The 71,162-nt window shown below is 35.8% G+C and overlaps 7 protein-coding genes and 1 non-coding gene across 8 annotated transcripts; 1 reads left to right on the top strand and 7 right to left on the bottom strand.

Moving 5' to 3' along the window:
• Positions 1-264: 264 nt before the first annotated feature.
• LOC110862810 lies at positions 265-4,221 on the bottom strand. The gene is made up of 2 exons (XM_035845862.1): positions 3,660-4,221; positions 265-3,593 (listed from the first exon to the last, which is right to left on the bottom strand). The coding sequence occupies exon 2, from the start codon at positions 1,975-1,977 to the stop codon at positions 1,153-1,155; it is 825 nt and encodes a 274-aa protein (XP_035701755.1). The 5' UTR covers positions 1,978-3,593; positions 3,660-4,221; the 3' UTR covers positions 265-1,152.
• LOC118432966 (proteoglycan 4-like) lies at positions 2,130-4,181 on the bottom strand. Its single transcript, XM_035845858.1, has 6 exons — positions 4,169-4,181; positions 3,660-3,994; positions 3,528-3,593; positions 3,198-3,441; positions 2,732-3,165; positions 2,130-2,642 (listed from the first exon to the last, which is right to left on the bottom strand). The coding sequence occupies exons 1-6, from the start codon at positions 4,179-4,181 to the stop codon at positions 2,130-2,132; spliced, it is 1,605 nt and encodes a 534-aa protein (XP_035701751.1).
• Positions 4,042-6,781, bottom strand: LOC110862809 (trithorax group protein osa-like). The gene is made up of 5 exons (XM_035845860.1): positions 6,646-6,781; positions 6,289-6,356; positions 5,901-6,167; positions 5,149-5,646; positions 4,042-4,887 (listed from the first exon to the last, which is right to left on the bottom strand). Exons 1-5 carry the CDS (start codon positions 6,717-6,719, stop codon positions 4,241-4,243), a joined length of 1,554 nt encoding a protein of 517 aa, XP_035701753.1. The 5' UTR covers positions 6,720-6,781; the 3' UTR covers positions 4,042-4,240.
• Positions 6,706-9,962, bottom strand: LOC118433681 (uncharacterized protein DDB_G0286591-like). Its single transcript, XM_035845861.1, has 4 exons — positions 9,298-9,962; positions 8,834-9,224; positions 8,615-8,764; positions 6,706-6,843 (listed from the first exon to the last, which is right to left on the bottom strand). The coding sequence occupies exons 1-3, from the start codon at positions 9,805-9,807 to the stop codon at positions 8,634-8,636; spliced, it is 1,032 nt and encodes a 343-aa protein (XP_035701754.1). The 5' UTR covers positions 9,808-9,962; the 3' UTR covers positions 6,706-6,843; positions 8,615-8,633.
• On the bottom strand, positions 9,939-16,992 carry LOC110862808 (SWI/SNF-related matrix-associated actin-dependent regulator of chromatin subfamily A member 5-like). Its single transcript, XM_035845859.1, is given in 10 exon segments — positions 9,939-10,268; positions 10,615-10,820; positions 10,823-10,852; positions 11,359-11,701; positions 12,294-12,695; positions 13,166-13,649; positions 15,442-15,575; positions 15,636-15,806; positions 16,215-16,420; positions 16,751-16,992. Coding segments are annotated over 9 exon segments (2,076 nt in total). The 5' UTR covers positions 16,221-16,420; positions 16,751-16,992; the 3' UTR covers positions 9,939-9,968.
• Positions 16,993-27,805: 10,813 nt separating this feature from the next.
• On the top strand, positions 27,806-28,954 carry LOC118433680. Its single transcript, XM_035845857.1, has 3 exons — positions 27,806-28,034; positions 28,110-28,597; positions 28,673-28,954. Exons 1-3 carry the CDS (start codon positions 27,806-27,808, stop codon positions 28,952-28,954), a joined length of 999 nt encoding a protein of 332 aa, XP_035701750.1.
• Positions 28,955-41,468: 12,514 nt separating this feature from the next.
• Positions 41,469-51,014, bottom strand: LOC110862806 (cytochrome P450 9e2). Its single transcript, XM_035845863.1, has 6 exons — positions 50,570-51,014; positions 49,918-50,064; positions 48,530-49,218; positions 43,673-44,052; positions 42,250-42,501; positions 41,469-41,719 (listed from the first exon to the last, which is right to left on the bottom strand). The coding sequence occupies exons 2-6, from the start codon at positions 50,023-50,025 to the stop codon at positions 41,547-41,549; spliced, it is 1,602 nt and encodes a 533-aa protein (XP_035701756.1). The 5' UTR covers positions 50,026-50,064; positions 50,570-51,014; the 3' UTR covers positions 41,469-41,546.
• Positions 51,015-51,974: 960 nt separating this feature from the next.
• Positions 51,975-52,046, bottom strand: Trnam-cau. Its single transcript has one exon. It is a non-coding gene; the product is annotated as a tRNA-Met (tRNA).
• Positions 52,047-71,162: the final 19,116 nt, after the last annotated feature.

Below are 71,162 nucleotides of genomic sequence, written 5' to 3'. Positions count from 1 at the left end.
AACTTTGATACAGAGGTTGCTAATGGCTCCTAATAGAAAAAAATAACTTCAGGTTGGAAAAATTTTAATCTTGAGGGACCCTATGGGGTGACCCATACTGATTTTTAGAAATTACTTTAAAAAGATGAAATCCGGCACAATGGTACTTAATGGCTTCTAATTAAAGAATATGAAGTTAAAAGTGAGTAAAGTGCAACCAGAGTGACCCTATGGGGTGACCCATACTGATTTTTCAAAATCATTATATCGTTTATTAATCATTATATTTAATAATTTGCATATTTCATTTTTACTTATTTGCCATTTTCCTTAAAGATCTACTACCCACCAGGTTATTCTTATTTTAGTTAGTCAATTACTTATACACAAATAAATAAATAAATACTATCCCATTTAAGTACATAATTAATTAATTAATTAATAAGCAGCTCTATTTGTCAAAAAGCTGGGTTTAACAATTGTGGGCGTTTTCTTCCTCCTCTAAATTCTTGACTTTTGTCGCTCTCCCCTTCAAAACTTTCCCGAGCAGCATCTCCTTAAAGTTCTTCTTGGAAGTGGAATCTGCCGCTGTGGTCGGGCTGGTGGCAGGGATTCCCACCGAAAGTCCTGCAGTAGGAGGAGGAGGAGTCGTCATTTTCACTTGTGGTGCAACTGGAGGCCACGTTTTTTGCGGCTGAGGTGACAATTTAATCGAGAGCGGGGAGCTTTGTTCAGTTGCTTTGTGATCATCGTCGGGATCGCTTTGGCTCAGCTTCCTCTTCACGGGAGACTTTTTCTTTTCCGCCATCAGCGCCATGGACGTTTGAAGCATCGCAGCCTCCAATTTGTTCTCACTTTGAGCACTCCAATCCAGCCGTTTTCGTCCACGACTGGCACCTCCTCCTCCGGAAGTGGATCTGCTACCACCACGCGTCGAACTGCGACCCCTTCGTCTCGTCCTTGGCGTCTCATCGTCACCTTCTTCGTCTTCACCATCGTTGCCACGTTTCTTCCCGGCAGATCGTCGCCCAGGTCTGGTCTGGTCTGGGTGGTGGTGGTGGAGGGTCTTCCTCATCATCGTCGCTATCGTCGTCTTCGTCAGAATCTGAGTCTTCATCTTCTTCCTCCTGCTCTGATTCAACTTCTGGTTCGGACTCGTCTTCTTCTTCTTCGTCATCTTCCTCCTCGACTTCTTCTTCCACAACTTGTGGAACTATGACTTCCGATTCCTTCTTTTTGACTCTTTTTCTTCTTTTTATCCTCGACGGGGACAACTTTCGGGGTTTCAATTTCCGGTTGAATCACGACCGTTGTCTTTTTATGTGACGGTTTTGGTGTCACCACGGCAAGTGGCGATTTCGCAGTTGGTACGGAAAGTGCAGATTTGCCATTCTTTCTTGGCGGCGTCAATTCAATCACCCGTCTCACGCTCTTCTTCTTCTCCTTCTTGATCTTGTACGCGTTCGCCGCCACTCTCGCCCTCCTCCCAAGCACGACAGGGCTCTTGAGATTCTTGTCCGGCGTGGACATGGCTGCAGCTAAGGACGTTTTTCGAATCGGGGACGTTGTCCGATCTCCGCTGTCGGGTGAGCCGTCTCGCGACCTTCCGGCGGCCTCTTCATCATCGTAGTACTGCTTATAGACCAGCGGAGTCCAACGGAGAGCGTCGCGATCAATCTTTATCCGTGACTTGCTCGCAGAAACGCGCGCCCCGTGCGACTCGACCAACTTCCAATCCACGCAGATGCAGAGTTTTTCACACGCACCTTTAATGGCACGATCGTCCTGAATGGAAAGGTCAGAATTCTCCACCCCATCTGTCCCGCTGCTCGTGTCGGCCACCAGATCTCCGCCACTCACACCACCCCCGCCTCCGCCGCCGCCCTTGTTCTTGGTCTTGTTTGGCTGGAGAACTTTCTCATTCTTTCGCCCAGTCGCCGACGCCACGCCAGCAGTCTTCTGATGAGTCAACGCCTTCTTCTTCAAATACTTCCGCATCGCGTACTTGTCGCCAAACTTCCCCTTCCTCCCGCTTGGCGACGGCGTTTCGTCTCCACCACTGCTGAAGTTGAGGCACTTTCGACCACCAGTCTGTGACGGCGTCGTCGCCACAGGTCTGATGGGAGTTTCAATCGCGGTTCGTACAATATTTATCCCACCCCCGTCACTCTTCTTCTTTGTCCACTTTTTCGTCTTGCACCCACGACTTGAACTTGTTTCAACGTTCCCACCGTCGCAGAGGCGGAGGCTAAAGATTTTGGCGTCTTGTGAACCGACGGTGTAGTGGCGACCGTTACGCCGCGGCGAGGTCGTCCAGACAGCGTCACGGCTGAGTCGACATCCTCCCCAGAATCTTTCTGTTTCGGCGTCTTTGTCGAATTGGAAGGTTTCATGGGAGATAAGAGCAGCTTCTTTCGAACGCTAGCGGAAGTAGAAGGAGCAGATTTACGACTGACAACTTCAGGCACAAGTTTCACTTCGGGTGGCGGCGGTGATGGCGAAGGTTCTTTGGTGGGCGCATTTTTCTTCTTACTCTTGCGACCCGTGGGGGTTGACACGCTCGGAGAACTCGTCACACTCGCGCTCAACTTGATTCTTCTCTGCGGTGGGGACAAACTCTTGCGCCGATTTTGCTCCGCATCCGCCAGAACGCTCGCCTCCTTCTGAAGGCCACGATATTCCCGTAGTCTTGGTCCATGAGGAGAGATTTCCCTGAGGACGACGACCCTCCCGAGGACGGCCCTGTTTTCACCTCCAAATGATCACTCTCCGATTTTCGTCCCTTTTTCGCCTTCTTTGCCTTCTTGGCGACAGGACTGGCTCCTTTTTTCGGCGATGGTGAAGACGATTCCGGAAGTGGGACAGATTTGGTAGTGCTCTTCTTCTTGTGTGAAGCTGATGGGCTCACAGATTTAGCCACGGACTTTTTCTCGACACGTTTCTCCACGAAGAGATTGGATCTCGTGGGAGAAATGCAGGACGACGAGGCGCGCGAGTCACGACGTGGCGTCGTCGTTGGAGTGGCGACGACGAGAGATTTTTTACCCGAGGGGGACACAGATTTGCCTGTCGTCACGTCTTTATTATTTGTATCCTTGTTTTTGGGACGACCACGTCCGGGCTTTTCAGGAACAGGGTCAATAGTACCATCATCATTCGCCACGGAGGGCGACGGTTTGGTCCGGGCTTTTCAGGAACAACAACAAGGTCAATAGTACCATCATCATTCGAGACTTTCGCCACGGAGGGCGACGGTTTTCCCTTCTTTGGCGAGGCGGAGTCTTGACTAGGCGGCTTCTTGCGCTTACTCTTGGGTTTCTCCTCTTCTTTCTGGAGTGAGGTCACTTTGGCTTCTTCTTCCGGAGGCGGTTCGTCCGGCGTGGTGGTGACGACGTCAGGTAATTTGTCAGCCGGCGAGGACTCCTCTTCGACAGGAGGACTCAATTTTAGTTCTTGATCCGGCTTTGAGACACAAACGGGCACGTTTCACTGAGTTTGTCACTTAAAACTGCGTTGCATAGGCGGCACTTTTTCGGTTCTAGAGTAACAGGTGACGGAGATGAAGATGAGTCAATTTCCGGTTTTGTGACATCTTTCGTCCCCTCGTCAGAATCCTTAAAAAATTGAAATGAGTGTAAGTAAAATAAATAAATAAAATCATCAATTATCAAATGTCATACCATTTCAGATTTTGTGACAATCTCCTCCTCCTCGACGGACCCCTTCTGCACGTCATACTCCTTTTCCTCTTTCGACACGGGCTTATCTTCCTCCTCCATGCTCACTATGGGAACTTTATTCGTCAATAACACCTTGGCATCGTCATCATCCCCGTTCTTTTCCTCCTTCTCCTCGTCAAGTCCAGGAGAAGACTCACTCTCGTCACTTTTCTCCTTGTCCACTTCGTCACTACTGTTTTTCTTCTCATTTGTGTCCTCTTTACCACCACCATCGTCACTTTTAGGAGAAGGAGGAGCACTACTCTTCTCAGAGTCCTGCTTCACCGCCGTCGTTCCTTCAGCAGCACGTCAACAACAACGTCAGCTCAAAAATGTAAACTGCGAATAATCTCGTAAATTTCATAAGAATTTTCATGTAACAACTTGACAATAATTAATTATATAGTCGCTAAAAATAATTTCCATACAAAAACTAATGGAATAATTAGTTACAAAAATGTAACAAAAACGTAGAAAAATCATATAGTCTAATTCATTCATAGAAATAAATGGTAGTCATCCGTTTGATAAGGGATGACTTATCAGCGTCTCATGTTTGGATTGAGTTGGGGCATCAAGCCAGAGTAAGGCCCAGTTTGTCGCGGGTCTTGTCCATGCTGCCGCCCGCCGTTAGTCATGGAGGGAGGTCGTTGCGCATAGGCGTGAGGACGCTGTCCTCCACCGGAAGTGGTTGGGGGCTGTTGTGCGCCAGGATAGCGGTGGTAATAAGCTGCCACCTGGGCTTGTTGTTGCATCTGTTGTTGATACTGCTGGTACCGCAGGTTGTGCGGTGCTGGTGGGGCGACGGGTGGCGCGGTGGGAGTTGCCGTCATAGCGGTGGAACTTGACATCGCTCCTCCGCCCATCCCGTGAGCGAGTTGTTGCAATTTCGCCAAGGAACGGGATGGCGCAGGAAGGTTCTGAATATGCCTGTTTGAAGAAGCTTCTCTTCCGTGATGTTGTTGCGGTAATTGAGGAGGAGGAAATTGCGGTCTCGACGAGTGATGCCATGATGACGACGACATTCTTGGCGGCATCCGACTCGGGTGATATTGATGACGAATGGCTGGATGCTGCTGCTGTTGGTACATGGCGGCGTAGGCGTCGGCTGGACCAAAATTGGTGTACATGTTGCGAGGATCGAGACCTTGGTGACTCTGGTGAGAGTGGGACCCCGATGAAGCCATGCCTGAAATTAGAAAATAGTTTATAACTGCAAAATAAATTAAATCGTGACAAACTAAAAAATAGTGTCCAAGCACTTGCAATTTCATTTGAAATGACACCGCATGTGAAAATTAAGGTTAAATTTGAAAAACCTCAGGTAAACCGCTCTTAACTATGTTGAGGAGTTTTGGAGATATCGTGCTCACAGATAGAGGGACGGGCGGACATAACGGTCACGATAAGCAGCTCACGATACTTCATAATTCTACAACTAATTTCATACCTTGGCCATGATTGTTTTGCATTTGTTGTTGTTGTTGCGGTGGAGGGCGAATGGGGAACATTGCCGCCGGATTTGGCGTCTCTCCAACCCTTCGCTGAATAACCGGTTGCTGCGGAGGCATTCCGTGACCTTGTAGTGGTGGGGGCGGAACGAGTGTCGACGTGGCGCATCGTCCATTGTCACCCTTCCTCATCCTCCCGCCATGACCATTCCTTGCTGCTGCTGCTGCTGCTGGTACGCCATCATTTGTTGGTGCATCGCGGGTGACATGGGCTGCTGCATTCCGGGAGACATTTGCTGCCGACCGACGTAGTTGACTTGGCCCTGATGTGGCGATCGGCTTGGAGGTGACAACTGCTGAGTGTGATGCTGGTGGTGGTACTGAGGAGGAGGTTGCGGTGTTGGTGGAGACTGGTGATGATGTGGTTGGATTGGGGGCAAAGGGTGTTGTGGATGACCGGGCGTGGGTGGAGCAGATTTCAAGTAGAGGGGGGTGACCTAAATCAATAAATAAGTTAAACTACCTCTGAGCCGAATGTTCAACAAATGTCATGAAAGATTACGAAAATTGACCAGCCGAAAATTGCAGAACTCTCTAAAATTGTGCACAATTTATCTGAAAAATTTTTATGTGCAGAGCATAATAGTATAGATACATGCCTAGAATAATACTTTGCAGAGCTTTTGTGCCGAGTTCTGGAAGATTCTGCATATCTCTTGGGCGGAAAATTTTTACAGGGATTGTCCCTCACCTTGCTGCTGCTGCGGAGGTGTTGGAGGATTCATCCCCACCGACCCGGGCGTCATTGGCGAATGTGGCGGCACATATTTGCAGCTGCTGTCGTAATGATGTTGCTGTTGTGACTGGACTTGTTGCTGCTGGTGGTGGGGGGCGGAGTTGTCGACCGAGCCAGGACCCCCATGTGGACCGTTCTGATCGCTCGTTTTGTCATCGCCATAAACCGTTTTGCACGATGACGGGCCGGGCTTCTTGCGATGAAGGCGACGGTTTTCTAGATCTGCGCAAAATTTATTATTATTGGTCAATAATAGTAACTGAATGATTTGCCAAAATATTCAATTAAAGATATAATATGGCTGGAATAGGTTAGGTAGACTATGAAAACTACTTTTCTTTACCGACTAAAAACGCCCGATCGATGTCTCCTATCGTTATGTTGTCAATCTCAAAGTACCTGTGGACCTTCCTACAATTAAAATTAAAGATTACAATGGGGACACGAACCATGTCCAACCCAGATTATTTTTTATCACGTTAGTTTGAAAGAGCAACTCTTTGAAACAACGGAAACACTCAACAGCTGCCGTATGGTACAGATTACGCTGGAAATTTCGGCGACCTTGAGCAGCCCAAAACTTGCTGAATTTTCTGCAGCTGCGGAAGTGCCGCACTAAATGTTGTTTCTAAAGAGTTGTTCTTTAAAACTAACTTTTCAAAACCGTAACATTATTTCCAAGACGGATCAAAACACTCACCTAAAGTGCAGAATGTAAGTGTAAACTTTCAAAGCTTTTAGAGTCCGCCCACACAGATTACACGTTACCTCCATGAAGTTGGTGGGGTCATCCACGGGGGTGTAGTATTTGTGGAAAAGGCGAACCGGGAGTCGTGATAAAATGTGTTTTGTTTTATTTTTCAAGAATCTGGGTATAATTTCCCGACGACGTTGCGATCTATATTTAAATATAAAACAATATTATAAGTAAACTCTAGTTAAATTCTAAAATAAAATTAATTATGGAGGTCTCCCAGTGCATCCTCTACGATTTTGAGCAAATTAGTGTCAATTGATCACAACTTTAATTATTATGAAATTTGCAACAGACACGATCTCCTAATGAGATATTTGCATCCGAAGAGAAGAAAATGCGTGGGAATAAATTTGTAAAGTGTAAGATGTGTCCACTTTTGACCGCATTTTTTCTCATTCGGATGCAATTATCTCTGCCAAACGTCATTTAACGAAAACCTAAGCGAAAAACACGAAAAACAACTCCTCCATCAGCAGCATCACCCTCACCGACACCCGTCGTCATCAAGTCTGGGAGGCGAGGTCGTCCCCCCAAGCGAAAACTCAGCGATGGAGACACTCCTCTCGAGCAATCGGCGCCAAAGAAAGGAAAAACTACCAAACCGTCGCCCTCCGTGGCGAATGATGACGGTACTATTGACCCTGTTCCTGAAAAGCCCGGACGTGGTCGACCCAAAAACAAGGATACAAATAATAAAGACGTGACGACAAGCAAATCTGTGTCCCCCTCGGGTAAAAAATCTCTTGTCGTCGCCACTACAACGCCGACGACGCCTCGTCGTCCTGCATTTCGCCCCCGAGATCCAATCTCTTCGTGGAGAAACGTGTCGAGAAAAAGTCCGTGGCGAAATCTGTGAGCCCATCAGCTTCACACAAGAAGAAGAGCACTACCAAAACTGTCCTACTTCCGGACTCGTCTTCACCATCGCCGAAAAAGGGAGCGAGTGAAGGGGAAAAGGGGCGAAAATCGGAGTGTGATCATTTGGAGGTGAAAACAGGGCCGTCGTCTGGAGGGTCGTCGTCCTCAGGGAAATCTCTCCTCATGGACCAAGACTACGGGAATATCGTGGCTGAAGGAGGCGAGCGTGCTGGCGGATGCGGAGCAAAATCGGCGAAAGAGTTTGTCTCCACCGCAGAGAAGAATCAAGTTGAGCGCGAGTGTGACAAGTTCTCCGAGCGTGTCAACCCCCACGGGTCGCAAGAGCAAGAAGAAAAATGTGCCCACCAAAGAACCTTCCCCATCACCACCTGAAGTGAAACCTGTGCCTGAAGTTGTCAGTCGTAAATCTGCTCCTTCTACTTTCAGTAGCGCTCGAAAGAAGCTGCTCTTATCTCCCATGAAACCTTCCAATTCGACAAAGACGCCGAGATGTCGACGCTGTCTCGACGACCTCGCCGCGGTGTAACGGTCGCTACTACACCATCGGTTCACATGACGCCAAAATCTTTAGCCTCCGCCTCTGCGACGGTGGGAACGTTGAAACAAGTTCAAGTCGTGGGTGCAAGACGAAAAGTGGACAAAGAAGAAGAGTGACGGGGGTGGGATAAATATTGTACGAACCGCGATTGAAACTCCCATCAGACCTCCGGTTGCCAAATTTTCCAATTTCACTTCATATCCTTTCATTATGAGCCATTAGCAACCTGTATGTCAAATTTCAGCTTTCTACAATTTTGAAATTTTGGTGCATAATACCCGACCCACTCCGATAACCCCCACAGGTCAACCACTTGACCGATTTCGTCCATCCACGAACTCGTTTCCTAACTTTGTCCAATATGCACATAGTAAAAATTTCAAGTCAATCGGTCAACTGGTTCGAGAGTTATCGAACGGACGGACATGACAATTACATAAGCCCTGGTTCGGGCTACAAAAAAATTACATTTTGAATACATATTAAAATTCTTACACAGGCACAACCCCAGCACTCATTTCTTCAGCGACAGCCTCAACACTTCGGTCTTCACCCATCTTATGCATCTCTTGATGGTTTGAGGACTTGGACTAGGCTGTGACGCGTGGAGGCGTTGCTGCTGTTGCTCTTGAGCGTGTTCTGAATCTAAAAATAAAGGAAAAATTATAATTTGTAGTTAATATTTGCACACACAGACAATTGTACAAAACTTACAGTGAGAACTATTTTGTTGTTGCTGATACAGGTTGTTATTATTTTGCTGTTGACCATGCTCATGCATCACGACAACGCCGTTGTGACCACCCCCATTTCCACTCCCTACAGGTGACTGAATTTGCTGTTGCTGCTGTTGTGGATTCGTCGGCATGACCAAAACTGGACCAAGACCAACTTGATTCGGTGGGGAATTATTGCTACTCGTCATCACACCAGACGGACTGGGTTGAAATGGTGAGGACGCCATCGTCCCTGAACCACCACCACCCGAAGTTGTCGCCATCATACAACTCGAGTTTGAATTGGATCCCGGTTGTGGAAACGTTTGAACGGATGGAGGTCCTCCCGAACAGCTTGAAGAGCTTCTCTGATGAGAATTATTCATAACCTGAACAAAGAAAGAAAATTTAATACCCAAAATATAAAAACAAACTTTTATTTCGTATTACTATTTCACTCACGTCACTACTTCCTGCCTGTCCATGGTCAAAAATGCCTCCTCCCACGCTACTCGGTGGGGGTGGGACGCTCATAGGGGCGCTCTGAGACGAAATGTCGCTCGTATTATCCTCGCCATAGACCGTGTTGCAGGATGACGGACCGGACGAGATGACGTGTAACGAGTCCGAATCCGTCTCCTCGTGAAGACGACAATTTTCAAGATCTGCGCGTAAATCGTCATCGGTAAAATTGGCCGCGGCATTGAATCCATTTCCGGTCCCGACATCGTAATGACCGTCCCCATTGTTCATCTCTTCCACGGAGGAGAGCATGTCGTAATCGTCAAATCGCGAGTGGGACATGTCACCCTCGTCGTCATCATCGTCCTCCTTGTCATCCCCGTTCGCCTCGTTATTATTGTTCGTGATGACCGGATTTTGAACCGGTTCTCCAGAATCGTCGTCTTCTTCCATCTTCTCGTCGTCACCACCACCACCGCCGTTCGTCCCGCCTCCTCCAACACTGCTCATTTCCCTAGCGTCTGCGGCAGGGGTTCCCTCGTTTGGTTTCCCACTGATCGCGGCCAGAGCCTTCAATTTGCTGGCTCGTTGACTTCCGGTGATGTTTTGATCTACGTCAAAGTATCCGGAAGTTGTTTTGGCCTCCCTCTGCTTCCGGCGGTGCTCCTCCCTCAACCGCCGGAAATTTCCCCCCCCCCAAAGTCGAAATGGTCCTTTTCCTGTGCCTGCGAGTCGATGGTGAAGGTGGCCAATCTGCTTTCTGGGAGGGCGTTAATGGCTTCGTCCACCTTGCCCGATTTCGCCTCCGACTTGGACATGATTTCTTGGATGGTCTCGTCCGCTATTGTTTCCACTCCGTCGGAGGATAAGATTGATTTAGCGCTGTGTCGGACCCAAGATAAGAGGTCGGCGGAGGAGAGGACGTTTTGGGATTTGTCCACGATTTGTCCACGTCCTTGTTGGATGACGACCTGAAAAAATAAGTATGTAGATTTTTAATTAAATATGTAATATTTTTTAGGAAAACTGTCAAACTCAATATTTTCATAATTTCATTAATGGCAATGACCAAATTTGGATTTTTTAAATTTTAGCATTTGCATAGCATTCGTAAGTAAATTGTAGCAAACGAAAGCAATAAGGTGACACCAAATGAGATAAGTTGTCTCGCATCTGGTCTAAAGTTGTCATGGATAGAATCAGACGGACGGACAGACGGACAGTACATTTCCATAAAGGGGTTTCACTTTGTTTCACACCTTAATAAATGTCAAACCTCGAAATCAATTAAATTTCAAAATTTTATAATTTTCTTACATTGTCCAATTTTAACTTTAGAGCAGCCCGTTGCACTATTTTCTCTTCCACGGTGTCCTCCGTTATAAGCCTGAAGACGCGGACTTGTTTCGTCTGTCCGATTCTGTGAGCTCTGTCCATCGCCTGCAGGTCCACCATTGGATTCCAGTCGGAATCGTAAATCACGACACAATCGGCCGAAGTCAAATTGATTCCCAGACCGCCCGCGTGGTCAGCATGAAGAGGAACGTCTCGCTCCCTACGACAAAACAAAACACAAATTAATTTGACATAATTTTCATGCCTGTTCAAAAAATTTTTACTCCTTCAAAATTCATTCGATATAAAAATTAATAAAAAATACTTATTCATTATTCATTCACTCAAAATTTGAAAACAAGTAATTATTCAGTATTCATTGTTCAAAAATTATTCACTCATAATTCAAGAATTTGCTGAATAAATGAATGTGAACGATTATGATGACAATCAGAGGCCGGCTATGTATTTACGAAAAATGTATTGACTGTAACGTTGTAACAATTTCATTGTAAAGTATTGCATAATAGTGTCGATTTGCGAAAACCTAGCAAAATTTGACAATATACGATTTTTTTGAAATTTTGGCTATCTACATATGCGAGTTAGGGAACACACCCACAAAATTTTATACCTTTGGTCATCATAAAATTTTTAAAAAAATTGAAAATAAATACATATCTGCCATCTGTTCATAAATAATTTAAAGAATTTCCTTTTCCTCACCTGGACTATTAAATTCATCAATCATCTTCTGTCTTTCGGTGTACTCTGTACTTCCGTCGAGTCGGTGGTACTTCATTTTTTTGAGGAAGCAGTAGTCCTCGAAAATGTCGAGCATCCGTGCCATGGAAGAAAAGAGGAGGACACGGCTCCCCTCCTGCTTAAGTTTCTCCAGGAGTTTGTCCATCACCAGCATTTTTCCGCAGTTCGTGAACAAGTGGGGTTCGCACGTGTAGGGAGGACCGGGCTCCTGACCGCGGAAGAGGTACGGGTGGTTACAACATTTCTGGAGTTGTAAGACGATGTGGGCGAGGCTTTGGTGGCTCATGTTTCCCTCGGAATTTAACTAGGGGAGAACAATGAAAAATTAGTTAATTAAAGATAATGATGGCCACTTAAGAATTTAATTTTGGCATATCTTTCCGTATGATCTATTTAAATTATCGAAATTTACTTTTAAATAATTCACTTAAACTTATGATAAGTCACGTTAATTCAAGACACGCTTTGTAATTTCGCTCTCTAACATAAGTAACTAAACTCACATCAACTTCTTAAATATTTTGCATTGCAAATATTTACATAATTAAGAAAACTTGTGAAGCTATAGAAATTAATGTCGCGAGGGGAATCGTAAAATATGATTTCTCAAATCTGTACAAACAGTTGTGTTGAATAAATTGGTTCCGATGAATTATATATTTACAATTTCCAGCGATTAAAGGAGGTTGGGAATAAATCTTGCGAAATAAAATCGTAAATTTGCGAATAAATCACATGCTTCTTAGCAAAAGTAATGGGAAATCTCGCAAGTTTTGCAGGCCCAATTTGCCAGATACACATTGACCTGAGTACACACACTAAAAAATTCTTTAAATATTGTCATCACACAGACAAACAAACCATTGCGATTTACATAAAACTATTTCTTAACTCACCTCGCTGAACTGATTTAGGAGGATGTCCCTGTAGCACTGATGCTGCATTTGGGACAGCCCCACGTAAATCTTTTTCTCGATCTTGGGCGGAAGTCCTTTTTCCACCTCGGACTTTAGTCTCCTTAAGAGGAAGGGGCGGAGGATGGTGTGCAGCCGCTTGACGAGCTCTTCGCTCTCGGCACCAATCTCGGCGAACCACGAGGAAAAATCTTCTGACGAGGAGAAGTACTTGGGAAGAACGAAGTTGAGGAGGGACCACAGCTCGTGGAGGTTGTTTTGCAGGGGAGTTCCGGTCAGGAGGAGGCGATGGCTGGACCGCAACGTCCGGACGACCTTGGCCAACAAGGACTGCTCGTTCTTGATCCGGTGGGCCTCGTCGATTATGAGGTAGCCCCAGTGAATCTAAACAAAATTCGAAATAAGGGTTATCAGGATGCAGTTAAATTTTTAAATATCAATTTTAGACCATGTTTAACCTAGGACTTATTGACTCGTCACCAAAAATCATTTTTAATCATTCCTGGGCTTTGGAAATTTATTTTAAAATTCTTAAAAGTTTTAAAGAGTTAAGAGTTTTTTTAAGCCAGGTTCGCATAAACTTGAGATCTCCTCCTTCACAATCTACCAAAATCTGAATGGTATATTTAAAGAAATTGGCACTTCCCTGCCAATAAATTTGTCTACAAATTTGTCGCCCAGAATTTTAAAATAAATTCCCAGAACGGGGAAATGAATAGAAATGTGCTGATTTTGGTGACGAGCCACGGAGTCCTACCTTAACAAAACAGTGTTAAAGTTTTAAGTTATTATTACGAATTGTAAAATTTGATGAGAATAGTTGGATGCAAATTTCGATTTCCAAAATTTCCTACCTTTTGTAATACAGCCTTTTCCATCAGCACCATTTCATACGTTGTTACTAGCACGTCCCAATTTTTCAGCTTTTTCAACCCCTCGTTAATCAGTTTCTGCCTTGATACCTCATCTCCAATCATGGCCAACGCTCTAATAGTTGGGCACCACCGTTGGATTTCGTTGATCCAATTGCTCAGCGTACTTTTGGGGACGATGATAAGGGCGTGGTACTTCAGCCCCTTGACATGTTTCAGGTAACCGAGGACGGAAATACTTTGGAGCGTTTTTCCCAACCCCATCTCATCCGCAAGGATCCCATTAATCCCGTGATCGTACAGGCTTACGAGCCAGTTTAGTCCTCGGACTTGGTGGTCGCGCATCTTTCCGCCCGTGATGAAGCCGGGGGAGGTGTCGAATATGACGGGGCCTTTGGAGGAGGAAGTGCGTGAGTCCATTAGGTCCTCGTCGTCCGTCGTCGACGGCGCAAGGGACCGGCGTCGGCTGAAGTAAAAAAAAACTGTGGTTTAGAGAGTAATCCAAAACTCAATAACTAAGAGTTGCCCGCATATTGAAATTGTCAAGGTTCCCTCTATTGGTTCACCCAGTTAAAAATGAATTTTGCAAATGCAAAAGGCATAAAAATCGGCAAATTTGATAAGCTTTCTAAAACTGAAAACAGAATCTGATTATCTCCTTTCGTTAAAAAATGACAGCACAAAATTTAGAGGAAGTGGAAAAATTAGTTTGCCACTCGTGCGAAAAAGAGATTTTTTCAGATCGGAAAAAGGCTCGTGACCGCTTTATCCTTCTAAGAATGAACCGGACAAAATTAGCCATACACTATATAGATATAAGGATCGTGAAAATGTAATATATAAAATTTGGCCTTGTCGACCTGTCCGCTAGCAGACCAAAACCCTGACGAAAAACCTGGAAAAACTTTTACAGAAAAAGATTAATTTGGGTTGCACCCAGACAACTAAAAATTTCAAAAACCTAACTTCTCAGGATCAACGCCAATAAGATGGGCTTCAAAACTCACAACACTAAAACTGCACCAAAAAACACGGACGATAAAAATGGCAGAACGAAAACAAATTGTCGAAAACTTGATAAGAAAATGTTGAAACCGACTCTTAGAAGTTTCTCGTCGTAGACGATGAAAACTATTGCCCCGCTGACCTCGAAGCGTCAATCGCATAAAGTTCTACTCATATAGAAGCAAAAATGACGTTCGTTCGAAATATAAATTCAAAGCCAATCAAAATTTCCAATGAAATAGATAAAATGGCTGGCGATCGACAAAAATGGGAGCGTCTCAAATCCATTCGCTTCCACCAAGAACATGAACTTTGAACTTTATTTGAAAGAGTGTGTCATCAAGAGATTGACCCCCTCTATCAAAAACAAACACGTTTTATTTTGGCCGAACATGGGTACGTGCCATAGCACCAAAATAGTGTCAGAGTACTTTCGAGGAAAAAAAGTTGATTTCGTCGTGAAGAAAGACTTCGCCACAAAAGTACCTCAGTGTCGACCCCTTGAATGATTTTGGGCACAAATTATGAAATAATACTCTCATGAAAAAAGGACACCAAAAAATTTTGAAAAATTTCGGCGGGTTATGGAGAAATTCATCATTGACATTGGTGAAACGAGTGGCAAAGCGCTCATGAGAGGTGCGCCATAAAGTATTTTCTCCGCCGGTAGGGAAGATGTATTCGGACCACTTAACGATTAAAAAACCTCGGTATGATCATCGTTAGTATTGCACAAAAATTTCGTTAGATTTGATTCATGCATTAATTTTAATTAGTACCCAAATTTTAAAACCAATTTCCATAGACTTTGGGAAGTTGTTTTAAAAATTTTTCAAGGCAAATTTGTCCCCGGTAAGTTGATTAATAGAATGGTGGTAAGTTTTTAAAGTAAAAATCAGCACATTTTTAATCATTTCTCAATCAACTCTAGGAATTTATATAAAAATTCTGGAAGAATAATTTGTAGCGCAGGTCGTTCCCAATTTTGTAAAAATATACTTCAAAATCTGACACTTTCTGAAGGACAAGATTCAAAGTTTAGGAAGTCTTCAGAAGAATTGGAACTTATTGAAAGTTTCAATTTGAAACTGTGTCCAAAAACTCATCGCAATTTTTATTGTCCAGAATTCTAAAATACGTATATTTCCAAAGCGGATAAATGATTAAAAATGTGGTGGGTTTTATCACTGATAAGTTATCGAGTCCTATTGTACATACGTTAATTCGTTAGCTATTTTAAGCTAGTCAATTACCTTCCTGCCGTAGAATTTAAGTTGGCAGTGGCTACTTTTCCCCCCGAAGTGAGGCCCCCTATGCCGCCCGCAGTCAGTTTTTTTGTGTAGAATTCGGAACGTTTCAGAATATATTCTAGGCGGCGTTTACGAGCCTAAATTAACAAAAACCAAATTAGGAAATTTCATATTTACAATTTTTTTAATTAGTTTACCTCTTCTTCCGGCAATTCTTCCTTATCTTTAAGGTTTCCTTTCTCCCTATCGCCACCTTCCGCCTTATCTTTATCGGCTTCCTCCTCCTCAGACGATACGGGAAGCGACAACTCCGACAAGTTTCCGTCATCTTCATCTTCGAAGGGGGTGTCGAAATCTTCTTCATTTTTCTAAAATTTAAGAAATTCCGTTTTTAAGAAATTGGTTTTTAAAGAAATCAAATTGTACAGAAATTTAACATTTACGTAATTAACAAGTAAATAATTAATGTAGGACTCGATGACGCATCGTCAAAACCAGCACATTCTCTGGAGATTTATCTTAAAATTCTGTCGGACAAATTCGTACAACAGATCGCTCCCTATTTTTTGAAAATATATACTCCAGAATTTGACACTTTTTGAAGGAGAGGAAATCTCAAGTTTAAGAAGAACCTTCAGAAAAATTGGAACTCATTGAAACTGGCTTAAAAAACTCATTACCATTCCATTACTGACTAACAATTAGTCGTCCAGAATTTCAAAATAAATTTCCAGAGCGGTTAAATGATTACAAATTTGATGATTTTTTTAGTGTACCTCCATTTCCTCAAAGTCCCCAGAACCAGAAAGGCCCTTTGGTCGCGGCGCGGGCCTTTTTCTTCGCGGCGGCGACCCTTCTGCGACCGAGGAGCGGGGTCGGGTCGGACGTGGGGTTGTCGAGCAGGGACAGTTTGCAAGAATGGGACGAGTACAAGGCGGAAGTGGAACGAAACGATAATTTGCTGCTGCTGCTGGAACTGGAACTTAAAAAAAGAGGAAACTTAATTAAATTTAAGTACGCTGCAATTTCAATTCATTTCTAATTTGCAAATGTTCTTGGATGGAATTTAAAATCAAATTGGGTTTCTAATCTATGTAGTGGTGAATAATTTCAAAATTGGAATTTGTGGGGTGGATAATTTTTAGGAACACATTTTTATACTTGAGAAGTGGAACATTTTTGTAGTCATTTATCTGCTAATTTGGTACCCTTATTAACCGGCCCCCGGGTTTTAAAAATTTGTGTAACCGTCAATAGCACAGAAATAGTAATTAAGTAAGATTACAGAAACTAGTTAGTAGTAATTAATTACCTCGTTAAATTTAAAAGTTCAGGATCAATTTTGGGTATAAAATTAGAACGAGTTTTCCTTTGAACAGCGATTTCTCTCAGGATCCGACCGTTTCTTCGGGACCGTGTCTGTCTTGTTCTTCTTAAGGTGGCTGTTATCGTGGCTAAATTTCAATTAAAATCAGAACCAGGTTGTTAATAATTTAATTAGGAAACCAAACTATAATAAATAACATTTTAGACAAGTTTGATTTGTCCCATCCCAACTTACGAGATCATCTTGAGTTACTCAACTTCCATGTTGACAGTTTCACCAAATATTTTTGAGAATGTCCCCAGAATGCACAATTTAATTGCAGAAATTTGGCAACATTATTTCTTAAAAATTGAGATGAAACATGACATGTTTCATTGTGTGAGTGAAACTGAAAAATCCGGTTGACATTCGCGAGTTGCAAAATCTCATTTTACTCCTGAAATTCATGGATTCGCATTTTCAACGTTTGCATGCAACGCTGATGAAATGAAAATGTAGCAATTTTCAAAATAGCAATTTTTATAGAATCCATATTTTATTTCTTTTTGGATTGTAGACTAAAAATATCGTATCGTACGTATCAAACCATTTCCCTAATCTCAAGTATTTTACGTGCTTGAAATCGCTAATAAAAATTGAAATGCGAAAGTGTAACGTCAATTTAAAATTTTAATGCAATTGACCAATTCATTGTAGAAATAGACTAAATTCGGCAAAAGGAAATGCTTGAAATCTAGATTAAAAATCGGATTAAATTTGTTTGAAATATTTATTTATGAGGCTAGGATAAATTACATATCCATTAACAGTCCCCGTAATATCGAGTAATATGTAAATAATGTAAATTTAATTTAACAATTGTTTATACAATATTGCATTTTTACGAAACATGATTTTTTTTCTAAATGACGATAGGTTTGGATAACAATTCGATTTCTTAAATAGGTAAATAGATTTTCAGAATAAAAAATCCAATTGTCTGAATAAATTGCTAAAAAAAATATACAAGTTAAATTATATATGTCAAGTTACTAATTTTAATATAAGTCTAATTTTGGTTTTGAATGGATTTTTTATGACGACTGAATCACTTCAGTGCGAACTTTTTAGAAGTTAAATTCGTTGACAGTGTAATTTTTATAATGAATATGATCGATCAAGCGATTTGACAACATTTCTGGCTTTAGTAAATGGACATTGTTTATTTCGTAAAATTCCATCGCAAATTTAGGTCGCAAAATTATTTCACATGCCATTTGCTAAACGAATTGCTATGCCCAATAAAATGTCAAGTATGGAGACTTGTGTATTTTAAAAATCTGCCGTATTGATACGACGTCCGATCCCGATCCGGGATCGGAGTTTTTGGAGTTGGTTGGATCATCCAACTTGGATGTGAAAGTAGGCGATGGCCACTTTCGCTTCGAATAACGCAAATCGCATCCCTGCAAAAATTTGAAATTAGGAAAAAAATCAGATTAATAATTCGGCGCAATGCAATAAAAAAATTGGTTTTTCGTGTTAGACGGTGAAACTTTTGTGAAATTAGTAGTCCTTAGTTTAAATCTGCTTAAATAATTTAAATATTTTGAGAGTAGAATTAATATTGAACAAAATAACGTTCGGAATTAATGAGGTAATTCATGAAGGCCTTGTTAAGATTTTGAAATCCGCAATTCTATTAACTTTTACAAAATTTCACAAATATTTTTGACGAAAATTGGCTTTCAAATTTTCGTAAACTTACTATGGTCAAATGGGTCTTTGTATTTTGTAAAATTTTATAAAATTGTGTTACACAATTTACGTATTTTACAGATGGCTGCGTGAATTGCCTCAATATTGTTCAAAATTGCCATTGTAAAATTTTGTCTGCCATTGTACAAATTTTCATAATTTTCGTTTCTTCGTAAAAGCGCTTCAATATTTTGAAAATACGATTGTGTAAATTTTCATAAATTACAAAATATAAATATATTTACCAATGCAATTTCTGGGTCCCATTCTGAACGCGAGGTACGAGTAAGGATGTCTTTCTGCCTTATTTGCCTGGCTGAATCGTTCCGGGTAGAATTTTTCGGGATGAACTACGATTTGATCGTTCACAATGGTCACGTCAGAATCAGGAATTTTGTACTCCTTTACACACTTCCACTCCAACCGGTTTGCCCGTGGGTAGAGAGTTTCAACTAGAGACGCAAAGTTTCAAAATATATTTTTCAAATTTTGAAATTCTACACCTACCAGCATGGTTGTAAATAGTTCTTAAAAAATGTTTCAAGTTACTTGAGTTATTGAATCATTTTATTATTTGACACCTCTTATTTTTAGTTCGGCGTTTAAATTATTCAACGTTCGGCTCGTTCGGCTAATGTACTCCATGTTAACGGAGTTTAATAAGAACTGTGTTAACCATTTTGGCATTTTACTTATATGGCGTCGAAATTGTTCACTTTTCAGATAATTCGAATGAAAATTTTCGCAGAATTATGAAATTTGGAAAACGTTTTCGAAATAATTTTTCAAGTTTTGAACTAAATATTACGAAATTTAAAACTATTTTTTCACCACGAAACACAATACGGAAGATTGGAAAGAAGAATTCTTCGGAACCTAAATATGCAATTGGTTTATTAAGTAGTTATCTAAGACTTTTTCTAGTGTGAAACTTGCTCAATTTTTCAGTAACTATATTATAGCTTTTTAACTGCATTTGCCAATTTTTTAATGCGGCGTCTAATTCTCGCATAGAAATATGAGGCAATTCACGCAATTAAATTGTGGCTTATAAAATTCGTGCGTTTTAGTTTTATAAATAATTTTTCAAACTTTTACAAAATAAAGGGAATCGCCCTTGATTTGAGTAAGTTTACAAAAATTTGTAAGCTATTTTTCCTCAAATATACTTTTTTAATACTGTTTTAAAATTTTGTCAAAGTTTGTAAGTTTAAAGAATTTACGGTTTTTACAATGTTACCTGCTTAAATTACCTTACTTTTTCGAACCACAGTATTTTCATATCGGTTCTCCCAATCGCTTAGGGATATTGCAGCTACAAAAAGACGAGATCTGTATGAGAGTAGAGCAGTTATACAGGCTTAGAAATCCCGTATGAAAGTAATACCAGGCGGTATTCATGTATGACTCTACCAACGTGGTTGTTGATGAATAATACAACCCGGTATTAAAATTTGACAATATTGGTATGAAATTTTTACGGCCGGTATAATTTTAATACCAAGCGGTAGTAACTTTAATACCGATAAATCAATACCTGCGTACCAGGTTTCTAACAGTTTACATAATTATTTGGAATTTTTGGATTTTGGTTATATGCTAAGAAATGAATAGGTTTTGTCAGAAAATTTTTGAGAAGTATTGAGTTTAGAAATGTTTGACGTCAATTGCAATATTTTATTATAAATTGTAACCTTTGTAAACGATTAAGATGGTTGGAATCTATCAACTAAAAAAAAGCAGGGAGGATCATAAATTCACTAAACTGTTTTACTAAAAACTTGTAAAATTTCTGCGATTTAAAAATTTCGATTGTTAGGAAATTTAATAAATTAGGAAAAAATGTAGATTAATAATTTGGTGAAATAATATGTGGCTTCACTAAATTTTTTATCTTTCCCTCGTAACCTTTATAAATTCATGGGAATGTTCGTAAACTTCATAAATTCATGAGAATGTTTAAAAACATGCGAAGTTTGATATATCTAACCTATAGGTTAGAATTGTCAAGATATAAATTTACCAAGGTTTTGAGAAATGGTAAATTTAAACGCCAAATTAATTATCACGAATATTTTACTTGAACTTAACGATGGGTTGCCAACTGTGTAAGGATTACGAATTATGGTTCTTTCGTAATCTTTGCAAACTGGTTGAAATGACAACTTTAATGTCAAAAGTTAATTGTTAAGACTACGTGATCTAGTAATATTTAAATAATCCTGCTATTTTAATTGTTAGATTTGACAGTGAAATTGTTATCTCCCAATTAAAATAATTGGCTTATAAATAGTTTAACACCTTCGCTAAGCAGGAATATGACAAAATTCATTTCTTCACTACGAGTGAAGAAATTAATTTCAAGGTTTTGAGGAAACTTCTATAATTGTTTTAAAGTTTTGAAATAGTTTGACGTCAAATTTAATATTTTGTAATAAATTGAAATTTGTGAAGGATTGAGATAATTAGTTTGATAATAATTGGTAAAATGTGCTAGTGAGTATAATAAGGAGTAAGGAATGGGATGAGACTCACTGTAAACTGTAGAATCCGGATTTAAGGGCCAATGGTCAACGTTTCGAACCTTCGTTCTTCTTCAGGACCGGAGGGAGAATTTTTGGTGACTGCTCACGGGAAGAACCAATGTGACTGTGAAGGAATGGGGATAGGAAGGATGGAAAGGAAGACTGCCAGACCACGTGGGCGTAGCAGTCTTCCTTTCCATCCTTCCTATCCCCATTCCTTCACACTCACATTGGTTCTTCCCGTGAGCAGTCACCAAAAATTCTCCCTCCGGTCCTGAAGAAGAACGAAGGTTCGAAACGTTGACCATTGGCCCTTAAATCCGGATTCTACAGTTTACAGTGAGTCTCATCCCATTCCTTGCTCCATAATTAGTTTGATATAATTAATTGGTTATTCTAGAGAGCATAAATTTACATAGTCATTCCTAGATAAGGAGGAATACGTACGAACTTTTCAATGCCAGATCTTGATTCTTGATGCCCTTTGGATATGTTGCCTGCCTATACGAGTTTAGAAAAAGTGAAGTAGGGTCCAGGAGCCCTAGTTTGCTCGAAGGCGCGCCCGCTCCTAAACTAGCCGCACGAAAAAATTCACCAAAAATCCAATTTTGCTCGAATCTTCATAATTGTTTACATATTCTTTATCTCAGAGCCTTGCTTTATTATATCCAATAGCTATCCCAATTTTTTTGAAATTTTGCATTTTTTCGAGCCATATTTTTTGAGCTCAGGAATATTTCCTGCAATATTTTTTCGAATATTAACGAACCCAACCTTCAACCCGATAAACCTGCCTAGAACCTGAAATTTAAACTTACGTTGTAGAGTATTCTCCATAATTAATTTTGGACTTTTAAGCTTGCCAAAAATGACGCAAGCTGCTTGTAACAACACAAAATTAGACTTGCCACGAATGAATCTTTGTAACCGTCAAAAATTAATGTATCGAAACAAGACGAACGTAAAACCTGTAAACTCTGTAAAACTCTATATAAGATGTATTTACTTGCTTTTATATACTCAATTTTGAAAGGAAATTGGGTTCAGATGTAGGAGGAGTTTCGTTTCTAAATTAGAAATTCTAATTAGTGTGTTACAAACTTCCGAGTGATTTAATTCTAAAACTTTAAATTGTTTTCGCAATATATATTCGGTTAAAAAAACACCAATGATTCCACTTCAAACGAGTCATTCACCTAGAAATGTATCTTTGTAAAATGCGTAACATTCCTGAAAATCAAATCTCGACTTTCAAGCTTGCAAAACTGACGCAACATATTTGTAAAAATACAAAATTAGACTTGCCATAAATGAAACGAATCTTTGTAAGGGTCACAAATTATTATGCAATCATATTATGTCAAATAATGCACTGTGTAAGTCAAACCTGGTAAGATTACAAATATTTTCATCAGTTTTACAATGATTATAAAGTTTACAAAAATCCCTATGTGCAACATTTTTACAACAATTTATATCAGTTAAAATTAAGTATAGATAGATTTTCTTACAGCGTTACAAATGCCCGCGTGCAATAATTTACATTAATTTGTTTCTACATCATTACAATTTATTCTAATGTGAATAAAGGTTCGGTATAATGTATAATTAATTTGCGACCTCAAATTTTACCAAAAATGAACGATACTTGATTGTTAATTGATTCTTCTAAACGTTAAAATATTAGTGTCTCAGAAAATTTCACCAGCTCTCAAAAAATTCCGTATTTTTGCAAAGACTACGTGGGAAAATATGTTGAGTGTTTTCAAAAAATATTTTTTCCTCCTCATAAAATTTCACCTTTTTTTATTACGACAGTGCCCATATTTTAGCAAGTTTATAATTGTTTTGCTAAATATGTAGCTTCACTAACTTTTTGATTTTTCCTTCGTAACCTTTATAAATTAGTAGGAATGTTTGAAAAGATTCCAAGTTTTAGAGTTTAGCATTGTTAAGATATCACTTTTTCTAGGTTTTGAAGAATGGATGTATTTTGGACGACTTTGAACGCCAGAATAATTATTACGAATAATTTAATTTAAGGTTTAATGAATAGATCCGCTCGTTGTAGACGACAATTAGTATAATGCTGTGAATAATTCACTCCGATGTTTGTAACCCAGTAAATAATTTTACCAATTTTTACGAAGGAAATTAAAGATGCGCTCGCTAACTGAGCAAGAATTAGCCCGACTTTTCTTCGTAATCTATGCAAGTTGGTTGAAATGACAACTTTAACATGGAAAAAATATGTTATTAACACTACTTATTGCTAAATTCTGGTTATTTTAATTGTTAGATTTGAGAGTGAAATTTTCATCTGTCAATTAAAATAATTAGCTTATAGTTTAACACCTTCATTTCATACTAGAGTGGTTGGATTAGGATATCTTAGTAAGAATTCTTATTTCCCAAATTTTGGTATTTTGCTTTTATGACGTCGAAATTGTTCACTTTTCAGATAATTTGAAATGTGATTTTCGCAGAATTAGGAAGTTTACTAAACATTTTCAAAATAATTTGTCAAGTTTTGAAATAAATATTTCGAAATTTAAAAATATTTTTTAACCACAAATGTCGCCAGTGCTTTCTCTAGAGAAAAATGTGAATTTAAGAGGGGTGGGTGGTCAAGACTAATGTTTCAAAATACTGAAAGACAATTCACACTGTAATTACAGATGCGGTCACCAGTAAACTAATTGGGCTTTTTGAACCGGAACTTTTTTTTAATGTGGCGTCTAATTTTCGCATAAAAATATTCACGCAGTCATCGATAACTTGGAAAATATGTACGTTTTGTAAAATAATTTTACAAATATTTACAAATTAAATACAATTAAATACATGCTTGCTAATTGTATATATATACAATTAAATCGCGGTCAGAATCCTTAAATAAATCGTGAAACAATGTATTTTGTCTTCGATAAATAATCCAATTTCTTCACAAAACATGCATGCGTTTTCATTTGGTTTCTATTCAATTTTGAATTCAAAATTAAGTTTCTTTAAATAAGCTTAGGTTCAGTTGGAAGAGGATTTCTTTTCTTATTATTGCATTACAAACATCAGAGTGGATTACTTGTATTCTTTTGTTGCAAAATACGAATCACGAACATTACAGAACCCAAGCAAAATCATACCAACCAAAATTAAATTTTACATGAAGAGTATTCTTAAAATTTAAATCTTGACTTTAAAGTCACGAAAAATTATGCCATATATTTTTGCAACTATACAAAATTAGATTTACCACGAATGATACGAGTCTTTGTAAGGGTCAAAAATTAATATGGAGAAATATTACGTCAGATAATATTCTCTGTTGTAATGCAAACCTCTCAAGCTTGCAAAGATTAAAAGCTTTAAAAAGAAATTTGTGCGAAACATTACCAAAATATACAGCAGATAAAATCAAGTTATTTAGATCGATTTTCTTACAGTGTTACAAATGTCCGCGTGCATTATTTTATATTTGTTTTTTTTCTACATCACCACAACTTTGTATAAATATGTCACCTGATTCATAAACAAATGGTATTAAAGATTCAGTATAAATTAATTTGTGACCTCTTTTAGTTTACCAAAAGATAAACGATTCTTCTGAATATTAAAATTTTAGTATCTCAGAAAATTTTTCCAGCTTTCAAAAAATTCCGTATTTTTACAAAAATTCCGAGCGAAAAGATTTTTCCCCGCGTGACAAAATTCCACCCGTTTCGTTAGGAAAGAGGATAAATTTTTGAAAAATATTTAGCTTCCCCAACTTTTTGATTTCCTTTCGTAATATTTTAAAATTGGTGGGAATTTTTATAAAATTTCCAAGGTTAGGAGGTTAGCATTGCTAATATATCATTTTTTAAAGGTTTTCCGGACTGGTTTGATTTTAGGGTTTTGTAAATTTTAACGCTAAATTAATTATCGAAAATATTTTACTTATTGATTTAATTAATCGATGGGCAGGTTGTACACTAAGGGCATAAGGATTAGCATGGGCCATAAGGATCAATTTGTAGAACGGTTGACCATCTTGCGATTAGTTACGATTTTTGTTGAGCTATTGAAAAATGCTGGATTTTTATTTTCACTAAAATGTTGCTGAAAAATTGCAACACGTCGGTTTGGCCTTTATGTTATTTTGGCACCTTCGGTCACAAGAACTTTCGGAACATGGTTTCTGATGGACAATTGCATGGGCATTTCAAAAAAAATAGTACAACTGTCTAACATAGCTCCTACTAATTTTTTTTGGCGCGCGATAGGCGTTGGTCATTACAATTGGCTCTACTAGGTACAGTTTCGAAAAATTAATTTTAAAATAAAATGAAAATTGTATGAGTTGAACGCCAAATGACAAGTGAAAATATTTAATATTAAAATCTAAACCTCGATCTTACCCCTCCTTGATCTCGCTCGATGAGTGGAGTTACCTAATTTGCATAGCTGTTTATCAAATTTTGGTGTTTGTCATTTGTGGCGTCGAATAACCACATTTTCATGGAATTAGAAAATTTAGATATTTGAAAAACGTTTTCAAAAGAATTGTTCAGGTTTTGAGATAAATACTAGTAGGGTGACCATCCGTCCCGGTTTAGCCGGGACATGTCCCGCTTTTCAAACCCTGTCCCGAAAATGTCCCGGTTTTGATAAAGTGTCCCGGTATTTTTAATTATGGGGAAAAATTAAATTATTTCACTTTTTCACCAAAATGTTGATGTAAAAGTACATTTTAGTACATAAATACTAGTAACATGCATGTAATATTTACTTAATTTCCTTTCCTGGCTCATTCTCAAAATTCGATGATATCTGAATCGCCAAGCACTGGATATTATGGCAAATTTTTTCGCCAAGCACTAGATATTATGGCAAATTTTTTCGCCAAGCACTAGATATTATGGCAAATTTTTTTGCCAAGCACTAGATATTTCGGAAAAATTTTTGGCCGAAAAATGTACCGGTTTTAGTCAGGACAAATATGGTCACCCTAAATACAACGAAATTTTGTAATATTGTTTTAAACTTGATTCCTGCCCGAAACCAGTGTTTTAAATTTTACCATCACAGTGGTAAAAAGTGGTAAAAAGTGGTAAAAAATCAGGATTGGTTGATTTATGTTGTGGGAAATTCAAATCAAATGATATTTTTAATCAGAAGTAAATAGTTAATAATTTAGCATAATATTTCTCATATTCCTTAACATTTCTCACTAATTTAATATATGTAAAGCATAGCTATAAATATTTCTTAGAAAAATTAGCTTACACATTTTTGTAAACTTACTTCAAGTGCGTCTTTTTTATTTTGTAAAAGTTTGTAAATTTATTTGATAAAAATTACGCATTTTACAAAGTTACCAATGTCTGCACGAAGTGCTTGAATTTAAGGTGCATTGTGCTAAAATATTTATTTTTTGAGGATTTGAAACTTCAAAAAGTTAGCTCTTAGTTCAAAAAGTTAGTTCTTAGTAAAAGTTAGTTTTTAAGTTCTTGATAGGCTTTAACGTCAAAAATTAATTGATGAATAGTTGAATATGTTAAACTAAATCATTAGATGTTCATCCGTGTCATACATAAGTACTCTCCTGTGTACTTACATTCGTACACAGTTGAACTTTTATAGAAATTGAGAATTTGCAGAAACTATGACACTGTCAGTCTCAAAGTCCCCGATCATCATAATCTGAGAAAATTTAGGACTGACAGTGCCGTAGTTTCTCAAAATTCTCAATTTCTGTAAAACTTCAATTGTGTGCGAATGGGGGGTAGATCGTCATAATTTTAAAGCGTAGTTTACTAAGCTTAAATTGCGTAGCGCTACGTCTGCAGTACGGATCTTAATCAGAAATATGACAAATTTAAATTGCAGAGAATCAAAAATTTCCTTAAAAATAATTTACATTTCCACGTTTCATTGGCATCCAACCCAGTATATGCTGAATTACACCCATCGCTACACCTGCGAAATTTAATACATTTAATATATAGGCTACCTTCGTAAGGTTTTGTAAATTTCGTAAGCATAAGCTGCCTTCGATATGTCCCCAAGTTTTGTCCAAAGTTAGTAAGTTTCGAAAATTTACGTGGTTACGTACTTACGAAGGTTGACGTGAATTGCCTCAAAGTTTTCATTGCATAACAATCATCAAATAAATATTTCGAATTTTCGGATTTTGCTTATATATTTACGAAGAAATTAATTTCAAGCTTTTAAGAGAGGCTTTAATATTTTTTTATTAATCATTTTAGAAATAGTTTGACGTCAAATGTAACATTTTGTGATAAATTGCTACCAATATATACGAATAAGATTGCTCGGCATTATGTATTATATTTCTTCTTCCTCCAACTACATATATCACTGTAATAACTGTTGTAGTGATTGATATCACGTAGTGTGTGCAGTCCCATATTTTCAAAGTGCATGCGCACAATGAAAAAGTAAGAAGAAGGAGCCCTACTTGCCACGTCGCGGGTCCGGTAATCTTCACTGTTGATTTCATGGTAGTGTTGTGCTGTCGCCATCTTAGCCCGTGAAAAATTGTAATTTTTTAAAGAAGATTTCCAGTTTTTTTTTCAACATAAGAGGTCTCATTCGGTCACCAGGTAAGTCTAGAGTAATTCCCATGAATTGAGGGTATTTTTATTTAGAAAATATAATTAATTGTGAAGAATTAAACAAAATAACTCCGAGCCACCTTGAAAAGGTGACGGAGACGTGGTGTCCCGCGCTGGCCCACATTAATTTTAATTTCCGATGTTTTTTGGTTTTAACAGCCATGTCGGATTATAACGAGTTAAAAGGTCAAGTAGAATCAATGTCCATATTTATTGCGACTCAGCAAAAAGAGCTGGATTCTTTGAAAGAAGCAGTAGGGAAGAATGATATTCCTCAAGGACAGACTCCAAAGGACAAGGGTTGGTCACTTGGTCTCTCAGACGAGGAGGACAATTCTCAGGAGAAGGAATCTGAGAATTTTGCAAATATGTTTCAAGATAAACCACATGGTAATAATATTGCACGAAAAATAAAATATAATTTTATCTCTAAGTTTAAAATCTAAGAATGAATTCATTAATTAGATGGTCAGGACGATAACGAGCTGGTAGAGATTATGAAAGATATTGAGGGCAGCATTGAATATGGTCCCGATCTGCTTCCACAAATCTCTGAGGGGTTTTCAAAAACAGTTAGTCGTCCTTTGACAAAGGAAACTGCCTCAAAACTCAAAGATCAGATAAAAATTCCGTCCAACTGCAAGGGTTTTGCTGTTCTGAAAATGAATTCTGAAATCTGGGCCCATTTACCTACGGGGGCAAGGCTGGCAGATATCCAAACTCAACAAGTTCAACAATCAATTAGCTTTGGTCTAATTACAATGGCCGAAATTGCAAATGAGGTTGCCACTCACTCAAATGAGATCCCTCAAGAGGTGAAGAAAAGGATTTTGAAATTAGCTATTGATGGAGGAAATATTTTGGGCGATCAGCTGCAGGCGAGCAATATGAAACGCCGTCAGGAAGTGAAAAAATTAATTAATCCAGAGTACAGTGCAATTTGCAACAAACAGGTGATTATTATTATTTATTTACTCAATATGTTACATCGTAATAATATTCTGCAATGAGAAATAATTGATAAACAGTTGCCAGTATCGGAATATCTTTTTGGTGACAATTTGAGCGAAACTTTAAAGACGTCAAAAGCAGCTTCAACTGTTATTCGATCGTCAATGACAAGGACTACTCGGTTCCGTCCATACAATTTCTCAAGAAATACCGGAAATTTAAACTTCCAACGCCCGTTCCCACGATTCCAGACCCATCGAGGGACGCAAGGGCAGTTTCGAGGTCAAACTCGGGGACAATTCAACCAGCGAGGATTCAACCGAGGAAATTATCCACAACGACAATTTCGACAACCATAAATCAAAATATTACAAATGAGAAGGCAGGTAGATTAAGATTTTATGTAGCAAATTGGAAAACTATAACTTCTGATGATTTTGTACTTAAGGCTATTTCGGGCTATAAATTAATATTTAATCACACACCTAGTCAGGCCAAAGAACCTAATATCCCTAAAATGAATGAAGTTGAATCAGGTTATATTGATTCATGTATTAATGAGATGGTTAGCAGTGGAGTTATTCAAATCTCTAAAGAAGAGGAAGTTCAATTTTTATCTAGCATTTTCACAGTTCCTAAACCAGACGGTTCTCGTAGGTTTGTTCTTAATTTAAAACTTTTAAATAATTTTATTCTGGTTGATCATTTCAAAATGGAAGATATAAGAACTGCACTCGCATTAGTGACACCAAACTGTTATTTTACCGTTGTTGACCAGAAAGATGCTTATTACATGATTCCAATGCATAAGAGTTCTAGGAAATTTTTGAAATTTCGGTGGAAAAGTATTCTATATGAATACTTATGTCTTCCATTTGGATTGTCATTAGCACCATGGCTATACACAAAGGTTTTAAAACCTGTTCTGGCTTATTTGCGATCCAGACTTATAGTTAACGTATCATATCTCGATGATTTGCTAACAGTAGGAGAAACATATGCAGAATGTCAAAGGGCTACTCAGATAACAATTTCATTACTTAAATTCTTGGGTTTGTCAATTAATGATGAAAAATCAAGATTGATTCCTTGCCAGAGAGTAAAATTCTTAGGTTTCTTAATAGATTCAGAATCAATGGAAATATCTTTACCGGACAAAAAGAAAACACGAGTATTAGAAAAATGTCAGGGTGTCATAAATATGAGTTCTGTTCCTCTTCAAAATTTAGCTGAGTTGATTGGTACATTAATATCATCGTGTCCGGGAGTAGAATATGGCCAAATATACACTAGAAAGTTAGAAATGGAGAAAATTGATGGCCTTTTTATCTCAAATCAGAATTATAATCACAAGGTCACCATTTCTGATGAAGGAGTCGCAGATTTAAATTGGTGGATAAAGAATATTTCTCATTCTAGAAAGAAAATCAGGCAGGAAGCATATTTTTTAACCTTAACAACAGATGCATCTCTAACTGGCTGGGGTGCAACGACAGCAAGAAGATCAACTAGGGGTCATTGGAATTTCAATGAGGCTAAAAGGCATATTAACGAACTAGAGTTACTTGCAATGTATAATGCATTGCTGGCGTTGGTAGATTTTACAGATAAATCAGTTCTTATTAGGTCAGACAGTACCACTGCAATATCGTACATAAATAAATATGGGGGCTGCAGGTCCTATCAATGTCAGGAGCTTGCAAAAATTATATGGCAGTGGTGTGAAAAGAGAAGAATTATAATATTTGCTTCTTACATTAGCACAAAGGATAATATTGTTGCTGATTCACTTTCACGTTTGGATATCGATAGTTATGATTTTAAATTAGGGGACAAATATTTTTATAATATTTGTAACAAATTAGGTAGCCCCGTAATTGATCTCTTTGCCTCCAATAAAACAAATCAATGTGCTCGCTTCGTTTCTTGGTTCCCTTGTCCGGACGCTGAATGGGTGGACGCATTTACTAAACCATGGGGAGAATTCTTTTTTGCATTTCCTCCCTTTAAATTACTCACTCGAGTTTTAAAGAAAATCAGGGAAGAGCATTGCCAGGGTATTGTAGTTGCCCCAAATTGGCCAAACCAACCGTGGTTTCCATTATTTCATAACTTAAAGATTTCAAAAATAATTATTATGAAACCTGCTAACGATCTTCTTTTTTGTCCATATTCTAATAGGAGTCATCCACTGAGTTTCAAGACAACATTAATGGCAGCACTATTGTCAGCCAATCATTTAAAATATTGAATCTGCCAGATAACGTCATTTCAATTCTAAAGTCATCATGTAGTGCCAGTACTTGGAAACAGTATGAATCTTCTCTTAAAAAGTGGATATCGTTTTGTAATGTTATGAAATGGAATGTATATGATAATGAATTGTCAAAATATTTGTCGTTCTTAGCTAACATGTACGAGTCAGGTTTAAGTTATGCTTCTATAAACACTGCTAGATCAGCTTTGTCAGCAGTTTTTCCCGATATTGATAATTGTAAAATAGGCGAACATAGGTTAATTACTCAGTTTATGAAGGGTATTAGTAAGTTAAGACCGCCCACACCTAAATATTCATTAACATGGGATTCCAGTAAAATGCTCGATGTGTTGAAATCATTAGATAGTGAAACAATTCCATTACGAGAGTTGACTCTTAAGGTATTAGCATTATTAGCGTTAGTTACGGCTCAAAGAGCACAAGTGTTTTCACAAATACAGATACACGACATTTTATGGGGAGATCCAATTCAAATCAAGATTCCTTCAATTCTAAAAACAACTACGATAAAAAATCCGAATCCAATTTTAATCATCCCTTCTTTCGAGAACAAAAGTTTGTGTCCGATTTTCAATTTGAAAATGTATGTAGAAAAAACTAAAATATTGAGAGGAGAAAGTGCTAATTTATTCATATCTTTTGTTTCTCCATACAAACCGGTCACATCTCAGACCATTAGCAAATGGTTATGTAAAACTTTAGATATGGCTGGAGTTGATTCAAGTATTTATACAGGTCACAGTTTTAGGCACGCTGCGACCTCAAAGGCATCAAGTCGTGGGGTAAATGTTGATGCCATTTTTCAAAGAGTTGGCTGGAGCAATCGTTCAAATGTATTTGCTAAACATTACAATAAGAAAATAGATGATAGAACCACTTTTGCAAATTCTTTGCTAAGTAATTAAATTAAAATAATGATATAATATTTAAGTTTGTATTTACATATGTAACAGGTCAAGGATGCCTAGCAAATTATTTGGTAGTAAAAACTGTTTAAACAAGTTACATATTTGTTCGGTTTTTTATTTTTTCGAATTTCATATTTACTTTAAACAACTACAACAGTTATTACAGTGATATATGTAGTTGGAGGAAGAAGAAATATAATTGTGGATTTAGCGAGGGCGGCCGTAGGCCACGTGAAGCAAAATCAAGATTATATGATTCTTCCGGAAACGGAATATATCACTGCCCTCCATCCCTCCCCCACTAATTAAAATATGAAATTCGGTGACTTTGAAATAGTGAAGATTACCGGACCCGCGACGTGGCAAGTAGGGCTCCTTCTTCTTACTTTTTCATTGTGCGCATGCACTTTGAAAATATGGGACTGCACACACTACGTGATATCAATCACTACAACAGTTATTACAGTGATATATTCCGTTTCCGGAAGAATCATATAATCTTGATTTTGCTTCACGCGGCCTACGGCCGCCCTCGCAAAATCCACAATTGTATTGGTCTTGAAAATTTTTGAAAGCTTGCAAAATCGCAATTTTTTGCAACCGCAGGGAAGTAAATTTACCAATTTTTACAAAATTAATAAAATATTACTCGTTCGTTATCTGTGAACGCTTAGAATAGGTTTGTCACCTGACTTTGCAAGTTGGTGAAAATTTTCGGAAGTTTGCGCCGTTAATTAAAGCGTGAAATATTTTTTTAAGGTTTTGAAAGTTTGTTAATTTTTTGATAGACTTTAACGTCGGAAATTCATTATGATAAATATCTTAACAAATTTAAGTTAACATCAGATAGGACTATTGAAGGGTAAATTAATTGAAATGTTGGGCTAAAACGTCAAAAATTGTTAGTTAGGTACGTAGTTTAATTCTAAAAATTCTAGGTTCAACTTTGTTCTCATGGTAAATAAGTGGGGAATTTTTTGTCGTCAAAGAATGATAACTTTTAGTTCACACTCTCCGAGGTTTTTCGTAACATCGTAAAATTTGAAAGCATTTTTGAGGCGATTTTTACAAGGCGGTGGAAGCTTAAATCAACTTCAATTCTCTTCCCGTGCTAAAAAATCGCATATTTTTCAACTTTGCCCTCAAATACTTCGACTAATTTCAACCATTGTACAAACTATCTGAAGAAACGTTGGTTGTCCGTATTGACTTGGACCACATAATTGCAAAATTTCCACCAAATCGGAGGATTACACTTCACACCATCGCATTCTACTATAAGCAAAGTTTGAAAAATTTGTTAAATGAAAAAATGTAAAATTTTCGTGCCATTGAAAAGTTTTGTAAGATTTTATGAACTTATCATCTTACGATTAGGGGAATTACTATTGCTTTTAGACTCTCCATCCACCCAAAAGAGCTTTGGATCAAGCAAGTCCGACGTCGAAAAAAGGCGTCCAGGCACGACGTCCAAGAATCATATTAGCCGACAAGCCGAATTATCCTATTATTTAACACCAGTTTATTTTAGTTTGGCGTTCAAATTAGAAGTAGAAGTCACTCAACTACTCAAATTCTTGCCACGAATTGAATAATTTGAACGCCAAACTAAAATAAACTGGTGTTAAATAATAGAATAATTCGGCTTGTCGGCTAATATGATTCTTGGACGTCGTGCCTGGACGCCTTTTTTCGACGTCGGACTTGCTTGATCCAAAGCTTTTTTGGGTGGATGGAGAGTCTGAAAGCAATAGTAACATTGCAAAAATTAACGTTCGGAAATAATTAGGCAATTCATGGAGATCTTGGTAACATTGTAATACCCGTAAATTCTATAAACTATCAAAATGTTACCAATATTCGCAAAAAAATCAACTTTACAAATTTTTGCGAAGTTGCTCAGATCAAGGGCGTCTCTATTTTTTAAAGTTTGTAAAATTATTTTACAAAATTTGCCGATTTTAGGAGACGAGTTTTTTCATACCATTCACCCCTAGTAACCGCGAATTTTTACCTCCCTTGACCCCGAAATTTTTATCTACTGCATGACGTTAATTCCTGGGCCATGAATTAAAAAATGGTGTTCCCACCGGAATTATTCTGGACACTTTTTTATGAAAATTGATGTGAATAACCTTTCAAGAAGGGATTTTGAGTTGTAATTTGCATTTTTGAGTTGTGGCGAGCCACCAATGTTTATAGCCGAAAATAGCCAACACGCCGAATTTTAAAAATGATTGTAATTGCATGAAAAGTTAGACAAGCATGCAGTAATACTTGCATATTAGTACGTAAACTTGCAAATATTGATTATAGCGCCTAAAGCGCCTTAGGAGCCGATTTTGGGCGGGAAAACCAAAAATCCTTACAATGACTTTAAATACACAGCAATGACAATGAATAATTATCCCGTGAGAGGAAATTGCTCGAAAATAGACTATGGCGCATCTGGTGAATAGAAATCAATTTTAAGCGGGAAAATTAAATTCTACTAATTCCTGGCAATCTCTCAATTTTTAATTTTCCCGCCCAAAAGATATTTCAGCGGCACCCGATACGTAGTCATTAATTTTGAAGTAGTTTACCCTACCGGCAAGATTATTTGTGATATATAATTAAATCCATGCGATGATGCAATTCATCAAACTTTTAGTTTTCTCGCCCAAAACGCCCGTTTGTGCTACATGCGAGCAAAACAATTTCTCTAATCTTATCGTAAAGCGTTGTTGAAATAAATCGGTGTCGAAATTTCCTTGCAAAAAACAGTTTTCACAACTCGGCGTGTTGGCTAGATATAGCCACTTGGCTATAAATTTATTTTGCATCCCTTTCCAATGTTATTTCCTAAGAGACAATTTATCTTCCCGCCTAAAGGGCGGGTTGTTGACTCATAACTCCTGCTTTGCTTTGCTTGGAGAGGCAATGACCTAATTTTTTCCGCATACGACACATAGTCGTAGGCCGGTGTGAACGGAAAATACGCCACATAGTCGTATCCGTTGTCAAGGGTCAATACGACACATCGTCGTATTCCAGTGCCAAGGGAACTTACGCCACATGGTCGTACTTGGCGTAAAGGTCAAATACGCCACATAGTCGTTATAGGGGCGAAGTGGTTAATGACTGTAGTGTTTAATTGCGTCAATATTTTTAAAAATTTCGATTACGCAAATTATAATAATTTACATACGAAATGTTAATATATTTACCAATGCAATTTCTGGGTCCCATTCCGAACGCGAGGTACGAGTATGGATGTCTTTTTGCCTTATTTTCATGGCTGAATCGTCCCGGATCGAATTTCTCGAGATCTGGATAAATTCGGGGATTCATGTGAATTCCGCCCTCGGCCGGGAATGACCACGATTCAATATTTCACAATGGTCACGTCAGAATCAGGAATTGTGTACTCAACACACTTCCGCTCCGATCGGGTCACGGGTGGGCAGAAAATTTTTTGAAAATTTTTTGAAATTTTGAACTATTATGTACAAATGAAATAACCAACCAGGAGGGATCTAACAAATAATAAATAGCGGTATAATAAATTTTGCTGTTTTACTTTTGTGAAATTTTGCTGTTTTACTTTTGTGACGTCGAATTCAGAAATTCAGAAAATTTATTTTTCATATAATTATGAAAATTGAGAATTTTGACTTTAAATAATTTAAAGATTTGAAACGGATATTACGAAATTTTGAAGTAGTCTTAACCAAACTTAATGGATACCTAAATGTTGTGTTATCAAAGACCTTTTTTGGCGTAACACTTGTTCAATTTTTCAGAAATTTATTTTTTTTTGTAAAATTCTTGCAAAAATACAAAATATTTTATTTTTTACATTTCCAAAATTTCAAATTCGAAAATTTGACATTTATTTTGTAATGTACTTGAAATGAGCATGTCCATATATTTCAATCTGACCACGGTTTCGTACTCGATTTCTCCCCCGCTCGCCTCCATCGACGTTTTCACTTCGTCGGAAACCTTCTCTTGCACGTCAAAAAACACGGTGAGGCGGTTTTAAGGCAGTGCATACCCTACACTTTATTCCCGCACATTTCATTCCCCCAGACTTCATATCCTCACACTTCGCACCCAGATTTGAGGGTGGGAGGGAATGAAACGTGTTGGGATTAAAGTTTGAGGATATGAAATGTTGGGGATGAAGTGCCCGCACATCCAGTGAGCAATTCATGTGGGAATTTGGTCCTCAGCTCATCTAAGCGGTGTTTTTTTAACTAGCTGTAATTTTCCAAGTTTTAAATACGGCGTCTAATTCTCGCCAAAAAAAAGAATGAAGAAATTCACACAATTCAATGATCTCTTGCTTCGGCTAAAAGTCTTTCCTCTCTTCGCCAGATCTTTCTCTAGAGAATGATGAAAATTTAAGAGTGGTGGTGGTGGGTGGTCAAAAATAATGTTTCAAAACACAAATAGTAAATTCACACTGTAATTTCAGATTGGGTCACAACTTATCTGATTAGGTTTTTCGAACTGTAACTTGCCAATTTTTTTAATGTGGCGTCTAATTTTCGCATAAATATGATAAGGCAATTCACCCTGTCATTGATAACTTGGAAAATCTGTACCTTTTAAAATAATTGTACTTCCAATCATTAAGCGAAGATAAACTTTAAACTCTAAACATCCGAGTGATGAGCATCAATTCTTTTGCAAGAATAAATTCTAAAATCAACACCTAAAAATTAAATATGGTATGTTAGGCAATCCTAATAATTCATTCTTGACTTTGAAGTTTACCAAAACTGATGTAAAAAATCGTATTTGTAACATTACAAAATTAAACTTGCCACAAACGATTCGTTGCAACGGTCAGAAATAAATATGCAATATTAATACATATGTCAAATAATTCACTCTGTAATGCGAAATTGTAAACTTGTAGAGATTTCTACCATTTTTGCAAAGATTATAAAATTTGAAAAAATCGTTGTGCAACACTTTTACCAAAATTTACGCTAGGTAAAATTAACTTCAGATAGATTCTCTTACAGCGTTATTAATGCCAGCGTGCATTAATTTTTACTTGTTTTTTTCTCCACCAGAATTTTGCACAAAGGTTTCATTTGATACCTAATCTATTGGGATTAAAGATTCGACTTCGACTGAATTGATTTGTGACAAAATTCTTCCTGTTGCGTTAGGACAGAGCATCAATTTTCGAAAAAGGTTCACCAACTTTTTGATTTCTCCTCGTAATATTTCCAAATTGGTGGGAATGTTTGGAAATTATGAAGTTTGAGAGGTTAGCATTGTTAAGATATAATTTTTTTTAAGTTTTCAGGAATGGTTTGATTCTTGAATTTGGTAACTTTTAACGCCAAATTAATTATCTAGAATATTATGCATTGTTAAGATATCAGTTTGTCCAGATTTTTAGGAATGGTTGGATTTTAGGTAAATTGTAACGCCAAAATAATTATCTAGAATAGTTTGCTTACGGTTTCAATTAATAGATGCGTTCGTTGTATACGACAATTAATACAAGATTGTGAATGAAATTGAAATTCACTCCGATGTTTGTAACCCAGTAAATAATTTTACAAATTTTTACAGAATAAATTAAAGCTGCGTTCGCTAACTGCGTAAGAATTACGAATCGAAACCAGAGTTTCTTTCGTAATTTTTGCAAATTGGTTGAAATGACAATTTTAACGATAAAAGTTAATTATTTAGTCTGCTGAAGTAATCAATTATTTCAATTGTTAGATTTTATAATTAATCTGTTATCTGCCTATTAAAATAATCGGGTTATTCGAGTTATGATAACACGCTAAATAAATTTGATCAAAATTTACTCAAGGTTGAGTAAAATTTGCGATGACACAACTGGTTGTGTATAATTTACCAAATGAAAGTTAAAATTTATCCAACGTTGTAGAAATTTCGCACAACCTTGAGTAAATTTTATCTTTGTTGAGTAAATTTTGCACAATCAATTGTGTCATCGCAAATTTTACTCAACTTTATTTAGAGTGTATTAAACACCTTCGTTAAGTAGGGATATGACAAAATTCACGTGGATGTTTGTAACTAAATTTGCAAATGTTTGTTTTTTAGCCTTATTGGTATCATAAATTTTTGAAAGCTTGTTACTCGAAAACGGTAGTAATAATTTAATAAATAGTTTAACTTCAAATGTAATATTTTTAAATAAATGTAAACTTTATTGAGGATTGAGTTTGGTCGGTTGCACTTTTAGAGATCATAAATTTAGTAACATGTTGTAAAACATCCTGTAAAATTTCTGCATTTTAAAATTCTTGATGAAAAGTTTTCATTTAATTTGCAGGAAAATTATATATTTTTGCATTTTTAATTTTAGAAAAAGGTTTACGTCAAATATAAGATTTTGTAATTACCTAATTAAATTCTGGGAAAAATTGAAATCGGTATTTCGAAGGAAGTTTTTCTAGAGAAGATAACTTTAGTTAAATGTGTTTAGTCGCGTTTCAATTCAATTTATTTCACAGTAAATAAAGTTGAGTAAATTGCCACCAAAGCAACTATTGAGCAAAATTTACCCTGACAAAGGTAAAATTTACTCAAGGTTGAGCAAAAATCTTTCAACCTTGAGCAAATTTTACCTTTGTCAGGGTAAATTTTAGTCAATAGTTGCTTTCGTGGCAATTTTACTCAAAACTGAGTAAATTTTAATCAAATGTATTTGAAACAAAGTTAGAGTCAGATGGAAGAGAGTTCATTTTCTTATTACGAACTTTCGAGCAATTTACTTTTAATTATCTTAGCAAAATATGTATGTTCAATTAAAAAACATCATCATTCCGCTAAAAATGATTTACATCTACGTGCAAGTTCAACTTTTTAATATAAATATTCTTGAAAATTTGTTCGTGACGTTAAAGTTGTCAAAAATGACGCAATTTATTTGCAATAATGCAAAATTAGACGAATGACACGAGCCTTTGTAACTGTCACAAATTAATATACAAAATAATAATATGCCAAATAATTCACTCGTAAGCTTGCTGAGATTTCCACCGCTTTTGCAAAGATTGCAAAATTTAAAAAAATATTTGCTCAGTTCAATACTTTCACCAAAATTTACATCACGTGAAATAAAGTTCAGATAGATTTCTTACAGCGTTACAAATGCCCGCATGCATTTTTTTCTACGTCATCACGCTTTCGTCCAGGTCTAACGTCTCACCTAATATATATTAGGTTCATCCGTATTAAAGATGACTATAATTAATTTATGACCTCAAGGTTTGCCAAAACTAAGATTCTTCTAAACATTAAAATTTTAGTGTCTCAAAATTTCACCAGCTCCCAAAAAATTCCGTATTTTTACAAAGATTACGAATTAGGAAAATAATTATTTTTCCTCTTCACAAAATCCGTCCTTTTTTTATTTGGACAGAACACATATTTTAGCGAGTTTATGAATTTTTTGCTAAATGTGTGCCCTTCATTAAATTTTTGATCTTTCCTTCGTACTCTTAATAAATTAGTAGGCATGTTTAAAAACCTTCCAGGTTTGATAGGTTAACATTGTTAAGATATCAATTTATCAAGGTTTAGAGAAATGGTAAATTTAAACGCCAAATTAATTATCACGAATATTTTACTTGGTTAGATACTTAATTCCAAGATGCTTTGGTTGTATACGACAAATAATACAAAATTGAGAAGGAATTCACTCCGATGTTTGCAACCCCGTAATTAATTTACCAATTTTTACAAAAGAACTTAAATATCGGTTTGCTAACTGTGTAAGAATTACGAATTGTAGTTCGAGTTTCTTTAGTAATCTTTGCAAATTGGTTCTAATGACAAGTTTAATGGCAAAAGTTAATTCGTAAGACTACGTTATAAGCACACTTTTAAAATCGAGTTACACACGCCCTGCAATGCAATTTTCATCGTTTTGAGCTTAACTTTTAAAAAATTAGTTAAATTTACAACACTCTTAGAAAACTGGTACTAAATAATTCCAGATCGAAATGCATGCATATATGACCCTGGGAATAACGGGTATTACCGTTTGGTAATGTTGTGGTAATGAAAAATTTACGATTCAGAAACAAACTATTACCAATCCAGTAGGAAGTATTACCAAATCAATGTCAGTACGAGTATGTAAATATGTGACTCTACCGGATTTTGAACAATGTATAGTATAACAGAAGTTGTATTTTAGGGAAAAAAATTGGCTAAAAACATTGTTCAATTAACCAAATTCATCAACCAGATTAAATATTGCCTGACGTCCCAAAGTGAATAAGAGAAGCTGATTGGGTTCAAGTGTAGATAAAATTTTTCATAGTTTTCCCCGCACCATAATCATCTAGTGAATATTTAGAATTTTTCGGATTTTGAAGAAATGAATTTAAAGGTTTTAGAAAGAAAATTGATACATTTTTGGATTTTTTTAATTTTAGACATAGGTTGACGCCAAATGCAATATTTTGAAATAAATGTAAACTTTTATTGAGGATTGAGATTGGTCAATTGCACGTTTAGAGATCATAGTTTTAGTAAAATGTTATAAAAAATTCTATAAAATTTCTGCATTTTTTTTAAATTCTTGTTGAAAAGTGTTTATTTAATTCGATCCTATTTTTCCTTTAAAATTTTTAAAAACATGTTGCGTGCAAACGGTAACACTTCCAAGGAAAAGTTTTACATGTTAACTAACGTCTCAAAGGGTTGAATTGTGGATAAGTTTTGTCATAGTTTTCAATGCATGGGAATTATGAAGTAAGTATTTTAAATTTTTCGGATTTTGCTTATGCACGAAGAAATGAATTTCAAGGTTTTGACACAGGAAATTTATATATTTTTGTATTTTTAATTTTAGAAATAGTTAGACGTCAAATATAAGATTTTGAATTAAAATTTGTGAAGGATTGAGATAAATCGATGCAAGTTTTTTTAGAGCAGTCAAATGTTATAAAAAATGATGTACAATTTGTGTATTTTAAAATTCCTGATAAAAAATATTCATTTTATTACATCCCAACTTTCCTGCAAATTTTTTAAAACTTGTTGCGTGCAAACTGTTGACTGTAATATCTCAGAAGCCAATTTTTTTTGCAACCGCAGGGAAATAAATTAACCAATTTGTTACTAAATAATTGAATCAAATATGTATCCTCTATCGCTTGGAGCATGTTTGTAACCTGATTTTCCTTTCTAATTTTTCGGAGGTGGTGAACATTTTTGGATGGAAGTTTACATTTCAGGAGCCTATGATTAAGTTGAATTGTGTGTGAAATAATAAGGTTTTGTTAATTTTTTGGTACTCTTGAGGATCAAAAATTTAAAATATCCTAAGCATTTAACTTAATTATTAGACAATTTAGGAGGATCATTTAAAAGTAAAGTAATTTTGGTAAATGTTGGGCTAAAACGTAAAAAAATTGTATGTAGTGTAATTATAAAAAATGCATGTGCGACTATTATTCTCCTGGAAAATATTGATATATTTTGATGGAATAATTTGTCTCATAAAAAAAGTAAGCAAGTTTATGCTATGCAAGGTTTTTTTCGTAACATTGAAAAATTTGTAAGTAGCTGACAGGACAGATTTCGAAAAATTACGCTCGAAATCTGCATAGACTTTCATTAACTGATTTTTGGAATTTTTTAAATAAATTTTGTAACTATTTTTTGCGACATTGCCAACAACTTGTTTAGTTAATTGTGTAATTAGTGATTTATTAGATATTTAATAATTCCAGTAATTTATGTAAACATTTATAAACCCGAGATTTCTTAGTTGTGAATTCTTGGCGTGAATTTCAACTCCAAGTTGGCAATTGGTCGGTTTAATCCCACTTTTGTATCGATTTTGATCGGAATTGGAGTTTTTGGAGTTGGTTCGATGTGAAAGTAGTACACGAAATAGGCGATGGCCACTTTCGCTTCGAATAATGCGAATCTCATCCCTGCAACAATAAATTGAAATTAGGAAAAAATTCAGATTATTAATTCGCTGAAATTGTGGGTAAAAAATTGGTTTTTCATGTTAGACCGTGAAACTTTTGTGAAATTTTTGTCACTAGCCTTAATTTAAATATTCTCACGTAAGCAAATTTTTGCAAAATTTTGGTGTAAGATTTTATAAACTTGAGCATCTTACGAAGATGTGATAAATCCATCATGGTATTTTTAGAGTAGAATTAATATTGAACAAAATTACGTTCGGAATTAATGAGGTAATTCACGCAGGCCTTGCTAACATTGTAAAATCCCTAAATTCTGTAAACTTACAAACTTTTTCAAAATTTTACAAATATTTCTGATGAAAATTTTAAAAAATTGTAAAAGTTTACAAAATTGTGTTACAAAATTTACGCATTTTACAAATCACTGCGTTAATTGCTTCAATATTGTTCAAAATTGCAATTCTAAAACTTATTTTCAAAATACGATTGTGTCAATCTTCATAATTTACAAAATATATAAATATATTTACCAATGCAATTTCTGGGTCCCATTCCGAACGCGAGGTACGAGTAAGGATGTCGTTTGGCCTTATTTTCCTGGGTAAATCGTTCCGGATCGAATTTTTCGGGATCTGGGTAAATTCGGGGATCCATGTGAATTCCGCCGGCAGGAATGACCACGATTTGATCTTTCACAATGGTCACGTCAGAATCGGGAATTTTGTATTCCATGACACACTTTCGCTCCAACCGGTTTGCGGGTGGGTAAAGGCGCAAAATTTCTGAAAATTTTGAAATACTTTTTGAAATTTTGAAAGACTATAACAAAAAACTAAGAATACAGTGGTTAGTCATCCAAATAATCAAAATCTTTTTGACGAATTTTGGTGTGTTACTTTTAAGGCGACTAAATCAATATTTTAGTAGAATTATGAAAGTTAAGAAATTTGGAAAAAGTTTTCGAAATAATTTTTCAAGTTTTGAAATGAATATTATTAAAATTGGAAATATTTTTTAAACGCAAAACTTAAATACGTAATACCAACATTCAGACCAATGTCATCTAAGGAGTAGAAGGTCACTACTTGTCGGGCCCCGATTTCGATCTCCTTTGGATATGTTGTAGTACCACATGAGTGTAGAAAAAGTGAAGGAGGGTTAGACTCCATGAGCCCATTTACGCCCGCCACACCCCCTCAAAGGCGCCCAAACCCCCAGAGTCGCCGCACTAAAATCATCCCCAAAAATCGAGTTTTGGTCAGATTTTCAAAAAAATTACATTTTTGTGACCCCAGATAGTTGCTCTATTATATCCAATAGCAAACTCAACTTTTTTGAAATTTCGAATTTTTTCAATACATAGCTTGGTCAGAAAATCTTCGAAAATATTGAAAATTTCAAAAAAGTTGAGTTTGCTATTGGATATGATAGAGCAACTATCTGGGATCACAAAAATGTAAATTTTTGAAAATCTGACCAAAACTCGATTTTTGGGGATGATTTTAGTGCGGCAACTCTGGGGGTTTGGGCGCCTTTGAGGGGGTGTGGCGGGCGTAAGTGGGCTCATGGAGTCTAACTCTCCTTCACTTTTTCTACACTCATGTAGTACTACAACATATCCAAAGGAGATCGAAATCGGGGCCCGACAAGTAGTGACCTTCTACTCCTAAATACTTTATTGGTTTTATTTTAGTACGCATCTAGGATTTTTTTTGGTGTAAAACTTGCTCAATTTGTCGCAAACTGATTTGTAAAAATTGCGAACATTTTCTGTTTTAAATTTCCAAAATTTCAAATTCAAAAAATTGAGACTGATTTTACTATGTATCTAACTTATTCAATTTTTCGCAAGCTTCTGTTTCTGAAAAAATGTAAAAGCTGGAATCTTACATTTTCTTTTGTAAATTTCCAAAATTTCAAATTCGGAAACTTGACATTTATTTTGTAATGTACCTGAAATGAGCATGTCCATATATTCCAATCTGACCACGGTTTCGTACTCGATTTCTTCCCCGCTCGCCTCCATCGATGTTTTAACTTCGTCGTAAACCTTCTCTTGCACATCTTGATGAACGGCGAGCAAATAGGCCGCGAAATTTAAAAGAGCGCCCACCGTGTCGAATCCGGCCGTAAAAAAGACGAAACTTTGCGCAATTGTGAGATTATCGATGAACAGTTTTTTCCCCGTAGTTGTCGCAGGTTTTAGATCGGTTTTGAGGACGGCGTCCTTCTCGAAAGTGTCGAGTTCCTCGGTTCCGTCAGATTTCAATTCTCCCGCTCTGGCTTCGACTAATAGTTGGAGAAAATCGTTCCTCTTTTCGCCCGTGGTTTCTCTGGAGAAAAATGAAAATTTATGAGATGTGGCTAAAAATACGTACTGTTTCAAAATTCACTGAGGCGGTTTTAGTGCAGTTCATACCCCACAGTTCATCTCCCATATTGTATTCCCTCACATTTCATACCAAAATGTGAGGGATTGCAGTGGGGTGGAATGGAATGAAATGTGCTGGGTATCAAAGTGTGATGATATGAAATATCCGGAATTAAATTTTAGGGATGAAGTGTGGGATATAAAGTGCCGAGGCACTCATTTGAGGTAATTTACGCAGTCATTTGTCATCGGGATCTCCGTTACCTAATCAGCCTTTTATAACTGCACTCTAAATAAAATCATTACCAAATCATTACCAAAATGCACACGTATATGACTCTGCAGAAACGGTAATAATAACCACCGGCTGGTAAAGAAATTTATTGAACCCGAAGTGGTAATAAAGAACACTTTTTGGGATAAAATTAATACCATGATGTATGACAGATGTACTACAATATGTAGTAAAATATCTACCGCCTGGTAATAAACCATACCACTTTGTGAACGGTGTGCTATTCACCCCGGTATTAATGCTTTGTATTACGTATACCCCATTATTACCAAATGTTGTACAGATTTCCACCGAAAAGAATAGATTTTTTTGTTTCTCTTTACAATAATCTTTCAATCAATTATATTTATTGCAAAATCATTTTGAAACATGCTTGCATAATTATATTATTAAATTATTAAATTAAAAAACTCAAATTATAAAATACTTAAATTATAAAATTAAAGTATAATGCAAACTATAGTGTTACATACATACACATGTATACAGATTTACATAAAATTTAAATTAAGCTAAATATTTTAGAGTTTTTGTCGTACACTTATATAATTACCAACCGTTTTACAATTTTGCATTATTTCAAAGCAATCATGTATATATAACTCTTTCACGTTAGCAATACTAAACATAGAATCCGAGTATTTAACTTTAAATGAAAAATAATGTCGATCGAAGTAATCTACATGCAATTCCTGGACGACGAAGAAACAATTGTCATCGTTTGTTAATATAATTTCAGAAATTAATGCAAAGTTTGGATAAATATCTCCCATGCTAAGACATATCACAAAGTTTAATTTATAATTATAATGTCGGTACCATACTTGATTTGATGTAAATATATCAGTTTCTAAATCACAATTTACAAACTCTGGAACCTTTCTTAACAACTCAATTACGTCAAATGAGTTTGAAAAATGGGATAATTTTACACAATAAATGTTGTCACATCTTATTTCTTCAGATGCAGTATTTTTGAACATAACTGAGCTATACTGCTGGTGCCGCATTGCCAAAGAATAACAGATTTGGCTTATCATCTTTAAAAATCTTATCGCCATTCTATTAATCAGCTTGCTGACTGCGAAATCACTTGATAGAATTTTTATATAAAATCCCAGAACAGAGAAATGAGTAAAAACGTGCAGATTTTTACACACATGACGTCACAGGCGAAGAGTCACCTAATCCAACGTTAAATACATATTTAAAAAATACCGTGTTCTTCCGACAAAAACTTTAAAAGCGCTGAGATTATTTTCTTGCTTACTTTACTACCTATTAAGATGGTGTATACATATGATAATTTTATACTTACCTGTTTCCAAAAATTCCGTATAATTTCCAGATGTTTTTATCAGTTTTTTTCCACGGGCAGAATTGGACACGCGAATTAATTTCGCCATGTTGACTCGAGTTGAGCTGAGCGAAAACTAAAAGTGAAAAATGCGCCACTGAGTAGCGTCTCACAATTCATACCAAATGTATTAAAATGCCTGACTCTATGGTAATAAACTACACCAAAATGTAGATCTCATCAGCACCACAACGGGAAAAATTTTTACTACACTTAATGAAAATTATGGTAAAGAGTGTTATCTAAATTTGTAGGATATAATTACCGGCTCGTAGGAATTTATTACCAAAATTATAAAGATAACTTAAAACATTGCGGTGGAAGGCTAGTTACCCGTTTGGTATTGATACGGTAATAACCCCGTATAATTTTTGTAGGACGCGTTATTACCAAGAGCTCGGTAAAGACGGTTATTAAGAATTCTTTACCAAGTTGCTAAGAGTGTGTAATTTGCCAATATTTCAATTTGACGTGTAATTTTCGCATACAAATAATGCGACAATTCACCCAGTCATTGATAACTTTTTAAAATTAGAAAATTTTGTAAAATTATTTTACAACCTTGTACAAAATAAAAAGACGCCCTTGATCTGAGCAAGTTTACAAAAATTTATAACCTAATGTTCCTTCGAAATATTTCTAAAATTTTGTCAAATGCATGGTTTTGGAAGAAATTAATGCATTTTCATTTCAATCAATTAATAGAAAATAGACTAATACCACGAATGACTCGAATCTTTTTAACCAGAAAAAATTAATATGTTGATAGAAACAAGACGAATGTAAGATGTTTATAAACTTTGTAAAATTATGTAGTCCCTCTTTTCAATCTTGCAAGAAAATTAGGTTCACATGGATGAAGAGTTTCTTTTCTTATTACTGCGTTACAAACATTCGAGTGATTTACCTCTTTTGCTGTTCGCAATACATGTTCGCTCATATGAGCAACGAACATTAAAAAATTCACGACCTCACTCCATCCGATGTATCTATCAAATTTCACAAGAATAACGAATAATAATATTTGCAACAATAAAAAATCACAAGTCTTCGCAGCTGCAACAGTTAAAAAAATTAATTTGATAATAATTATGCCAAACAATTCATTCTGTAATTCAAATTTGGTAAGTTTGCCAAGATTTCCACCGCTTTTGCAAAGCTTACAAAATTTAAAAAAATCTTTGTGTCATATTTTTATCAAAATTTACACCAGGTTCTATTTTCTTACAGGGGTTACAAATATCCACGTGCATTAATTTAATTTACATTTATTTTTCTCTATATCATCATAATTTTGTATATTTAGCCCACCTGATATATAATCAGGCGAAATTAATGATTGACTCTGAAATCTTTTCGGAAAATTTCGGAAAATTCGGAAAAGTTTTTCCAAAAAATTCCGTATTTTTGCAAAGCTTATGAGGGAAAATATCATTAGTGTTTTTTTAACTATTTTTTTTACTCCTTACAAAATTCCCCTTCTTTTATTGGGACAAAGCATATATTTTAGCCAGTTTATAAATTTTTGTGCTAAGTATGTAGCTTCACAAATTTTTTGATTTCTCCTGTAATATTTACAAATCAGTGGGAAATTTGGAAATTTGTCAAGTTTGACAGGTTAGAATTGTTAAGATATCAATTTTTTAAGGTTTTCAGGAATGGTTTGATGATGGGTAAATTTTTATTTTGATTTAAATTTTGATTTAAATTTAAATTTTAACTAAATTTTAATTTTTGGTAAATTTTAACGTCAAATTAATCATTTAGAATACTTTACTTCATGATTTAATTAAAGATGTTCAGGTTGTACACTATTGCAGAATAACTGGCTGAATAGGATAAAAAATCTTCCGCTCTACTCAATCTGCTGATCACGTGACAGAGCCGAAAAACCAGCACCGTAATGATGTCGAATTATCCTATTATTTTACGCTCGTTTATTTTATTTTGGCGTTTACATTATTCAATTCTGGTCAAGAATTTAGGTAATTGACTGATTTTTACGCCAAAATAAAATAAACTTGTGTAAAATGGTGCAATGAATTTTGTTTGTGATAACGTGTGCTACGGCGCTGTTCTTAAAATCTCATAATCACCCGTAATAAACTTAAAAGCGGTCAGATTTTGAATTTAAGTCTATCCTATCCAACCAGTTATTTTACAATACAAGATTGCAAATGAATTCACTGAAATTCACTACGTTTGTCATCCAGTAAATAATTTTATTACCAAATTTTACAAAAAGATTAAAGATGTGTTCGCAAGAAATACGAATTGTAGCCCGAGTTTCTTTCATAACCTTTGCAAATTGGTTGAAATTGTTAAGTTCTGCGATTAAATTATCATTCACCATTTAAAATGATCTTCTTTACAATGATTTTCGTTGAGCCGGAATGCGACAAAATTCGTGCGGATGTTTGTAACTCAGTTTGCAAATTTTTTGCAAAATAAATACGTATTTACAAATTTACTAGACTTGTAACCCAATTTTTCTTCACAATCTTTATAAACTTGACGATGCGTTCGTAATTTTACAAAATTTACTACACGAGACCCTCACCAATTATACATTTAACGCAAAAATTTCGCACAGATGTTCGTAAACCAGTTTGCAAATTTTTGTAAGTCACATTCTTACAAATATTTACGACAGATTTGTAAACACCTGCAATTTTCTGGTTTTTGTCCATAATCTTTACAAATCGAGGAAACTTTTGTAATTTTACAAAGTTTACTTACAAACACCTTCACTAATTATATATCAGTTTAATTGGAAAAATTACTCACCTGTTGTACAACGCGGCTCGCAAAATCCCCGTAAAAAAGTTCATAATTTCCGCATCCATAATTTTCAATCCCACCACTTTAGCAAATTTCGGGACAAAGAATATAAAAATGTTCCGAACAACCCTCCACATCGTGACGTCCGAAAGTTTTCGAGCCATTTTCAAAAATTCTGAATCCTTATCCTTCAAAGCATTTGTGTCCATGCCGAACGCCGTGGCGCCAATGACATCAACGGTAAAACGGTTAACGACATCTTGAATGGTGACGAGATGTCCGTTGTCACTGGTCGGATGACTTTGGACGCATTGGACGAAATTTTTGCCGCACGTGTTAAACTGTTCGAACATCTGTTTCATTTTCCCCGTGGTGAACGCGGGACTTAGCACGGAACGGACATCCTTCCATTTTTGACCTTCCAGATTGAGAACGGTTTCTTGAAAGGTGGGTTCGTCGAAATTTATGGGTCGCCGGTCGACAAAATGGTCGAAATCTTTGACGAGAATTTGTTTAATGAGGTCTAAATCGGTGACCATTAAGACGGGGGAGCGGAATTCCATAATTCCCCCAAATCTGGGGGGAGGGGAGGACACGGAGGTAAATTTTTCGTAGTATGCGCGATCCATTCCGATCAAGGTTTTCTTCTTGGTGAAAAGTTCGAATAAGGTGGCTACTTCGGAGGAGTAGACGACCTAGAGAAGGCAGAAAGGTTTAAAGGAAATTTGAGTAAAGTGTGTAAAGTTTGTGAACTGTGCAAATTTTGTACGCTGTGCAAATTTTGTAAAGTGTAAAGTGTTTGCAAAATAATACAAAAAAGAGTTATTTTAAAATTTTTAAATACAAGGTTTACATGAATTTTAAAGACAAAAAATGTATAGATTAATTGTACGCTGTGCAAATTTTGTAAAATGTGCAAATTTTGTAATTTTCAAAGTAGTGGAAATTTAAAGAAATTCTGTGATAATTGTGGAATAGAGTTTTTATATTTCTGAAATTTTTGGAATATTGTAATTTCAGTTTATTTAGTAGATAATGGTTTTGCAAATTTCTTGCAAATTTTTTTGCGCAGCGTAAGACTTCGAAGTCAGTGTTATTTATAACAACAAAATCCTACCGAAATGTTGCTTTAGGTGAAAACAAATGCAATGCTCTCCCTGAGCGAATTTGTAAATATTTTGTTAATTACAAAATTATTTAAAACTATTGTTTTCGAAAAATAATTAATGTAAGGGTATATATTTTTTTAATAATTTTTTGGTAGTAGAATTGTGCACATAATTGCACACTAATTTTGCAGACGTAATAAAAGCATGAAAAATTTCAAAAGTTTTCATGAACAGCGAAACTCTAGGAAAATGGGGATTCGATATGATTTTTAAAAAATGACCAACCTTGACATTCCTTTTCGGCCAGTAAGAATTATTTCTGGTGAGATAAAGCTTTAGGAGTTGGTAGATAAGCACCACCGTCGCCACGATAAGGCCCAGAGTCCACCACATTTTAGAAATGTGTTGTTTTCTTTATGTCCAAATTGCAACCTTAAAATATTTTGAGACATTATTTTCAAAATCAAATATATTTTCATGAAAAGTTCAAAATAATATTCTAAATTTTAAAATTCCCAAATGATTCTTCTCTTTTATTTACTTTTTAATATCACACGTGTGAAATTACAACATGGGATAAAATTATGTTCAAAATCAGTCAGTTCAAATAGGTTTTCATGAAAAATTCGAAATTATTTTCAAAATTTTTGAATTTCCAAATGATTCCTTTATTTTCCTTTTTTACATTAGTTATAAAATTACAAATAAAAAGGTACTAAATTTGTCAGGAACCCAGTCAAATGTTCAAAATCAGTCAGTTCAAATATTTTTCATAAGAAGTTCAAAATTATTTTCAAAATTTTCAAAATTACTTTTCTGTTATACATTTTGATATCATAGTTGTAAAATTAAAAATAATAAAATACCCCGTTTTTTCAAGAATAAAACCGAAGCACACCTACAAATTAAATTATTAACATAAAAAACATTGTTTTACCAAAACCGGCGTCTCGTCTATACGAGAAAATTCAATTCTTTCCGTATTTATAACCACACCACAAATTCGCAATGTTGCAAATTATTGCACAATTTCACTCTGAAAATTGTCTTCTAGAGTCCACGTCTCCTAGAATAATTAATTGTCCGAGTAAACAACAAGCTTGTGATTTATTTAGGAACAAATGCTGACGAAAATGTGTTAAACAACAAGTACGTACGCACATATATTAGTCATTTTATTCCTGCTGGATGGAGACCCCTTTGCAAAAAGGATGTGACCAATTTTCGCCTAAATTTGACCTTCAACCTTCCAGTTTTTTATGCTCAAATTAACACGGAAAAATTACGAGGATACTTTAACCTCTGACACGCACAAATTGATCGCATCCTTTAAGCACGGTCCAAAACTATGTTGTAAACTGTGCCGTATTTTACTTGACAACACGTATTTTGTATGTAACAGTTGGTGGTTTGCTTTGGTTTAGTGGAGATAAAAAAAGTGAGAAGAATAACAAAGCCTTGTGAGACCATGCGGAAAGGATGGGATGGATTTGGACCAGTTTTTTAAAGTAATTGTGGTGTAATTTGATATGAAAATGAGCCATGAAAAAGGATAAGATTGGTGACAACTTAACGATCGACCCACCCCTAACGTAAAATGTCATGGTCAAGGTCGATAGAAGCAAAGCTGACGAGCGAGTCCATGACCAGGCTTAATGAAAATGGCCATGAAATATGTAGCAGGAAAGATCATTTAACATTTTGAACGTAAATAAATAAAGATTTGTGCATATTTTTGCATAATTTTGTTTCCAGTAAAATTGTGCGTAAAGTTTGGAAAAATTATGAATTACTTGTTGTCATGAAAGTGTAAAATGTTTGCAAAATAATACAAAAAAGAGTCATTTAAAAATTTTTAAATGCGCAAAGTTTACATGAATTTTAAAGACAAAAAATTTGTAGATTTATTGTTTTGAGAGCAATTATGCACAAAAACGTAACGACAAAAGATTTGAGAAATTAATTACGCATAAAAAATGAAATGGAGAGATTAATATGTACGGATGAATATTTTCTGAAAAAAAAACTTGCACAAGTTTACTTTCGATAAAAATATGTGTACACATGTAAATATTTGTGCACACTAAAACGTTGACGCAAAAAGGATCCCAAAAATTAATTTAAAATAATAGCTTTGCACAAAATATATCAATCGATATCTGGAGAGACAATTTGTAAAACTTTGCGAAATAAACCTTGCACAACGTTATTTTCGATTTAAATACAAAAAACTTTCCCATACTAAAACATAAATGCAAAAAAATGCTCCCAAAAATTAATTTACAACATCCTCACTCATAAATATGTGCAAATTTGCAAAAATAAAAGCGCAAAAAGATGCTTAGCAAAGCGTGGTTTCGATCCACGGACCTCTGGGTTATGGGCCCAGCACGCTACCACTGCGCCACTTTGCTCGATTGAGTTACTCTGCTGCCTTTAGTGGGTGATGAAGCAAACGGGAAAAAGACGATCGATACGGTGCAACCCGTGCGTAAAGGATGTTGTCGATTTTGGCTGAGTTTATCAAGTCACGTAGAAGTCAAGGTTATATCTTGAGGCTGCTTATCTTCACCTTATAAAATGGGGTTGGTTGGTACATAGAAGAATTGATGATATCCATTATGCCCGGCCCTTTTTGGCAAGAATGTGTAAAAAGACCCTGAAATCTTATAAAAATCATGAAATCTTTTGTAATTTTACGAATTTAAGGATAAAATTGAGATTGAAAATACGATTTTTTAATGAGCGAGTTTTTGAGGACAAATTGCTCTGATTATTATTATAGCATTTTATTTGTAAGAATAAATACAGCACTTGACATGAATTCAAGGGAGCCGTGGTTCGATTCCCGGCTGGGTAACAATTTTTGGCATTATTCGGGATTTACGTATTTGATTTCTAAATAATTGTGCAATTTTGAACCCTTCTGCAGCTGGAGTGTCCCCCAACTCTTCCGTGAGTGACTTCGAGCTTATCGAGGTCACCGACTCCCCAAGGAAGATGGCAATCTCACCCAAATTCCTCCTCCTTGTCGCCACCAGCGTCTCGATTTTGGACCGGATCTCCCCCTCGGATGGTAGTAAGTATCAAAATAGTTAGAAAAAAGTTGTCGCGACGCATGCAGAACAGGGGTCAACGCCGTCAAATTTTGCAGTTAGGGTGGCGCCAAGTTTGCGGATTTTTTACGCCGATTGCGCGGCGACAAAATAACTGAAGGAATAGGACGTCAGATTTATCCGTAGTGGCGTCGCGTAAAATGCTTTGACGTTCAATCGTCGGCGTTGACCTCTGATGCAGATTATATTTTTTTAATGATTTATAATATAAATTTTATATAATTTTATTCAAAATACGACTGATTTCAAACTTAATTGAATATAAAAACCTTGTAAAACTTGAATCTTTTCCTTCTTTCTTCCCACAGATTTACACTGCTACATGTGTCAAGGTAAAGTTCAACCGGGACCAAAGACTGGGAGGCAGGGACCATCCATCCGCAATATATCCGACAACATCGAAATTGAAGGGAAGTACATCGATAAATATTATCACTCCTCAGAGTGCTCGGATTTTAATGAAACGACCAAAGACGATCCGAACAATATGGGAGAATGTCCGGACAATTGGAAGAGTAAATAAAATTTTAAATTTCCTGATTCAAAATTTCCTCCAATTTATTTTGAAGTCTTGTTCAAATCGTTGTTCAAATCAGATCCGTTTTGTTTTGTCCACAGGAAGGAAGGTGCCGGGTGCGAGGACAATCACAAGCTGTTCGGACTACCAAAGTTTGGATTACCGGAGGACATGTCGTGTAACGTGGTCGGGTGCAAATGTAATGACGGAAACTATTGCAACGGTCCCAAACTTCTATTGATCGCAAAGGACGAAGTCAGCAAGGCGAACGATGTGAAGGGCGCAACCAAACTGAGCGCCGTAGTGGTCACCGCCGCGCTGGGGGTCACTTACATGGGGCGACGATCCTCTGGGGGAGTGTGAAGGGGACCAATACCCCGCAAATTCAAATAATACCTCACGTAACGATCAGGTTTCCGGAATTTTAGAAAAAATCAAGGAAGTGTTCGAAGAAACGATTTATTAGTCCTGAGTGCAGTGCAAAATTGCAGTGTCCAATTTTTTTATTACTTGAAACTTGATAAGTTACTTATCATAAGTTATCAATGATAACCAATCCGGCAAAATTATTATAAATAAATTGTAACATCTGCTTGTTTGCCACATTACATTTTGAACTTCAAATTGAATTTACAGAAGGAATTGGAACGTTTTATCGATTGAATAAAAAAGTAACAGAATTTATTCAATTAATTGGTTTCCGCACTTTGTTATGAATATTTTAATATTTTACAAAAATGCGCATTTTATGACTCGCGAGTTCTTAACAAATTAAAAGTTCTCATAATCAATTTACTTCGTATTACGAAGCGACACTTTTTTTTAACTTTCCAAAATCGAAGCTCAATTTATAACTACTGAACATAAATAAGAGTTGTAAGCCTTCCCATTTCAACCATGGCTTGTTAGCTGACTGGTCTCTGTCTAGGATTGTGCACTTTTGATGAAACAATGACGAGATTCGAACTCGAAACTAACTCTGAATTTGTAATCTTTGAATGTAGATTATCATGCCAAATGTCTTTAACGAATCGGCGTTACGCCAGTGCAGCCGTCATATCGGATCATCATTTTAACAATCAAGCTGAGACTACGGAGGGCATTGCCTCGTCGAGAAGACCGAAATTACGGGAACTAATAGATTGTAAGTGATAAAAAAATACGCAAAAATCAGACAGAGAGTAGTTAAAAAACTAGCCAAAAATTTTTGGTCTAAATTTTCTACCAGAATTTTAAATCCCTTGAAAATACGAGTGAATTTTGATTTACCTCTTTGCCTAATTGCAGAAATCTTCGCCGCTGCCGTCCGCGATGAAAGTAGGTTTCACAGTGGATAGTAGTGTTAGATTTTGACCAAATCAGTGTCAAACAATCACGAATTTAATTTATATGAAATTTGCAAGAAAAGTTATCCGAAAAATGAAATGGTTATCAAAAATGGTCACGTTTCGCAGTGGTATTGCATCCAATGAGGAGAAAACGTAAAGTTGATAAATTTTAAACTTTTAAATTTACTGTGGGAGGATTTAGTAGATAATATGTGAAGTATTGAGATTTAATTTTGTAAAGCATTTCAGGTCATACTGTAAAATATTGTGGCAATTCATAATCATGCTGGCTTAAGTAACATTGTAACATCCGAAAATTTCGTAAACTTACCAACTTTTATAAAATTGTATAAATATTTCTGAAGAAAATTAACATATGAATTATGTTTGTAAAATTATATTACAATACGCACGGGTTTCACAAATTACCAAGAACTGCGTGAAATTTCCTCAGTATAAGTTAAACGCCGGAATAGATTTTGATAAAAATGAATCTAACGATTGTGAAAGAAGGTTCAATTATTTCCCACGATAAAATTCCATCATATATTTGAAACTTTGATTTAAGTAAGGGTAAGTACTTGTACCTACCGTATGATACCGTAAATCATAAAGATGAGTACCGTACAAGGAGGTGATAATGTCAACTTTGACGGGCTAAAACTACCAGAAGCGAGCATTACGTTTCTTAGCTTTTTTGCCATAAAATCAGTCATATCCTCATCTGTACGTGTGCAAAAAAGCTAAGAAACGTAATGCTCGCTTCTGGTAGTTTTAGCCCGTCAAAGTGGTGTGGGTTTTGAAAATTTTGCAAAATATTTGGGAAAATTATAAAAAGACCAAGGAGACTGTCGTCATGCGACCCCGTGGTCAACAAAACTCTGCTGTTTTCTTGAAAGTTAGTTTTTAGCCCGAGTCTGGGCTTATGGAACGCTCATGTCCGTCTGTTCGCCCGTCCGGCCCATCTACACGATAGAACCAAAACGGCCTAACAGATTGACTTTAAATTTTCACCATATGCATATTGGGTAAAACTTTGCAAAGTTAGGAATGGAGTTCGAAGATAGGCGAAATCGGTCAAGTGGTTGACCGGTGGGGGTCATCGGAGTGGAATTATGCACCAAAATTTCAAAATTGTCATAGAAAGCTGAAATTTGGTACAGAGATTGCTAATGGCTTCTAATGAAAGAATGTGAAGTGAAATTGGACAATTTTACAACCGGAGGTACCCTAGGGGGTGACCCATACCGATTTTTCAAAGTCGTCATATCGAGGTGAAATTTTGCATCGAAGTTGCTTATGGCTCTTAAGGGAAGAGTATAAATTGAAATTAGAAAATTTTTCATCCGGAGGGACCCTATGGGGTCACCCCCTCCGATTTTCAGAAATTAACTTGAATAGCTGAAATTAGGAATTAGTCCTTAGTGCTTTCTCATGAAATAAACGAAGTAAAATATTAACAAAAAGTAACCAGAGTGGCAGTAGGGGGTAACCCATATCGATTTGTAAAAGTTGATATAATCAGTTGAAATTTAGAATGGAATCAAAAAATAACTTATGATTAGCATGTAGGAGGCTTGAATTTCGAAATTTTTACAGGAGCGACCTCCACTGGTCATGGGAAGTAGTCACGAGGAAGGGATAGCAATATTTTAATTAAAAATATTATTTTTAGAACTTGATCCAATACGAGGAATTGACACTAATGTTCATTCAAAATTAATATGCAGTAAAAAACCTGAAAGGTTATCTGGCGAAATATTCTTTTTCCATGACTTGAGTTTGTTTAAAAATACATCATTTTCCAACTTTCACAGTAATTTTACTGTATATTAATTTTGAACCAACAGTAGTTAATTCAAGATTCCTTGCGAAATAGTAGCACATAATTTTACAGAAAACTATTGACAAACATGGTTCGGGCTAAACAAAACTGTACTGATAGGTTTTTTTAAATTATTCAATCGAGATGAAACTTCGTACATAGTTTACTAATGATCCCTAATGGAAGAAGATGAAGTAAAATTGAGTAAAATTTTCACATCCGGGACCCGTTGGGGTAACCCATACCGATTTTCATAACTTGTCTCAAAAAGCTGAAATTCGGAACGGTGATACTTAATGGCTTCTCGTGAAATTATATGAAGTCAATGATGAACAAAAAATAACCAGATGGGCAATAAGGAAGGGGTACCGATACCGATTTCTAGATTTCTAAGAATTAATATATTGAGCTAAAATTTAGTGTGGAGTTGAAAAATAACTTAGGATTAGAATTTAGGGTTGAATTTCGAAATTTTATAGGACAGCCTCCACTGTTTTTGGTATTTGGTGCCAATTAATACTACCAACTGACGTTAGTTAATGCAAGAATTAGTGAAAAATAGTAAAACATTCTGACAAACATGGGTTTACTAATCCATCCTGGTTCGGGCTTAGCAAAGCTGTACTGCTAGGTTTTCAAAAAATAATTCATTTGTCGTCACGTTATTTGTCTCTTTTTGAAATTGGTAAAAAATGAATTTTTCATGCTCGATAAATGTGACAATTAGCGAGAATATTATGTCGGGTGTAGGCAATTTGCGCCGAGAAAACGATAAGATAGATATAACCAGCGTCGTTGAATTAAGAATAATACAAATATTTTGGTGGAAATCGTCAGGTCGTTGGACAAAAATTTAGAAACGGACTCTGACCCTGTCTCGGGCTAAATGAAGTTCTTTGCATTTTTGTTGCCAACGGCGTTGTTATTTTTAATTGTTTAAAAATAATTTTTCGCTCAGGCCGTAAAAACCCCCTTGAACGGTACTCTCCTTTGAAAATAAAATCTTAATTTAAAAAATACCTATGGAGATGAACATGTTTCAAAATCGCCATTTAAATACACGTGGTTTAAATGTCGCGTTAAAATGGAAAATTTTGCAAGGGACAAAGGCTTTACAACTCCATTACTGTTCATCCAGTATTATTAGTTGCAAAAAATTCTGAAAGGTTACCTGGCAGATTATTTATTTTTCAATTAGCAACCAAATAGCCTCTCCGAAAATTTTCTAAGAAATTGCGACTATTAATCAACAGTACTACTGTTACAGTAGCTACAAGATTTGGGATTGGGATTAAAAACAAAATTCTGAAAATGTTGAATTTCAGAGAAAAAATTTCCGTAATAATAACTAATGGAAATTTACGAATTTTTCCCATTCTAAAATTTTCCATTATAGCGTGACATTTAAATCATACTTACATCGAAGAAGGGAAAGTTGAGACACAAATTAAAATTCAAAACCCGCATACGATGCCACCTTAACGCCATCGACATTATAGTTACAAAATATCTCCAGCGAAATTCCAGGCAATTTTTTGTATTGCGTTTCGAAATTTGACAATCTCAAATAAGTCGCAAATTGATATTTATATTTATAACTAATTATATTTGAGATAAAATTGATTCGGGTATAAATATGTATGATTTAAACATCGTAATAATTAATTTTTAAAAGTCTCAATTAATTTAACGGAAAATTAGATGCGTCCAATATCAATCCTATTGCCGAATAATAATTACGGTATGAAAGTAAATGCAAGGGATTTTTTACATGCAATTTATTTGGTGGCATCACGAGTACGCAATCTAAACGATCGAAACAATAAAGCCAAGAGCACAAAGCCATGTAAAATATGTCATAAATTTAATAAAATTGCATTATTCAATAAACTTTAATTATTGTCTAAACCATTCTTGAATTTTGTCGCTATATACTTCATTAATATCATTTTATGTCATGGTAGGTATTTATGAATGAAATATGAAATTAAACCACTACACTCTTCAAAATTTGCCTTGAATTATTCCCATACATAACTTACTTTAAGACGCAGACAGAGGAAACGGGGTCGATTTATCTTTTACATAACAAAAAAATGTATCCAATCCTATTTTCTGTCTTCCTATTTTCTGACTTTGTTCATCCAAGTAACCATTTTTCCTCGTTGTGCATTTGTCACTCTTCAGGAATAAAAGATGAGTGGTACTGTGGCCACGAGATTTCACCGACAAATCCAGACTGCATGGCGCATGCGCTCTACGAATGCGTCAACAGTCCTAACAAGGTCGCCAGCGTGGCGGAATATTGTGTAGATTCTCGATGTGGGAAAGTTCCAGTGAGAAAACACTTCATTACTGGTTGCATGGATAAGCATGGGGACAAATTTTTAAAAGGTAATTGAAAGTAACAAGTCACGTCAGCCTTCGTAAGTCTGTAACCTCATAAAGATCTTCATCTTACGAACTAAAAACATGCCTTTACCGCTGTTAAGTTTTGTAAGTTCGTTAGCAAAAAATTCCTTCGAAATTTTCCTAAAAGGCTTCATGTATTCGTATTTCATGTCAGCCCGTAACCAAGTCAGAGGTCGACGCCGACAAATTTTCGGCGGCGGCGGCGCCAGTTTTTGGTGATTTTTCGGCTGCTTGTTTCATTATGTCGATGATGGATATAAATACGCGGACAAAACGTTTTACCACGATACGGAAAAATATCCTTTCACCTCTCACACGTTCCATGTCTTTCGCAGGTCAGTTTCTCTCACAAACTTTTAATTAATCCCGTTTTCGTTTAAGAATATATATATTTGTGTTTCAGAACGGGCAAGAACGACTGGGTCAATTCAACCTTTCGAGAATTTCATGGATCTAAATGACACATCATCTTGCAACACCATTTCGTTTAGGATTTCATAAAATCACATTCTTCTAATTTTTATTTTTATTATGCAAATTTTCGCATCGTTGACATCAACAACTTATCGATGGTATTCCTTTATTACAATGCCTAATTGTGTCTCTTGCTTATCTTTTCAAGTAAAAATTCTTAAATTAAAAGATAACTCATTGTTGAAGGGAAATCTTTAATAAGACAAACCATTGTATATTCGACACGAAATTTTATTTCATGTGACGTAATTATCGGAATTTTGTAAGAGCTCGGCGTTTTATTGATAAAATTTTTGAAATTGGGTAAATCGAAATAAATATTTAGATATCATCTTCTGCTTTTCAAATTGCTTTGTAAATTTTCTTCTTATTGATGCAAACTAGGAGTATACTCCTAGTTTATAGGAGTATACTAGGAGTATACTCCTAGAAAACATACTCGAGTATGTTTTCAAAATTAAAACCATGAAATTACGGAAAATGTAAAAGTAAAAGTCGACGCAAAGGATTATTTGAAAATATTTCTTCTATTTCGGGTACTTACGAAAAGTTGGCTAGCAATTAAAAAAATTATTGCAAAATCCAGAGACGCAACAAATATGGTACGATTACGGTTTATGATATGCGCGGTTTTCCTTTGAAAGTTTGGAAACTACGACAGATAATTAATTGTAAATGCAAGTTTTTTTTAAATTACGTAGTTTATGCAGGTTTTTAAAATTTTAAGCTTAGGCGTTTTTTCATTTAATTTTGCTGAGAGTTTTAAATGCAGTGTTTCGTAATTAAATTTGAAGTAGCTTTTTAAAATTTCTGAAAGTTTAATTTTTGTAAGAGCTTAACGTTTTATTTATAATATTGGTGAAATTGTGTAGTTTAAGTTATATGTTTAGATATGCGCTTCTTGCACCATAGTTGAATTGTAAATTTTGTTATTATAAAATAAGAGTATGTTTTTTTTAATTTGTTACATTAACCCTTTAACGTGTGTAAATAACAACAAGAAAATGCATTAAATCGGGGACGCTATAAGTATGTTGTGGTCATGGCACGGGAGGAGAAATTCAGGAGTTTTTAATAAAACTCGAAAAACTGAAAAATAAAAAATTTAACATTGAGTTGTATAGGGAAATATCCAAATTTTTGGGAAGAAAATCTTCAAATTTAGCATTGTGTTGGCATAGGAGAAATCCCTCAAAATTGCAACAAATTTTAGGTCGCGGAGAGAAAATGGTGAAAATCAATGACCTCCTAGAAACGACAATTTTCGTCCTTCCGCGCCATGACCACGATTTTTCAGGACGACTTTTGTCGTACTCCCGAATTAAACCATTTCTTATAAAACGACAATTGTCGTCGTTACAGTTTAAAGGGTTAAAACCATGAAATTACTGGAGGTACAAAAAAAATTAATTAAAAAATGTCGACCCGACGGATTACTTGAAAATATTTCTTCAAATTCGGCGTGCTCACGAACATTTGGCTAGCAATTTATAAAATTGATTAATTGATACAAAATCCAGCGACGCGACCAATCTGATAGAATTATGATTTATCATCCCAATGTGCCTCCGCATTCGCCACGAATTCTGTTTCAGGTCGGAATCGTCGTATTTAGTTCGTGAGAATTCGCCGACTTCATTCCGATCCAACATCAGAATTCAAATTTAATTCGAAATCCCGAAGTTGATACGACTCTTAATAACGAATTCGGGCCAAATGCTGATTTGGGGAGCAGAATTCGCCGACTTAGTAACGACATAAAACAGAATTAGGATTAAATGCGTAGTATCGCATTCATATCGAATTCGCTTAAGGGTTTCCTTTCAGATTCTGAATCGATTCGAGATATTCATATGCGTTTTGGCATCGGACATGAGAAGCCGGAACGAATTCGGCTGCACGCTTTACATCAGAATCCTCGTCGCTGAATCCGATCCGACTCTGTATCATCCTCCCCAGGAGAGAAGAGAACACGTGCATTAGTGGCATATCACTTTGATTCTTCCTCCATTCTTCCCTTGGCTGTAGTCTTATTTTTTGTCGATAAATTTAATTTTATAATGAGCAGCGAAATTAAAAAGTACTCCGTTGTCAATTTCCATGACGAAAATACAGTTGCGGCCGTGTGCTCATCGTGGTTAAATGAAGACAAATCCATCTGTTCGTGGCCAATTGGGCCAAACGCAGGGGACAAATTGCGTAAGAATCTTCCAGCAGATTTAGATGCGCCAAAATTCCCTTGTCAGTGGCTCATGTCTTATAGTAAGTAATTTGATAACAATTTAATATCGAATATAAATTGTAATGACAAAAAAATTATAAATTACACAATAATACAATAACCATGCATTTGGCTTTGTGAGCAGATTTGGGGATTCAATACTTTTATATTAACCTTTAGAGATATAATTTCAATTATTTAAACATTTGTCGGTTCGCAGATTCTCTTAAGTCAGCAAGCAAAGGATGTATTGCGGCTAAATCTACCGACAAGATACCTCCATCAGAATTTGAGGAAACAACTCATAAAAAACAGAGAAATACGCGAAAAGGGCAATCCGCAGCTAAATCTACTCCCTCTACAAAATATTCCGAGTCGACCAGTTCTGACGAGAGCAGCTTGTCGTCTGAAGAATGTGAAACATTACCGGTCACATCATTTATCCCGACCAGTGAGCAATTTTTATTCTGTTTCAGTACACATTAAATTGGGATAAATTTATATAATAACATTGTGGTAATGTTCCAGCACCCAGCATTAGTCTCAGCACAAATTCTCAAGTTCAGCCTTTGTCGGCCCTCCCACAATCTCATAATTCTTCCCAGGCGGAGGAGAATTTGTTTGATCAATCAGGCAATAACGAAACGACATTCTCCTATATTGAGATTACGAACCCAGAAACTGTTGCAGAACTTGTGACACTGGTTCGAGATCTGAAGACTGAATCTCAAAGTAAGTAATTATTTCTACTACTCGTTTGTACTAATTTTTCCTAAACAGTGTCATTGAATAATGAGTACAATCTATGCCGTCTGTGTCCGTAGACTTACAGGCAGTGGTGGTGAAGGAGTTAGTAAAAATTAACGAAACATTGGTCGAGTTGCTTCGTCGAACTTCAACAATTGCTCCACGTGTACCTTCTTCTTAGCTGGATCATCCAAAACTACCGGTTTGTAATAAAGAGGATTTTTACAAATTGAGTGACTGGCTTAAGCGGGATCAGTCGAACATTGAAGAATTGGTAGGTGAATCATAGGCAATTTATGAATACAACCCTAATTTTATTACTTACATAAGTGTCATTACTTTCAGAGTATTCAACTTGGTTATGTTGGGGGACGAGATTTAGACGATATCATCGCGAGACTGTTATCTGGCCTAATTTCCACAGAATTAGCACAGACCTGCAGTCACAGTGGGAAAGGAAAGAAGTCTGAATTTGGCCTTGTTGGTGTATTTTTGGATCTTGTGTATAGTAAGGGAGCATTTCACTTTTAGTGCCGCTACATCTTACATTCTTAACTCGTAAAATAAAAAATTCTCCCCTAAATCTAGCTGTAAGAATGGAAATAACTGCTTCATGCTTAGGTCTGGTGGAATTGTAATTTTACAAAATTATACTTATAGAAAGAATGATTCTGTCGAATATACATGTCAACAGATTTTAAATCTACACTCTGTCCAATATTATCCCTTCGATAGTTCTAATTTAAAAATTTACTTTTCATCCGGTTTATCAGAACCGGTTAATATGGTACTTGAACCAGAAGATTTCTTGTTTAAATATATTAGATTACCTTATAACAGCGAGTTCTTGTTAGTTCCATTGTTACATTCAATAAAAATATAAATATTCATTAACGTGTGCGCTGACTTTATATTTTATTAAAAAGCATCATCATAAAGCATATTTTAAGATATATAATTCACTAATCCGAAGAGCATCGGAATGGAGTCGGCTCCCGAATTCGTACTGAGTTCGAAGCCACGATGACGATCAGAATTAGCATTTCGAATTCGTTCCGAGTTCGAGCCTACGCAGGCGATTCGAATTCGGATTTCGAATTCGTACCAGGCACAACTAGGGCGACGAATCCGGAGTGCGTTCCGAATTTGGGCGACGACTTTAGAACGAATTCGTATCGAATGCGGAGGCACATTGGGATATGACACGTTTTCCTTCGAAATTTTGTAAACTGTGAGGGAAAATTAATTGTAAATGCAAATTTGTTAAAAAATAGTTTAAGCAGTTTTTTTTAAAATTTAAGTTTGAACAGCTTTTTAAAATTAAGTTTAAAAATTTATATATAAGAAGTTTTCCGTAATCAAATTTTTAGCAGGTTTATAAATTTTGTTCATTACAAACTAGGAGGTTTTGTAAAATAAATTTTCTATATTTCGCGATACTCATTGTTTTTTGGAAAACTTGCCATTTTTTTCTGAGTAATATATATTTTTATTTCGATTGAGATTACACTCTTAGAAATCCAGTATTAAAATAATACCAAGCGATATTCATATATGACTACCAAAGTGGTATTGATAAATAAGTAATACAGTCTAGTACATAAGCAATATGTCGGTATTACCAAGACGGTAGCAAATTTGTATTGATTGGAATAATTTTAGTAACTCCGTGACCATACCAGGTTTCTAACAGCGAATTTGTTAAAGCATTTGCTAAATAAATGGTAATATGAACACTGTAAATAATCTGGTAATGAACATTACCGAAAAGCACAAGTATATGACTCTACCAAAGTGGTAATGATAAGTTGTACCGTGTGGTAATGGCTTGGTAATAAAATTTTACCATCATGGTAACGAATTTTTACTACCTGGTAAAACATTATTACCAAATTTATTACCGAGAAATCATTACCAGCGTGACTTTACCGGATTATTAAGAGTGAACGTAGCCGTGAGCATGAATAATATTTGGTTTGTGTCAAAATTCAGGATTTATTTTTTAATTATCAAACGTGGTGAAATTGAATTTCTTGAATCCAATCCGTTTGTGGATCAAATTTGAAATTGCATCTTTAAACACCAGACCAATAAGTTTTCAAAAACACTCATAGATTAAATTAACAACTAAATACATTGGTAAAATGTTCTCTCCAATAAAGCTTGACAAATTATAGTTCGTTTTAATGATTACTACCCTTTGGTGAAAAATCGTTACCAACAAAGTCTGATATATATGCGTTATGATGCACTTATTCCATGGTCTGATATTTTTACCAATAATTTAGTTATACCAATATGCCTATACATATTTTCGCTGTATTTGTTGAACTGATTAAATTCATCTGGTGTCATAAATTCGAATATAATTCATGCACGCATTAATGCAAAACAGACGAAATTTTGTTCACATTAGAGGGATGAAGATTTATTAAATAATATAGTGTTCATGAAATTAATGACATTCTTTACGATTATCCCCTATAAGAAAGTCTTATTTTTGGGTTAAAGTGAAATCACAAATATTTATTAAGCATGCTAAGTAAGTAAATAAATGAATATATTACTATATTAATTCACAAAGTTAATTTGTATGATTTATACGTCATTTACGATGTCGTGTTGAAGTCAACCCGAAGTTATCATTATTTTAGATAGGAAGTGACTCCATGAAATGAACGGAAATAGTGCAACATTTTCGAAAAACTTATTTTTTGAGATTTTTTTGAGAATTTCCATGCAATTCATTTTTTTGCACAGTATTATTTGCAATTCATTCCCTATTTGTTATGGAAGCAGGAATATAGCATTAGCAAATAAAATAGTGCAGAATTTAATTATATCATATATTTGATAATAATATATAATATTTTATTTGATATCAATTATGCATATCAACCCTATATGGTGCTCAGCACTCGTCACTTTTTTAAATTATCAATCGCCATAATCACCAAAACTGCACTTCATTAATCCCGAAAAACAAATATGTATGTACTTCGCCATTTATGTTTTGACCCCAATTTATGACCTTATGAAGGTATCTGTTTGTGCCGAAAGCTTGTCAATAAACTCAATTTCAAAAATATGTCCTCCAACGCCGATCAATCAAATTATATAAATAAATGAACTTGCCGACCGATAAAACCCAATTGAGATAAATTTCGTGACCTTGATCGCTCATTACACAAATTTCACTCTTAAATTGGATCAAAGAAAATCAGTTTACAAACTTTTGTAAACTTACGCAGCTCACGGGCGTCTTTTTATTTTGTGAAGTATTTTGTAAACTCAATTTGGGGAGGAACAAAAAATATTAGACACTCGCACACGTTTTATTTTGTAAAAATAAATTTTCTATAAATGCAGCTTCGATGTTTAAATTTCTTGCATGAATTTCAGGTTTCTAGAAATGATCGGCATTTTGTTTCAATTATGAGATAAATTTTTACGTAAAATTGTAAAAATGAATTCACGGGAAGCTGTTTGTAAACGTTTATAAACTTACGGATTTTATGCTGTTTACGTAGCTACAAAGGGTGCGCGAATTGCCTCAGTGATAGTTTAGACAGTTACCAATTTGCGATGATTTTCAGAAATTAATTAATTGCCTTGAAGTGGCAATAGTTATAATTGTAATATTCTAATTCTAATTGAGTAAATTATAAAACTAATTGGCTAGTAGTGTCCAATTTCTTGGTGGCGCAGTCAGGTATGTCATTTCTTTATCATGAGGCCTTGGCAAGACTTAAACATTGTTTAATCATGCTACACTTGAGTTAATTTCCTACTCGTGATTCATGGAATATTTTGTGATTTAATTTAGCCACAATGTCTCACATTTCTGTACCCTCTTTCGCAAAAGTCAAATATTGGTGTGAAATTTCATTATGCATAAATTGACCTACCCAAATTATACCAGAGCAGGTTAAATGTCGAAAAGTTAACAAAAAGTTTCGCGACCGGTAACAACCCCGGTCGCGAAATTTGAAAATATTGCCAGTTGGTAACGAAATGTGTACCACTCAATAATAAATAAATTACCATGCGGTAGAGTTACATAGATGCTCTGCCTGGTAAAAACTTAGTTACCGGATTTCTTACGAGGGAACCTCTTATAGTGCCCGGAGCTCCCAGCATAACCACTATGTGCATTCGACGTAGATTTTAATACTACTCCGGTGATGTGACAAAATTTCCGTGTCAAAATGACATTTCGTCAAGTGGTGACGACTTTAGTGACGCACCGAACCGTCACTTTCGCCATGAAGAGGAACGCTTTTCACCACTCGCTCCTCACTCATCTCACTTACATCTCAACCCATTTACTCATTGAGTAAACTCGCATCCAATTTAACTGTGTTGACAATATGATCCTTGTTTACTATTTGTAGCCTTCTAATATTTTTTTTTAAATATTCCGAGTTTAAAAATTATAGAACGTCTATAATTGTATCTATTTGTGAGGCTGTTCTTAAAATCGCCCAGGACAGGTATTCGGGAGATTTCAACGCTTCATCAATTCCAGTTAACAATGTTGAAATTGTCGACCGGGTTTTGCGTTTTGTGGAAGATTTAGTTAATAATTCAAATACGGACTTTGAATCTTCTATCACTTTAGAATTTGACTATGATTGTGATATTGACACATATGTCGAGGGATACGATTTAATTAGTGATACAATAAATGAATTTCATGAGGATTCTGAAGATGAGGAAGACGTCGAGGAAGCTTCTGCAAGTCTGTCGCAACGAGTCTCACAGAAATGGGAGGAAGAAGATGTCGACGGTGTCAATTTTACCTATCAAGAGCTGGTCAATATTCACATTAGCAGCAGACATATTGAAGACAATGCTTGTGAATTTGTCCAAATGATGAATGAGAAGAGGGCACAAATAAATCTGTAAATTGTAAAGATATAGGAAAATCCCTTGTGAGTAAATGGGTTGAGATTTAAGTGAGATGAGTGAGGAGCGAGTGGTGAAAAGCGTTCCTCTTTTGAAAGCATGGGCGAAAGTGACCGTTCGGCGCGTCACTAAAGTCGTCACCACTTGACGAAATGTCATTTTGACACGGTAATTTTGTCACATCATCGGAGTAGTATTAAAATCTACGTCGAATGTACATAGTGGTTATGCTGGGAGCTCCGGGCACTATAAGGGGTACTATAATTGATTCATATGTTCTCGTCGCATCGTTATCAAAGGGGAGGCCAAGTTGTATCAATAAACACGTTCGCTCTGTCCCGCTTATCACAACTGTAAAACGAAAGTGCATACATGAGCGTCTAATAATGTGTGTAATGTTCCGGTTTTAGGATGGTGGAGATGCAACCAGCCCAGAGAGAGAGAAAACATCAGATTTCCACCCAGACTAACTCGCTGATGCTCGAAAGGGCCATTTATGGTTCACAACAACCTCTGCTCTGGTGCACCGCAGATGGGAAATCTGATGGGTAAAATATTGATCTATACGAATCTATGTAACATTGAGAAGCAGAGAGGTTTCGGTCTGTGTGCTTGAAAATTAAATCAAACCCCACACAGCACAATGGGATGCAATTTCACTGTCATCAGTATAACATGTACTTGAGCCTAAAAAATTATAAAATCATCCTCGCACCTCACAACTTTACAATATGCATCCATAATACCATCAGATATGTTTGAGATCATGTTTGATACGTGTTTCCGAACTGGTTTGTTTTGTTAGCAAAAGCTATTTCTTTACGCAAGGTTTGTGTCCCCTGCTGTGAGTGAGTGTCGCTGAGCTAAAATAGGCCGAGCATTTTTTCCTCCCCTTCGAGCCTGGTTTCAGAGAGAGAGCGAGAGAATTGAGAAAGTCAAGAGAGTGGAATGGACAAGAACTGCAGGATTGGAGAGAGAAAAGCGAGGAGGAAAGGCATATTGTTATTACGAGTGAAGTGAAGATCTCCGGGCACTAAGAGGTTCCCTCGTTAGAGTGTATATAATTAGTTTATAAGATTTGTACGAATTTTAGGTAAAATATTACGTACAAAGCATTAAATAAGCCATCTCGTCTCATCTCATCTGAACATGAGATGAGACGAGTTAGGGTTTTGACTAACTCATTTAGTTTTCACGTCATCTCACCAGGTCTTCATATCTCCCTTTATATCTCATCGGCAACTCTTGAGTATCTATAACTTCAAATAGGATATTAAATTCCAAAAATATTACAAAATGGCGTCGCGTATTACAACATTGCAATTTTGCATTTTTCCATTGTATTGAATTCAAGACCGCTTTGTTTTTACTATTGTTTACTACATTTACATATATAAATACATAGTTTATGGATGCAAGTGGACCGAAAGTTGAATATTATGTATAAGTTAAACGCTGAAATGGATTTTGTTACAAGTGAATCTAAGCTCTGTCAACGAAGATTTCACGATTTCTGAGAAATGATGGACATCGATAATTCAGGGTTTGGAGGTTTAATTGATTCAAAATAATCAGTACATTTTGTTAAATAATCAACATATTCGTTAAACAACGAATTAAAAAACCTCCTTGTAATTTCTAATAACAAAATTTTCAAAGTAATGAAGGCCACGCCAATCTAAACATCTATTTGGATTTACTCAATTTCATAAATATTATTAATACAACGTTAAGCTCTTACCTACAAAATTCCAACTTTAAAGTTTGAATTTTTTAAAAATTGCTTAAATTTGAATTACAAAAAAAGTGTTTAAAATGTTTATCAAAATTTAAAAAACTATATGCTCAAAATTAAATTTAAAAAGTTGCTTCAGATTAAAATTTTTAAAACTTATAAACCCGCAGAAAATAATTTTTAAAACTTACAATTAATTATCTGTCACATCACAGTTTCCAAAGTTTCGATGAAAATATGATATATAATATGTAATATCTTAATAGTAGTCTCTTTCATGGTGAATAACGTTAATATCACTACATATTTAGTAGTGATACTCCGGTTTTTTCCACGAGTATTAAAAAGAATCTTTAGTATGCAATGTACTAAACAATTAAGCGTTTAGTGCGATGTGCCTCACATTCTAAGGCTTAACGTGACATTTTGATAAGCACGACATAGTAAAATTAATAGATATTATAATAATTAATTAAGATACTAAAAATTAAAATAACAAAATCAAAATAAACCAGAAGCTAAAACGTTTATGGCAAATTTGAAATCAATATTTTGCATTTCATGAACGATATTTAGTGGCACTTGCGTTTTTCCCTTCCTCTGAAGTAATAAAACAGTTGAACTAATCATGAAAACGTTATGCTAGGAAATTAATAAAGAGCTATTATACTCTTTACGACGAAACGAAGATAAAATATTGAAATTCGATTGGATAAAAAATGACTTTAGAGCCTCCGTTATTCTAATAATTGATTTATTGAATGTTCAACTAGAGATTGAGAAATTATACTCGTACAGTCAATGGAAAAAGTATTGGCAACCCCCACGCCATCTAAATAAAATTGGCTGTAGCCATGGAATGCATTATACAATTGGCATGAAAATTTGTACGCATTTAGCAAATATAATGTAGTTTTCGATTATAATCATGTTTTATTGATTAAAATTAGATTAACACAGTTTTTAAACAATTTGTTGGAAAATTTGCAAAATTAACCCGCAAAAAGTATTGGCAACCCTTAACTTAAAAAATTATAAATCAATAAAACGCAAATTTTATTGCGACAAACTGCTTCTAGTAATACATATCACCTCCCCTCGACACAATAAGAGCAGAAATACGCATTGTAATTGATTGGAAAAATATCTTTTTATAACGCTTTTTAACATGTCTGCCTAATCTTCGTTTGAAATTTTGTCCAGCCCGTTTTTTGACGAGTGGTTTTCCATCAGTCTCTCCTTTCTCAACCCAGACAATCAGATTCACATCGGTAGACTGTGCAACCAACGAGAGAAGCTTAACCTCGTAGATCCCCAAAAACTTGCATTGCTAATTTGGCTACATGTTTGGGGTCACTGCATTTTTGGAACATTAAATTCCTTCCTAGGTCAGGTTTTTGCAAAATAATTTCAAATTCTCGCTTGGAATGATTATTTAGAACTCATTGGTCATAACTTCATCGATAATGACCAGCTAACTACGCAACGACCTAGTCATTCAACCCCAAACCATAATCGATCCTATTCCGAGCTTGACTCCTAGACGGCAGCATTCATTTTTGAGGGCCTCATTTTGCATCCTCCAAACTCTAACCATCGAACCCGCACCGAATAAGTTAAATTTACTTATGTGAGACCACTAGACCCTTCTTCATCCGTTGGAAGTCTATTTAGGGTGGTATTTAGCTGATTTAAATACCTTGAGTTGGTTCGTTTCGGGGGCCTTCTCTTCTATGGGGCTACTGGACCCTAAAACCCCTTGGTAGGATTTTTGATTGATCACCATATTGTATGAAATATTGACTCCACAGTTGGTTCTCAAATTCTAATTGGTTTTGGATGTTGAAATCTTCCGATTTCAAGTAATTTGTTGCTTGATTCATCATTTGCCTTTGGGCGAAGGTGACTTTTTTCTTCCGCAACCATGGAAAAGCAGAAACTAAAATTGCCATTTTATATTTCTTGGCTACATTTCCAATAGTAAATATGAAAAAGTATGTTTTCCATTGATTTTTAGATATCCAGTTTTTCTTTGCGAAAAATAAATGAATATTTCTCGCCGCGCCAAATATAACTCGTTTGGTGTCGCCATTTTGGTTCCAGACAACACAACTGCTGACTTAAAATGTAGCTATCGTCATATTTTGTCACCTAATTAACTTACCGTAATGAAATGGGGTAGGTGATTAAGAATATTGTTCCGCGTAATTAATTTGGCCACATGTTGCCAATACTTTTTGCGGGTTA

Source organism: Folsomia candida, unplaced genomic scaffold (assembly GCF_002217175.1).
Source record: "Folsomia candida strain VU population unplaced genomic scaffold, ASM221717v1 Fcan01_Sc069, whole genome shotgun sequence".
Classification (NCBI taxonomy): domain Eukaryota; kingdom Metazoa; phylum Arthropoda; class Collembola; order Entomobryomorpha; family Isotomidae; genus Folsomia; species Folsomia candida.
This window is presented reverse-complemented; position numbering and strand designations above follow the sequence as displayed.

Excerpts from the sequence above, each read along its gene's own strand:
- LOC110862809 (XM_035845860.1), bottom strand. The coding sequence starts at position 6,719 with ATGGAGGTAACGTGTAATCTGTGTGGGCGGACTCTAAAAGCTTTGAAA. Across the intron at positions 5,647-5,900 it reads ACCTCCGCAGCAGCAGCAAG|GTCACCCCCCTCTACTTGAA; the intron begins GTGAGGGACAAT and ends TTATTGATTTAG. Across the intron at positions 4,888-5,148 it reads GCAAAACAATCATGGCCAAG|GCATGGCTTCATCGGGGTCC; the intron begins GTATGAAATTAG and ends TTCTAATTTCAG.
- LOC110862810 (XM_035845862.1), bottom strand. The coding sequence starts at position 1,977 with ATGCGGAAGTATTTGAAGAAGAAGGCGTTGACTCATCAGAAGACTGCT.
- LOC118433680 (XM_035845857.1), top strand. The coding sequence starts at position 27,806 with ATGTCGGATTATAACGAGTTAAAAGGTCAAGTAGAATCAATGTCCATA. Across the intron at positions 28,035-28,109 it reads GTTTCAAGATAAACCACATG|ATGGTCAGGACGATAACGAG; the intron begins GTAATAATATTG and ends TTCATTAATTAG. Across the intron at positions 28,598-28,672 it reads GTGCAATTTGCAACAAACAG|TTGCCAGTATCGGAATATCT; the intron begins GTGATTATTATT and ends ATTGATAAACAG.
- LOC118433681 (XM_035845861.1), bottom strand. The coding sequence starts at position 9,807 with ATGAGCAGTGTTGGAGGAGGCGGGACGAACGGCGGTGGTGGTGGTGAC. Across the intron at positions 9,225-9,297 it reads GACAGGCAGGAAGTAGTGAC|GTTATGAATAATTCTCATCA; the intron begins GTGAGTGAAATA and ends TTCTTTGTTCAG. Across the intron at positions 8,765-8,833 it reads ACAACAAAATAGTTCTCACT|ATTCAGAACACGCTCAAGAG; the intron begins GTAAGTTTTGTA and ends CTTTATTTTTAG.
- LOC110862806 (XM_035845863.1), bottom strand. The coding sequence starts at position 50,025 with ATGTGGTGGACTCTGGGCCTTATCGTGGCGACGGTGGTGCTTATCTAC. Across the intron at positions 49,219-49,917 it reads GGCCGAAAAGGAATGTCAAG|GTCGTCTACTCCTCCGAAGT; the intron begins GTTGGTCATTTT and ends TGCCTTCTCTAG. Across the intron at positions 41,720-42,249 it reads GGGACCCAGAAATTGCATTG|GGATGAGATTCGCATTATTC; the intron begins GTAAATATATTT and ends TTATTGTTGCAG.
- LOC118432966 (XM_035845858.1), bottom strand. Across the intron at positions 3,442-3,527 it reads CATCTTCATCTCCGTCACCT|CCGGATCAAGAACTAAAATT; the intron begins GTTACTCTAGAA and ends TGTGTCTCAAAG. Across the intron at positions 3,166-3,197 it reads GAAAGTCTCGAATGATGATG|CCCGGACCAAACCGTCGCCC; the intron begins GTACTATTGACC and ends GTTCCTGAAAAG.